We start from the raw sequence: 72,089 nt of genomic DNA on the forward strand, positions 1-72,089 counted from the left end.
CACCATGTGACCTAACAATCTTACTCATGATTGATAAAAAGATACGCCCATACACAACATGAACAAGAATGGTCATAGCAGATTTGTTCGTAACTGCCAAAAAGTAGACACAATGAAATGTCCATCAGTTGATGAAAGGGTAAACATACAATGTTACATCCATATAAAGGAATATTATTTCACATTACAAAGGAATGAAGTAATGATGTGTGCTACAACATGGATAAAAAAGTTTATTTTAGCAAGGTTTTTTTGTACAGAATTATTTTGGTCTCAACATCCTGTCTCAGCTTCTTTTCTTCAGCACAGGGAGGGCAGTTCTCATATGGGAATTTTATCTTCTGTTTTCAGGAAGAAAAGGGTACTTCAGAGAGAACTTTTTTTTATCTGGTGGGGATATTTTTTTTTTTTGAGAGGGCATCTCTCATATTTATTGATCAAATGGTTAACAACAATAAAATTCTGTATAGGGGACTCAATGCACAATCATTAATCAACCCCAAGCCTAAATCTCAACAGTCTCCAATCTTCTGAAGTTCTTACATGGTGAACAAATTCTTACATAGTGAATAAGTTCTTACATAGTGAACAGTGCAAGGGCAGTCATGACAGAAACTTTCGGTTTTGATCACGCATTATGAACTATAAACAATCAGGTCAAATATGAATATTCATTTGATTTTTATACTTGATTTATATGTGAATCCCACATTTCTCCCTTTATTATTATTATTATTATTATTATTTTTTTTAAATAAAATGCTGAAGTGGTAGGTAGATGCAAGATAAAGGTAGTAAACATAGTTTAGTGCTGTAAGAGGGCAAATGTAGATGATCAGGTGTGTGCCTATGGACTAAGTATTAATCCAAGCTAGACAAGGGCAACAAAACATCCATAGATGCAGATTTTTCTCAAAACAGGAGGCTGAGGTTCTAAGCCTCACCTCTGTTGATCCCCAATTTCTCACCTGATGGCCTGCGACTGTGCCTGTCTTAGGTTGTTCCTCCCTTGAGGAATCTTACCCGTCTCTGGCTAACCAGTCATCTTCCGGGGCCATACAGGGAAATGTAAAGTTCGTAAGTGAGAGAGAAGCAATATTGTTTGAAAAGGTTAGCTTTTTACTTCTTTGCAAATTTATGCCCTGTGGCTTCTGTGCCCAGCATTTGTCTTGAGGTATCTTTACCACTTAGAAGAAATATGATACTTGGTAATTTCGATATGAGGCAGGAATTCTACTTAAGGGTTGTAATTAGGAAGGAAGAAGAAAAGTTAGAGAAGTAGCAGACAGAAGAAAACATGGGATGATTGATTATTACTTTGACATATCTTCTTGTAGAGTAACATAATCATGTATAGGTTTTAAACTACTAATTAAATTGTGCACACACATTAGCATAATAGGAATACAGCTACATAACCAAAGCAGACCTACAATTACCAGCCATCTCCAGTGAAACAAAGAAAACCAGTTAGGCAACCTAGGCATTTGTGAAAACTTATCAATGATAGGATGGATATTGTCTAACTGAATTTGAATAGCTTGAGAAAAATCAGACAAATTAAAACAACACATTCCTGGGAACTGTTCACATCCCATATGTTCTTTTAACAGTAGATAGTCTATAGTTGCAAGATTTTGGAGCACTGCAACTTGCACTTCTCCTAAATCTTGGTTGAGTTCAGACCATATAGGTCCAGTCAAATTTGTTGTTTTATTGTATTCACAGGCCAGCTTAGATATCTCCTTCTTCATTCCAATGGCAAGTCCAGGAACTGGTGGGATGAATGCAGCTACAACTGCAACAGTGCCAGGATCTTTGTTGAAGTTTTTTGATGATCATCTTCTGGAATGACTCTTCCAGAGAATGTTGATGTTGGAAGTTCTTCATATCGTATCTTAATTCATTTTCTGGGTAGCCAAATTAGGCTTTGATCCTCTGTATAAACACAAACAAACCCTTTGTCCACACTTTGATATGCCATTTATACCATTGTGAAGAACTTATTGGAGATCACCACACAGGAACTGCTTTTTTTTTTTAGAGAAAGGAATATTATCAGAAAAATGTATTTCCATGGCTGATCATCTGACACTCTTTAAATGATCAAAATTAAGGATATTTTAACCATGCATTAATTGTTGATCCACAGTTAGTTTTATCCTATCAGGGAGTAATCCCCCTTTCCTTTATTTTGTTTTTATTATCATTAATCTACAATTACATGAAGAATATTATGTTTACTAGGCTCTCCCCTATACCAGGTCCCCCCCACAAAACCCTTTACAGTCGCTGTCCATCAGCATAGCAAAATGTTGTAGAATCACTACTTGTCTTCTCTGTGTTGTACTGCCCTCCCCTTTCTCCCCCCTCCATTATGAATGTTAATAATAATACCCCCTTTCTTCTTCCCCCCCCTTACCCTCCCTACCCACCCATCCTCCCCATTCCCTTTCCCTTTGGTACCTGTTAGTCCATTCTTGGGTTCTGTGATTCTGCTGCTATTTTGTTCCTTCAGTTTTTCCTCTGTTCTTATACTCCACAGATAAGGGAAATCATTTGGTATTTCTCTTTCTCTGCTTGGCTTATTTCACTGAGCATAATACCCTCTAGCTCCATCCATGTTGTTGCAAATGGTAGGATTTGTTTTCTTCTTATGGCTGAGTAATATTCCATTGTATATATGTACCAGATCTTCTTTATACATTCATCTACTGATGGACACTTAGGTCGCTTGCAATTCTTGGCTATTGTAAATAGTGCTGCGATAAACATAGGGGTGCATCTGTCTTTTTCAAACTTGAGTGCTGCATTCTTAGGGTAAATTCCTAGGAGTGGAATTCCTGGGTCAAATGCTAAGTCTTTTTTGAGCATTTTGATGAACCTCCATATTGCTTTCCACAATGGTTGAACAAATTTACATTCCCACGAGCAGTGTAGGAGGGTTCCCCTTTCTCCACAACCTCGCCAACATTTGTTGTTGTTTGTCTTTTGGATGATAGCCATCCTTACTGGTGTGAGGTGATACCTCATTGTGGTTTTAATTTGCATTTCTCTGATAATAAGCGATGTGGAGCATCTTTTCATGCATCTGTTGGCCATCTGTATTTCTTTTTTGGAGAACTGTCTGTTCAGTTCCTCTGCCCATTTTTTAATTGGATTATTTGTTTTTTGTTTGTTGAGGTGGGTGAGCTCTTTATATATTTTGGACATCAAGCCTTTATCAGATCTGTCATTTACAAATATATTTTCCCATACTGTAGGGTACCTTTTTGTTCTATTGATGATGTCTTTTGCTCTACAGAAGCTTTTCAGCTTAATATAGTCCCACTTGTTCATTTTTGCTGTTGTTTTCCTTGCCCGGGGAGATATGTTCAAGAAGAGGTCACTCATGTTTATGTCTAAGAGGTTTTTGCCTATGTTTTTTTCCAAGAGTTTAATGGTTTCATGACTTACATTCAAGTCTTTGATCCATTTTGAATTTACTTTTGTGTATGGGGTTAGACAGTGGTCCAGTTTCATTCTCCTACATGTAGCCATCTAGTTTTGCCAGCACCATCTGTGGAAGAGACTGTCATTTTGCCATTGTATGTCCATGGCTCCTTTATCAAATATTAATTGACCATATATGTTTGGGTTAATGTCTGGAGTCTCTAATCTGTTCCACTGGTCTGTGGCTCTATTCTCGTGCCAGTACCAAATTGTCTTGATTACTATGGCTTTGTAGTAGAGCTTGAAGTTGGGGAGTGAGATTCCCCCTACTTTATTCTTCCTTCTCAGGATTGCTTTGGCTATTTGGGGTCTTTGGTGTTTCCGTATGAATTTTTGAATTATTTGTTCCAGTTCATTGAAGAATGTTGTTGGTAATTTGATAGGAATTGCATCAAATCTGTGTATTGCTTTGGGCAGGATGGCCATTTTGATGATATTAATTCTTCCTAGCCATGAGCATTGCATGAGTTTCCATTTGTTAGTGTCCCCGTTAATTTCTCTTAAGAATGACTTGTAGTTTTCAGGGTATAGGTCTTTCACTTCTTTGGTTAGGATTATTCCTAGGTATTTTATTCTTTTTGATGCAGTTGTGAATGGAATTGTTTTCCTGATTTCTCTTTCTATTGGTTCATTGTTAGTGTATAGGAAAGCTACAGATTTCTGTGTGTTAATTTTGTATCCTGCAACTTCGCTGTATTCTGATATCAGTTCTAGTAGTTTTGGAGTGGAGTCTTTAGGGTTTTTTATGTACAGTATCATATCATCTGCAAATAGTGACAGTTTAACTTCTTCTTTACCAATCTGGATTCCTTCTATTTCTTTGTTTTGTCTGATTGCCGTGGCTAGGATCTCCAGTACTATATTAAATAACAGTGGGGAGAGTGGGCATCCTTGTCTGGTTCCCGATCTCAGAGGAAATGCTTTCAGCTTCTCGCTGTTCAGTATGATGTTGGCTGTGGGTTTATCATATACGGCCTTTATTATGTTGAGGTACTTGCCCTCTCTACCCCTTTTGCTGAGAGTTTTTATCATGAATGAATGTTGAATTTTATGAAATTCTTTTTCAGCATGTATGGAGATGATCATGTGGAATTTGTCTTTCTTTTTGTTGATGTGGTGGATGATGTTGATGGATTTTCGAATGTTGTGCCATGCTTGCATCCCTGGGATGAATCCCACTTGGTCATGGTGTATGATCCTTTTGATATATTTTTGAATTCGGTTTGCTAATATTTTATTGAGTATTTTTACATCTACACTTATCAGGGATATTGGTCTGTAATTTTCTGTTTTGGTGAGGTCTTTGCCTGGTTTTGGTATTAGGGTGATGTTGGCTTCATAGAATGAGCTTGGGAGTATTCCCTCTTCTTCTATTTTTTGCAACACTTTAAGGAGAATGGGTATTATGTCTTCTCTGTGTGTCTGATAAAATTCTGAGGTAAATCCATCTGGCCCGGGGTTTTGTTCTTGGGTAGTTTTTTGATTACCATTTCAATTTCTTTGCTCTTAATTGGTTTGCTTAACTTTTGTGTTTCTTCCTTGGTCAGTCTTGGAACGTTGTATTTTTCTTGGAAGTTGTCCATTTCTTCTAGGTTTTCCAGCTTGTTGGCATATAGGTTTTCATAGTAGTCTTTAATAATTCTTTGTATTTCTGTGGAGTCTGTCGTGATTTTTCCGTTCTCATTTCTGATTCTGTTGATTTTTGTTGATTCTCTTTTTCTCTTAATAAGTCTGGCTAGAGGCTTATCTATTTTGTTTATTTTCTCAAAGAACCAGCTCTTAGTTTCATTGATTTTTGCTCATCTTTTATTCTTCTCAATTTTGTTTATTTCTTATCTTTATTATGTCCCTCCTTCTGCTGACTTTAGGCCTCATTTTTTTCTTTTCCAAGTTTCAATAATTGTGATGTTAGACTATTCATTTGGGATTGTTCTTCCTTCTTTAAGTGTGCCTGGATTGCTATATACTTTCTTCTTAAGACTGCTTTTGCTGTGTCCCACAGAAGGTGGGGCTTTGTGTTGTTGTTGTCATTTGTTTCTATATATTCCTTGATCTCTCTTTTGATTTGTTTATTGATCCATTGATTATTTAGAAGCATGTTGTTAAGCCTCCATGTGTTTGTGAGCCTTTTTGTTTTCTTTGTAGAATTTATTTCTAGTTTTATACCTTTGTGCTCTGAAAAGTTGGTTGGTAGAATTTCAATATTTTGGAATATACTGAGACTCCTTTTGTGGGCTAGTATGTGGTTTATTCTGGAGAATGTTCCATGTGCACTTGAGAAGAATGTATATCCTGTTGCTTTTGGATGTAGAGTTCTATAGATGTATATTACGTCCATCTGTTCTACTGTGTTGTTCAGTGCCTCTTTGACCTTACTTATTTTCTGCCTGGTGGATCTATCCTTTGGGGTGAGTGGCATGTTGAAGTCTCCTAAAATGAATGCATTGCAGTCTATTTCCCCCTTTAGTTCTGTTAGTATTTGTTTCACATATGCTGGTGCTCCTGTGTTGGGTGCATATATATTTAGAATGGTTATATTCTCTTGTTGGATTGAGCCATTTATCATTATGTAGTGTCCTTCTTTACCTCTTGTTACTTTCTTTGTTTTGAAGTCTATTTTGTCTGATATTAGTACTGCAACCCCTGCTTTCTTCTCGCTGTTGTTTGCCTGAAATATGTTTTTCCATCCCTTGACTTTTAGTCTGTGTATGTTTTTGGGTTTGAGGTGAGTTTCTTGTAAGCAACATATAGATGGGTCTTGCTTTTTTATCCATTCTATTACTCTATGTCTTTTGATTGGTGCATTAAATCCTTTTACATTTAGGGTGACTATTGAAAGATATGTAGTTACTGCCATTGCAGGCTTTAAATTCGTGGTTACCAAAGGTTCAAGGTTAGTCTTGTTAGTACCTTCCTGCCTAACATGGCTCACTTATTGAGCTGTTATATACATTGTCTGGAGATTCTTTTCTTCTCTCCCTTCTTATTCCTCCTCCTCCATTCTTCATATGTTGGTGTTTTGTTCTGTGCTCTTTTTGGGAGTGCTCCCATCTAGAGCAGTCCCTCTAAGATGCCCTGTAGAGGTGGTTTGTGGGAGGCAAATTCCCTCAACTTTTGCTTGTCTCAGAATTGTTTAATACCTCCATCATATTGAAATGATAATCTAGCTGGATACAGTTCCTTGGTTCAAGGCCCTTCTTTTTCATTGCATTAAATATATCATGCCATTCTATTCTGGCCTGTAACGTTTCTGTTGATAAGTCTGATGAGAGCCTGATGGGTTTTCCTTTATAGGTGACCTTTTTCTCTCTAGCTGCCTTTAAAACTCTTTCCTTGTCCTTGAACTTTGCCATTTTAATTATTATGTGTCTTGGTGTTGTCCTCCTTGGGTCCTTTCTGTTGGGAGTTCTGTGTATTTCCATGGTCTGTGTGATTATTTCCACCCCCAGTTTGGGGAAGTTTTCAACAATTATTTCTTCAAAGACACTTTCTATCCCTTTTTCTCTCTCTTCTTCTTCTGGTACCCCTATAATACGGATATTGTTCCTTTTGGATTGGTCACACAGTTCTCTTAATATTGGTTCATTCCTGGAGATCCTTTTATCTCTCTCTATGTCAGCTCCTATGCCTTCCTGTTCTCTGGTTTCTATTCCATCAATGGCCTCTTGCATCTTTTCCATTCTCTTTATAAATCCTTCCAGAGTTTGTTTCACTTCTATAATCTCCTTCCTGGCATCTGTGATCTCCCTCTGGACTTCATCCCTTAGCCCTTGCATATTTCTCTGCATCTGTGTCAGCATGTTTATGATTTTTATTTTGAATTCTTTTTCAGGAAGACTGGTTACATCTGTCTCTTTCTCTGTTGTTGTCTCTGTGATCTTAGTTTGCCTCTAATTTTGCCTTTTCATGGTGATAGAAATAGTTTGTGGAGCTGGGACGAATGATGTCTGGAAGAACTTTTCTTCTTCTTGGTTTGTGGCCTTCCTCTCCTGGGAGAACAGTGACCTCTAGTGGCTTGTACTGGGCAGCTGCATGCAGACAGGGCTTCTGATTCCTGCCCGGTTGCTATGGAGTTTAAATCTGCTGGTGCTGTGGGCGTGGCCTGCTTCGGACTGCTACTCCAAAATGGTGGAGCCCTGTTGGAGGGGGAGTGGCCAGGAGTCTCTTTATCTCTGTGAGGGGCCTCCGTGCTCCCTGCTGCCCAGAGGGTTAGAGTGCCCAGAGATCCCCAGATTCTCTGCCTCTCGACTAAGTGTCCTGGGATGCTTCCTTCTGGGTTTGGGGGTTCCTGTCCCTTTAAGACTTCCAAAAAAGCACTCGTCAAAAAAAAAAAAATTAAATAAATAATTTAAAAAAACAAAGCCAGTCACTTTTCTTTGTCCTAGTGCGCTGGCCTCAGGGACCTACTCACCGGTCCTGCTGCCCTGTTTCCCTAGTATCCAGCACCTCACTCATGCCCTGTGTCTGCGCTCTGGTGCGGATGGCTGGGGCTGGGTGTTTAGCAGTCCTGGGCTCCCTCTCCCTCCCCGCTCTGACTCCTTTCCTCCCACTGGGAGCTGGGGGGAGGAGCGCTTGGTCCCACTGGGCTGGGGCTTGTATCTTACCCCCTTCGCAAGACACTGGGTTCTCGCAGGTGTGGATGTGGTCTGGATGTTGTCCTGTGTCCTCTGGTCTCTATTCTAGGAAGAGTTGTCTTTGTTATATTTTCATAAATATATGTGGTTTTGGGAGGAGATTTCCGCTGCTCTACTCACGCCACCATCTTGGCTCCACCTCCCCCTAGTGGGGATATTTTTAATGCCAGAGGTCAAAATAATCCTAAGCAAAAAAAGGCATATTTCGGGGTGGTGTATCATGCCACTATTCAAATGTCACAATCTTCTACTCACAGGGAATTTCCCATTTCTCATGGGCTTTGAACAACTTGTCCAATTGTAGCTGGGAAATGGGGAAGAGAGTTTCTCCTCTTACTGTCTACTTTTAATTAACACCACTTCTGTTTTGTTTCACCCTGTAACTCAGGTGGAAAAATATGTACCCAGTCAGGGGCAAATAACCCTTCGAAGCCAAAGTTAGTTAAAAGGAGAAATAAAGTGGGAGATACCCATTTATTGCCTACAAGCAGTCATCTACTTCTGCTTGCCTGTGTATCTTGCGACCCAACTACAAAATGTCCCACCAAACCTCTCTGGTCCAGGTGCACACTGGCTCCCCACCTCGCTTGTAATCACCTATTGAAATGGAGATGGACTACTCTTCTCCACCTCTTGGAAAAAATTATTGATATGGTGATGCACTAAGGCCAGGTGAGAGATTCTAGAAATATTTGCAATTTTATCCACAATGACCAATGTTTCCAATTGTATCCTGTTATAAAAAGAATTGATTTTTATTCAATTTATGCAAATTTAATGATTGTTATAATGTTATAAAAATTAATGACTGAGAGTTTATAAAAGTTCTGGAGGAATCAGGTAGAGAGAAAAATAAATGTTTCATGTTTGTTTTACTGTTGCAAAAAATTTTTTTATTGCAATATGTATTTTCACTCACATTGTGGAAGACATTGCAAAATGCAGCAGTTTTGAACTGATTGAAAAGATTATAATATTTCACATTAATAAATAGTTATTACACAAATTTAAGGGATGAAGATCTTTTTTTTTGTACTTAAATAAATGAAGTTTATCTTCTCACAGTTTACTAAGGTATATTTTACCAAATTGTTTTAAGTCTTAGAATGCTAAAGAAAACTCTTCCTTAAATCTGGAAATGCAAACATTAGAGAACCAGGGGTCATAAAAATTATAATCATTTCTCTCAGTTCATCCAGTCCCATGTTAATAATTATTGTGCTGCCTGAATTCAGACTTCCACTAATTCCAGAAATTCTTACTCAGGTCAGTCTTATGATCATAAGGTTATCAGAAACCTGTATTTGTCAAAAGTCCTTTCCATGAATCTCCATGAAGACGTGTGGGATTAATATAGAAATCAAATGTATAGTCATATATGACTTGGTTATTTTTCCTGTAATTCCTGATAAGTGATCAGGAACAGAACAAACAAGACCAAAACAGTTTCTGTGACCTAATTGCCCTTGCTATTGTTTCAATACCTTGTGAGACTTCGCACCCCAGGAGACTGGAGACTCTGAGGATTAAGTTTAGAGTTAGTTAATGGTTGGCTATTAAGGCCCCCCCACAGAATTCTATTGTTGTTATCTTGCATTTGCTCAATAAATATGAAGGGTGCCCTCTCAGCCCCACTCTTGCGCTGTTACACCTTGAGTCCCCTGGCTGGTCCTTTCAGGTCTTCGATATTTCATCGCATCTCCTCCCTTATCTGTGAGTCAGAGGCAGGGAGGGACTGACAAGGATGAAGCTCTTTTACAGTGATATTATTGTAAAAGTATCTGAGTAAATCTCTAAATGTGTATAAATGACAAAAAAGACTTAAAAATGGCAATGGTTTAAGGTCAGATGAGAGTTCATTATAACGCAAAAGAAGTGGTTATTTCTATGACACAGAATATTTTAAGTTAATAATATACCAGGGTATATCAGATTTCTAGAAATTTTATGCAATTTTTAGACCATTTTTAATAACCTATACCTTCACAAATATAATCAGAAGCTTCACATTACTTATTTGACAATGCTTCCCTTGTGGTTTACCATATCAAACATGTCTATTTAAACTAATTATGTGTTCCAGGAGCCTTCTGCAAAATCTGAGTTTAGAAGTTGATTTTGGGAGTTGTAAAAAATACTAAAAGGTTCGAACATTTAATTAAATAGGACCACAGATCATTATGAATCAATACTTAAATTATCCATTTAACCAAAGTGACCCTTAAAGATTTCAAAGACAAATACAGAAGGTTGCATGGTTGTTAGTAAACCTTAGATCTTTTAATATTGAGATTTACTATTCTTTAGTAATGAAAGAGCTGAATGAGACAACATGAAACATAAGAAATTATTCTGATAAAAGAATTAAAGAACAAATACAAACCCTTCACAGTCAGTTAACATCAAGAGCAGACAGTAATGGTTCAGTGTACTTGGTATTCAGCCTCATTCACCTCAATATTGGACAGCATGACCACCCATTAAATTCCTTGTTCAGAGACTTCCTTTCCTCAAAACTTTCACAATTTTCTTTGAACATCCTGATCTCATCATATGGTTCTTCCTTCTTGAAATAATTGTCCTCTCACCTTTCTCACCTTTACGATAAAATTATTTTCTTTTCCTTCCAACAGAAATGTCTTTCCATTCCTCATATCTTCTTCATATCTTTCAAGCCTTGGGCCTTCTCAGAAGCCAAACTAATGCTTAGAGAGACATGCCTCTGGGTTGGGGACTGAGTGGAGTTTTACAGGGTATCTCAATGCATGGAAAGTTTTTTGAGGTTGGTGGGTCACCTAGTGTCCATCCAACCCATTCTGTGACCATAACTTATTCCATCACAGCAGTGTTCTTGAGGTGCTGTGCTCTCATGCCTTTACCTGGTCCACCCGGGCCCACCAAATCTGTGGCTCTGTCTTCGAAGTTGCCCCTGAGCAGCAGCCTTAACCTTGTGTGCACATTTACAAACAACATAGAAGATACATACACAGAAAACAAAGGCCATGTCTAGGAGGAAATGCATCAGCAAAAACCAAAAGAACTCAACCAAATTTACCAAGAATCACCAAGCCCAAGGAACTAGTTCCACCAGTGTTTCCTCATGTTGATCCAAATTAAGAAAGAGAGAAAAAACACTCACCATTCTTGCTCCACCAGACCTGCAGGAACAGACTCCAGGAGGCTGACAGGGAAAGATATTCTGCCTTCTGCCAGCTGTCTTCCATTGTCTGAGAATGTCTCAGCTGCAGCAGCCTTATAGGGAAAAGTCCAGTGAGTTTGAGGCTCTGCTAGATACCCCAACTGTGGAGGAGGAAGAATTTTTCCTTACCCCTCGAGGTTCCTCTGGCTACTCTAAATATCAAATGATATGAGACGTATTAGCAGGAGAAACAAACTTTAATTATGTGTGTACCTAGGGCCAGTGATGAAAATGAGACCCAAAGAAATGACCAGGACCTGCAGCTTTTAGGCATTTTAGACAGAAAAACATGTATCTGTGAGGAGTTGACTGGACAAAGAAACTTAGGTTTGGAAACTTCAATTAGTAAGAATTCTAAGCAGCATTCGGCCTGGGGTAGTAAATTAGTGAAAAGAAACAACTGCTGTTTCTTCTTTACTAATTTACCTTTTCACAAATATTTTACTAGCAGCACCTCTTGAAATATAATAACCTGACCAAAATTGTCCCTGCATATACTTAAAAGGAGAGAAACTTGATTTATTTGAAGAATTTCATGAGAGCATCCTTCACATCCTTATTCCTCAGGCTGTAGATCATGGGGTTCAGCATGGGGAACACCACCGTGTAAAATGTGGAAATGATTTTGTCCCTCTCCAAAGCATTGCTGGATCGGGGATGGGTGTAAATGTAGAGGATGGAGCCGTAGTACAAGGTGACAGAGGTCAGGTGGGAGGAGCATGTGGAGAAGGCTTTGAGGCGGCCCTGGGTGGAGCGGATCCTCAAGATGGTAGTGATGATGAAGAGGTAGGAGGCGAGGATGAGCACACAGGGGGCAATGACATTGGAGGCCAGTGTGAAAAAAAGCACAGCCTGGAAGTCATTTTTCCTGCCACAGGCCAAGTTCACTACTGGAAACAAATCACAGAAAAAGTCATCAATGACATTGTCTCTACAGAAGTTCAAGGAAAATATTCTTTCAGCACCAATAGAACAGTTAATAAAGGCACCAAGGTATGATGCCACTACCAAAAATGCACACAGCTTTATGGGCATAGCCTGTGAGTAAAGCAGTGGCTTAGAGATGGCCACATAGCGGTCATACGCCATGGCAGCCAGCAGGTAACACTCAGTATATGCCAGCCCACCAGAGAAGAGGAACTGAGCCACACAGCCAGCAAAAGAGATGCTTCTGTCCTCAGAGATGCAGATCACTAGGATCTTAGGCGTGTAGACAGAGGAATACCAGAGATCCAGAAAAGACAGATTCCCAATGAAAAAGTACATGGGCGTGTGCAGCCGGGAGTCACTGCAGATCAGCACCATGAGGGTGATATTTCCTACCACGGTCACAGAGTACACGCCCAGGAATACCACAGAGAGGACACGCTGCGTCACGGGGTCTGTGCTGAAGCCCAGCAGGATGAACTCTGTCACCGTGTGGTTGCTCCTCTCCATGGCTCTAGGGAATGTCACCTGGGTGGGGAGAAAATGAAAGTCCAGTTTGAATTACTGTGCTAAAGAGAGAAATGTGGCTCAATAATTAACATTGTAGCAGTAGTAAACTTTCAAGTCCAGGATCCAACAATGTAAGTGCTCATTTCTCATTTTAGAAACATTTTATTTTGCAGAAATTCATTTAGACCTTGCAATTAGATATTGTTAAAAGATATTAATGTGGTAGGAAGCCAAGCCAAGAAAAGGGACAATGTTTCTTTAAAGCTTTAGGAACTTGGAGGAGTACCAGGGTGCTTGCGTCTGAAGCTGCGTAACAATGTACCCCTCACCGGGACCCAGTGATACGGAACAGCTTGTTGATCATAGTCATGTAGGCACATTAGTTTACAATAGGGCATCCGGGTAGTCTTTACTGAGATAGGTTAAAACATAGAAAGCATTATGGCTGAACCTATAGTACAGTAACAGCTCCCACTGCAACATTCCTGGGGGCTGACTCTCCTTTACCCTTGTAGTGAATGTATAAAAGGCATGGCCCTGCTGTGCTCAGGGCTCAGCCTTTGGGTATGAGTCTGCTGAGCCACTGCTGGCACTAATAACTGCTTCTCGCCAAACGTCTAGGTGTCCTCACTCCTTGTGCGTAGTTTCCCCGGTTCCTGCAACACTTAGGCACATGAAAGTTTCCAAGAGTTTCTTTGAGCAAGCATCAGTTCAAATCAGGAGCACCAAACTGAAGGTGGCTAAGAGCTGTCTACGAACAGGAGCACAGGGAGAAGTTTGTGAACAGAAGTAGGAGCAAAGCAAACAAATCATTTGATTTTCAGTAGTTTAAATGGTTGCCTTATTTGGGAACGACTAGTTAGCTATTTTGATTGGTAGTTCTTAGGTTGCCTTTTCTGGGATTCAATGGTTCTGCCTTAGGTTTTGGCTAACTTACATAGGTACCAAAGTATGATATCCAGCTCAGTCTAATGGTCTCCTCTCAATGACTATTGGTATTTGAATTACTAATTTCAGGTTGGTTATTTATTTTCTATTGTAGGAATGATTGTTCATCTCCAGAAAGTATAGATTTACAATTTCTGTTTTCTTGTTCTTTTGTCTACTTCACAATGTCCATTTCTTCTTTGCTAAATGTGTCTCTTCTCAGCTTAAACTGTTACTTGCTGGTATCTGGAATACCAAAATTTACCTATTTGAATATAGTTTTTAATGATCAAGTGTTTTTCCTTCAGTTCTTCCACATATTGGGACACCCTACAGCCAGTATAAATTCATATGTCATAACAGAATCTCTACACATAAGAAAATACTCAGGAGAGGAAACAAAAAGACTTGATATACTTGATCTAGAAAAATTTTAGGAAAAACATATACCAAAGGATGGAATACAATGATGAGAAGTAAAGTTCACAAGATTATGTTTTAAAAAAGAACTAGACTAAAATGGAGTCATAGTGCCTCCCCCACTCAAGACTGTAAACAGAGTCTCAATTACAGTTTCAACCTGTCCCAGGAAGGTGACCTTTGGTAGTCAGTTGGAAATTCCCGGATAGGCACTAGTGAGGGAATCTGCATGATAGACATCCTGCTGTTCCCTCCCCCTAAAGGAAGATGCCCTGGCTTCTGCCAATCCTTTATTTTCTTTTGTTTATAACTTCCTTGTCCTTCTCTCTTGTCTACACACACCTTCCATTCCGTACAGCATCTCTGAGTAGCTGTCTAATTGGTCGTTAGAAAAGCTTACCAAAGCCAAGTAGAACTCAGCTGTACTGGTTGAGCTTTGTTTTTTATCACTGTGCTCTTTCCCATCTGCTTTTGCTGGCAAGAATGGATCACTTCAATGTTTATCTCATCTCAGTGTTTTGGTTACTATGAGATATTGTGGGCTGTTTATTTTCAGTGAATCACTTCCCACTGTCAGGGCCAAGAGCAGGCTGTCCCTCTATGTCATGTGTGACATGCAGTATGTTGAGGTGAAAACCATCAAGGGCCAAAAGACCTGGGAAGATGCTTTGACCTCCCCAGACAATTAGGTATAGAAAGAATTTAGGAGAAGCCAGGCCAGTAGGAGGGCTATGACTGCAGATTGCCCTGTTATAATGTAACCCAGGGGCAATAGACTGGCAGGGATGCCACAAAGCCTGTTTTTTAAAATTTTTGTCCATGCCCCATTGTTTTTGTGTGACCCATTATTTTTAATTTGTTTTTTTTTTTAAACCAAAGGTTTATTCTTTTCATATTCCTGAGAATGACACCCATTTTTCTTTCAAGTCTAGGGCCTTTCCTCCTTCTTCTTAGTTTAGAATGACTTATAAATCCCATTCTCCCTGTCTTTGGAATTTGTCTATGGGTTCCCCATATATACATAATTAACTTCGTTTTCTCTTCTGTAATCAGTCTCATGTCAATTTGATGCTTAAACTAGCAGAAGAATCTTGAAGGATAGTGGATATTTTGCCTCCCCAACGACACAAACTGAGAACAATTTTGTGCTGGGAAAAATTGTTGGTAACAGAGAGCCATGAGAACTACTGAGAGCGGGGACATGGGACAAAGGTCATGACATTATACAATCTACTTAACCCGAGAAAAAGGCCCAGCTTCTTCTTAAACTTAGTCTATATGCTGTTCTTTCCCTTCTTCCAACCCCTAAATCAATTAAGTTACTGTACACAGGGCAAGAGACAGACGTCCAGCATGCAAAAGAATGTACATGGGTAAAGAAGGCAGAGAGTCACCTAAATAACCTTATTCTTAGGACAAAACTTCAAAGGGAATGTTAATCACCTCTACCCCAAAGGTCCTATAAAACACCCAACCAAAACTGTTAAGGTGCCATGTCTCTGAGGTTGCCCACTCTCCCACCTGAGTTTGTACAATTTACCAAATAATTATTTTGCTGTACAAGCCTATTACACTCTGAATTCTTTTTCATAATGAAGAGGAAAACTCACCAACCTCCTCCTCAGGTGGGACATGTCACTTTGCTATTTCATTCAGCTTTATAATCGTAACAAAATCCTCTTTTCTCTCTCCATTTTATGTCAGACCAGTAGGGATGTGGACAGAATCTCACTCATCCAGTGCCCCATGGCTCCCCCAAATTCCCATACCCTGCATTTCAAGCAGACACTGGATGTCAGGTGTCCTTGGCTACATGAGTTGGCAAAGGATTTGCCCAATGCTGCCAGGAGCTCAACAGTCTTCCTTTTTCTCTGCCTCTGTTCCTCATTCTTCCTCATACATGCTTGGCTGCTGACATTACTTTCTACTCTTGATTTAATGAATTCCTTTCTGGTTGGCACATTGTGACCTGATCACATTTTTTTTCCCAATCTGAGTCAAGAGCCTTCCCCCATCCTGCTTGAGGTTTCTTCTAGTGTGCAGGGAGATACCCCCTCAGATGTGGCTGCCTGGCAAATACTACAAGGGGTTTCCTGTGGGAAAAAGTTGCAAAATCCTGACCGCAATCTTGAACTCAGTATCTTCTGGTCTGAATATTCTCTGATTTTCATAATTATTCCAGAATTTGATTATTTATGAAAATGAGACCTGAACATTTTAAATACTTTATTCTGAGTCAAGCACTGTGCTTAGTACTTTACAGGCATCCTGTTATGCATTCCCACAACATTCATTGCAGATATTTTTAAAGACTAAAAGCAATAATTCTGCTGAAAAACAAATTGAGTTATTTTTTTTTATAGAAAAATCCTTTAATCAAAACAAGTTTACATGTTGACACTTATGGCTTAACTAGAATAAATCTGCCCAAATTTAAATTGTACTCAGTACCAGATATAATGTAATAGAAAACAGTGAGTCTTAGTTCCCATTCAAAGACTTCTCAAAACAAAACTATTATTGAAGTTATTCACCCTTTTCATCTGTAGATGAAAACAATTATCTGAGAGGTCAAAACATACAATGCATGTCACATGCAAACACTGGTATTAAGCTAAACAAATTGAGTTTTAACAAGTATTCACTGATTATAAAGTTTGTATGTGGTATTATCATACTCCAGTGAACCTCTACTTATGCATTATATCACCTCCTTTTATATTTTGAATTAAGTTAACAGTTGTCTGTTGGCTCCATGGGACCTCTCTTTTTGGTTAAACCAATTGGTTTTTGGTTAAAGCCAATTTAATAATACTGAGAAATTCACATGGTTTACAGGTAAGTACTTTGTACATATGGGGCCACATAAATATTTCTAAGTAGCACCTAAATCACTTTCTGGCAAGTCTTGGGTTTCTTAGTCTTACAACCAATGGAGATGATGATCACAGAAACATCGCTCACCTCTCCCAGGATCAGGCACTCACCTGAAACTCACAATCCCTCCCAGCAAAGGGCCACCCCCTTGGGTCCAGACGACTTATACCTGCTCAGGCTCCCCAGCGCATTCCGTGCCTTGGGCACCACAGGGGTTCATAGCTTTGAAAGTGTCTAAAAGGCAATTAACCAAATACTGGTTTAACTTTATTCAGGAGAATCTTGCTCAATGTAAAAGAGGAAGATCACTTCAAAATTAATAAAAACAATTACTATACTTTGAAAAAGTACTTCTTGCAAAACAACCTTCCTGGGAAATTTATTTAATTGTCAAAAACTCTATGGAGTATATACTGCAGTTCTTATTACAGAGAAAAAAATAAACCCAGAGCACATAATTAATTTGCCCAAGGTAAAGTCAGAAGTAAGTGCAGACAGGAATTAAACTCAAAGCTATGGGATTATAAAATTCATAGTCTTTACCTTATGCCAATTGTACTTCAGGGAGACACAATCGTTCTGTATCTAACTTTGTTAATACTTTTTAAAACTGTCGATTCCAATTGTCTTTAACATCTATAAAGGTAGATTTTATCACACACATATTCCATCGTCCTTTAATCATTTTCAGCACATTTCCCAAGTTTTAAATGACAAGAAAGACATCATATTGGGAATGTTCCTAAAAGCAATTCTTCAAGCTTCTACTTTGTTATCATAATAATATTATTGAGCACTTAGTATGTGTCAGCTTCTCTGCTGAGTGCTTTAAAGGCTCATCCCATTTTATTATTATGCCCATTTTACAGATGAGCTGAAGCATATAAATGATTTACTGATAAGCTGAGACTTACATTGTTCAAGGTCATAAGTTGTAAGGTTTAAAAGGCCAAGATCAAAAGCAAATCTCTCCGAGCTCAACATCTGTCCCCCAGCCTGCACACTGATCTAACATTTACTGCGTCATAGAGATTCGGCCAGGCACCTTGGACAAGAGAGAAAAGTAAAGTGTGGGGACAGACCTCCAGAAGGGTGTGGTTTACTGGGAGAAACCAAACCTTTGTAAACACTGTGAGAGGTTATGACAGGATTCCCTATGTACTTACTGGTGGGAGGCAGGCCAGCGGCGAGAGCTTGTTAGGGGCCATGAGGGAAGCGCTGTGTCTGCTCTGAGAGGGTTTACACAGGAGGGAGACAAATGTACATGTGCCTGAAGATGCCTGGGTAGTTACCACGTGGGAGGAGGGCCTTTCTGTCGAAGGAAAAGAAACTACCAGTGTCGGGGCACAGATGCTGGAAATGGAATGAAGGGCGGACTGTCCCCAGCTTGTCCATCTGTCTGTAGTATAGAGAGTGTTTGTTGAAATGATGGTAGGTGAGACTGCAGAGGGATTTTATGCCTTACTCAGAATATTCTCAGAAACAATGGTTTAACCTGGACCAATGTTAACATGCTTGAAAGGTCAGGGACTGTGGCAAAAAGCATGGTGCTGAGGGAAGCAACTGGCTGTGCCCGAATCAATTGTCCACTGCAGGCTTGACTAATGAGCCCTGAACACGTTACTCCCCGTTCCTCTGGGATCAAAAAAAATGAGGAAAGAAGGACCCTCCTTATAGTGCAGTAGGACTACTGGCGATTGTAAAGCGAATCATCAGGCATGGCTGAGTCTAACCTCAGTGTCTCTGACTCCAGATTCTGTGCTCTTTCTACTCCAGCAAATTCATTCTGCATCTTCTCCTACCATGACATAAATCCCCCTTCGTTTAGGTGTTTTTGCTGGTAGTCGCATCTTGAAGTCACCATTGACATTCTGAGCCTCATGCTCTATTCCACCTCCCCTCGTCTAAGGGTGGTTGAAATCTGGTGAGGGGGCAACATCAATAGAAGTCAAACAGTTTTGCAATTCAATGGGACATTTCTCTCTCAAGGAACCTCTTAGCCAGAAATGCCTGCATTTCTGCACACTAATTCTACACACTCACGTGTACGCATACATTTTAGTTGTGCTCAAAGGAGGTTCACATTTGAACATTTGTATTTGGTTTTCATTCTGCTTAGAACATCCTTTTACTACTTTAAGTTGCTCAAAAATGTCTCACCAGCTCAAAGAGGTCATCCCCTATCACCGTGTTCAAATTTGTGCCCTGCACACCGGCCCTCATTATTCTCTATTCTCTTCCCAGCTTTATTCTTTTTTGGGTTACCATATAATTGATTTAATTATTTTATTGGCTGTGTGTCTTCATCACTAAGACATGCTTATGATAAGGACATGTCTTTTGTTTGATTTTACCCTGCTGGATGTCTGTGCTTAAAACAGACTCTGGCTCACAGTAGATACACATGAAATTTGCTGAGTGGGTGAATTGACAGACTACCCTATTTCTCAAGGAGCATATCAATCAAATGCACAGTCTGGTTTCCTTTGACGATGGCACTAAAGCCTTAAAGGAATTGGCGTTATCCCACATTGCTTACCGCACCTTGAAATCACTGACTGTTCTGTGCTACTCGCAGACACATACAAAAAAATCAAAGGGCAAACATAGTCACAGACAACAGTCTGACCACTGAAATATACAGACAAGTTGTATTTCAAAATAGAGTATATTAATGAGGGAGGTAGTTTCCATTTCAGCAGCAAAATCCTTCATATGGAAGAGCTATCAGGCACCATATCTTGGGAATCAAAGGAAGCCCTGATTAGATGCTAGACATACTAGAGGCAGCACTGGGCCTTCAGGCTGAGGACATGGACTCAAGTTCCCTCTCACTGCTTCTCAGCTGTCAGAAGACGTTATACAGATGACTTAGTTATGTTAAGCCTCAACTCTTTTACCTGTAAAACAAGCATAAGAATTGTAACTACTAGACAGGGCTATTGTAAAGATCAGGAATATAATGTTTTGAAACTAATGAGGGGAGGGCTTGACACATGGAAAAGTTCAGTACATCAGAGAACCTCTAACCCCGAGAACATAAGCACCACCTGACATATGGCTAAAGCTGCAGCTTCCTAGGCCTCATCCTGTAGAGACCAAATTGAGCACGTCAGAGTTCCAAGGAGCCCTCTTAGAATGTCACACTTACCAGGATGGCAGCAGTCCTACTTTATAGCACATGAAAATTAAATGAGCTAGTGTGTGTATATCCAAAGGCGCTTTGCATGTATCTATACAATACTTGTGCAAAGCAATATGGGCTATTCACCATGAGATGTGGGGTCAGAGACACCTGTACTGATCGGGTTCCAACCCTCTCCGACTTTGTCACCTTAGAAAACTTATTTAATCTTTCTGAGGATCAATTTCCTCATCTGTCATATATTTCTCGTTTAAAATAATGTGTTGTGATAGTCTTATAGGATTGTGGGTATCTGTTTTTAAGGAGATTAGAAGTATATTTGATATCCAATACAAATTACTTGTTGGACATTTAATATTATGTTGGTTATTAATGTGCTTTAATTATAGAGTGGTGGGGTTGTTATTATTATACAAAAGAGTGAGAATGGTAAAATTGGTTGCCGTAGGGCCCTTTTTACTGGGGCTGCTTCCTTTTGCTAGTCAATGGTGCCTGCCTTTGGCACAAGCTCTCTTGATGAGTCCGTTTCATCCATTACGGTGCCCCAGCCCATCTTCTGCCGGCTCCTTTATATCTCTGTCTGATGCACCATTAATTTAAACACAATTATGAACTTTTTTGGGTTACTGATATCTATGGAAACTGAATAATGTGTATTTTGAAAATGCGCAAATACCAAACACAAACAAAATAGTGTACAAATTATCACCGTGTTTCCCTTGAGGCTTAAACATGGACTACAAGTCACCGGTGAAAGTTTTACTTTCAGAAAGGAATTCTCTTCTGGCCAGTCTTACCAGGGACTGTGGCAGTTCAACGGGAAAGTTAATCTGTCATTTAACATTTTATAAATGTAACTTTCATCTTGATCCTTGTTGGGACAAAAAGAAGTTAAAAAAAAATTAAACTTTTCATGATTTATTTTCACGCTGAGTGTAGCCTTTGCTTCTTAGTCTGTTTCCTTCTAGGGCCCTTGAGGTAGTCACACAAGCTTATTCCTTTGGTAAATGGTTCTCAATGACTACTTTTCTTTTGTTCTTGTGACAACTGTATAATCTCATTTTCCATTCCATCTTTAAATGTAAATAGACCATTCTCACCACAAATTGGGATAACTGTCCCCTTGTTTACTCTCAGCAGTTTCAGAAACTTCCCTGGATCATGGTGGGAAATGAAAATGAGGCTTTGTAGTGCCTGTCATATAACAGAATGTGAACTGCAGTTGAGTCACAGTGGGAGTAAAACTGAATTTCTATGCCAATAGTAACACCTAGATTATCCAATTTACCGAAATCTGTAGCAAGACCTCCTTTCAGCATTCTACTATTCAAATCTGTGAGTTTCAGAATCTTTAATACAACTTAATAGAGTCTATTGAAAAGAAAACTGCAGGCCCCAGATGGAGTCACTTAGGTTAAGGCCCCACATCAGCAAACCAAGACTTCATACATCACCTGACTGATGTTTCAGCCCCCCAGGAAGGTAAGTTTTAACCAGTCAGAATGATATTACGTGTCAGCATTAATAAGATGAACAGCCTGATAGACTCCTGACATCCCTGTTAGGAAGGCTGATGTATTCTTTGCTAATAATTTCCTTTTCCAACCCTTTCCACCTTTAAAATCCTTTTCTTTCCTACAGCCCAGTGGAGCTCCTTTCCATCTGTTAGATGGGATGCTGCCCAATTCATGAATGATTTTGTACAGCCAATTTGATCTGTTCAATTACTCAGCTGAATTTTTGTTGTTTAACACTCCCAAGAGCTTTATACCTATGGAATAACTCCTGGTTTTGTAGTTTGGGGGCATGGCAAAGAAAGTAATTAAACAGAACTAAGCACTGACAGAGTCAGGTCAATTTCATATAATAAGACTCAGACTGGCTTTGTTTACAGACTGTGACTCCCCTGTGATAGATGTATGCAATCAATTTTCTTCACATTCTATTCTGAAATTTTCTTAATTCACAAACACACACACACACACACACACACACACAAACATATATATCCAATATGTATCCACATTTGATAGACACATAGGTACTGATATTTCTGTAGAGTGCTTGGAATTCTTCCATTTATCCCTCAAGATTCACTGCCATCCTTGGCCTCCCTGTGCTCGGCCCCAGGAGACCAACCTGTACGAACGGTGTCAGTGAATTTGGCCAATTGGTAGAGGAGCCAAATGGAGAGACAGGACTGGGTTCACAAGATTTATTCCACACTCTAAGTCTGCACAGTCATAGGAAAATACTAAATTTTAATTCAGAATATTTGTTCTTTTTCCCAAGAAATAACTTTATAAATACTATTCTTATATATATCGGGAAGCTAAAATTATTCTTATGGTAATGAATGGCTCTGTTGGCTTATGAAGGAAGGGGCAAGATTTAAGTTTTATTTTAAATCTAGAGTAACATGAAATTCAGAAGAAATGCTGTTTTACATTTATATTTCACTTCCTAAATTTCCCTAATTTTATATTCTTGGGTCCATGGAGATTGTATTGTATCAAGATGCAAATTCTTTAACTGGCATCGTGAGAACTCTTGATCATGAAGGAGCACAATGGCAGCTCTTCTTGAAATATAATAACCTGATCAAAATTGTCCTTGCATATCCTTAGAAGGAGAGAAACTTGATTTATTTGAAGAGTTTCATGAGAGCATCCTTCACATCCTTATTCCTCAGGCTGTAGATCATGGGGTTCAGCATGGGGAACACCACAGTGTAAAATGTGGAAACGATTTTGTCCCTCTCCAAAGCATTGCTGGATCGGGGATGGGTGTAAATGTAGAGAATGGAGCCGTAGTACAAGGTGACCGAGGTCAGGTGGGAGGAGCATGTGGAGAAGGCTTTGAGGCGGCCCTGGGTGGAGCGGATCCTCAGGATGGTGGTGATGATGAAGAGGTAGGAGGCGAGGATGAGCACACAGGGGGCAATGACATTGGAGGCCAGGCAGAAGAAAAGCACAGCCTGGAAGCCATCTTTCCTGCCACAGGCCAGCTTCACTAATGGAAACAAATCACAGAAAAAGTCATCAATGACATTGTCTCTGCAGAAGTTCAAGGAAAAAGTTCTTTCAGTGGCAATGGAACAGTTGATAAAGGCACCAAGATATGAGGCCACTACCAAAAATGCACACAGCTTTATGGACACAGCCTGTGAGTAAAGCAGCGGCTGAGAGATGGCCACATAGCGGTCATACGCCATGGCAGCCAGCAGGTAACACTCAGTATATGCCAGCCCAGCAGAGAAGAAGAACTGAGCTACACAGCCAGCAAAGGAGATGCTTCTGTCCTCAGAGATGCAGATCACTAGGATCTTAGGCGTGTAGACAGAGGAATACCAGAGATCCAGAAAAGACAGATTCCCAATGAAAAAGTACATGGGCGTGTGCAGCCGGGAGTCACTGCAGATCAGCACCATGAGGGTGATATTTCCTACCACGGTCACAGAGTACACGCCCAGGAATACCACAGAGAGGACGCGCTGCGTCACGGGGTCTGTGCTGAAGCCCAGCAGGATGAACTCTGTCACCGTGTGGTTGCTCCTCTCCATGGCTCTAGGGAATGTCACCTGGGAGGGGAGAAGAGGAGAGTTCAGCCTGAATCACTGTGCTGAAGTAATAAATGTTTCCTCAGTGTATAACATAGTACTCTCGCCAGACAGCTGAGACTGGGTAGGTCTTTCCCTGCTCACTAGGTGAAACTTTAGCCTGAATAGGGGAGGGTTCATGACTCTGAAGGAGAGAGAATTCTCTAGCAGACAGATGAATGAAGGTAAGGTAGAAATTTCTTGAAGCAAGAGTAGCAAGGGATGACAGTTGCCTTGCAGGTGGCTGAGAACAGGTGAGTATAGAGGTGATGTTTGCTGAACTCCTCCTCAGCCTAGGGTAGATTCCCCTGCCAACACCTAAAGCCAGGGCCACCCAGAGTCCCATGTCTGCTTGGATCTGCATGGCATGGGGAATAGCCCCTACTGCTCAGGATTTGGGAGAGCCGTGGAGCATGGGATGGAGTGAGATTATGTTATGAGAAATTTTCAAAGAAAGTATATTTTCAGGCAGGCTACTAGGACAGATCATGCAGCTGCAGTTCTGTCTGGGTTACCCAGGTTTACAGGAACTTTCAAGTGCAAATCAGAGCTCTCAGGAGCCTCTCCCTACTTATCAGAAGTAAAGCAAAGATGGAGTGAAGACTTGGAACTAGAATTAAATAGCAGAGCCAATAAAGACACTACTGGAACAGCCCATTCACAAGACTTAACAAGTTGAGCAGTGTGAAGGCCTCATTGAAAAGTATGCACTTAAAAGGGGGGTTGTGGGCAACCTCAGGAAGAGGCTCACTGAATGGCAGGGGTTTCTGTTTTTTCAGGTTTGCACAAATGGGGCAAAGGGCAGCAGAGAGGGTGAGTTTGTTGTGCAAGCTTGACATGTGGTCTCCTGATATTTATCTCCAGTGAAGGACACTGTTCTCATCCACAGTCAGTCCTTCAGATAATTCTGTAAGGTAAACTAAACACAAAAAATTTATTGAACTGGTTATTCTCTAAGATAGTGGCTCTGCTCAAGCTGTGGGGACATGTAATTTAGGAATAATTCCTCTACCCTAAGATAGGTTGTTAGCTGCTTAGTAAAGAATGTGTGAGGGAATAATGAAGTATGAGGAATCTTACTTCCTAACTCCTTCGTTTTTAAAATGAAATCTTAGCCTTAAGATTGGGATTCTTCCATTCTTACAATACTGTTTCCATCTTGTCATTTTTTCTTATAGGTAGGAAAAGTTAATCATGATGCTTGTCTCCTGACTTTTCCTACTTCAGTACCACTAGTAAACCTTCAAGTCTACAATCCAACAATAAAAATGCTTATTTTCGAAATAGATCTCATTTGCAGCAATCTATTTAGACCTTACCATTATATGTTTTTAAAAGATACTTAGGCACATGAAAGTTTTCAAGAGTTTCTTTGACCAAACATAAATTCAATCATGCAGCACCAAACTGAAGGTGGCTAGGAGCTGTCTACAGACGGCAGCTAGAGGAGAAGTGCGTACACAGGAGCAGTAGCAAAGCAAAGAAATAATTTGATTATCAACACCTTAAATGGTTGCCTGGTTTTTGGGAATCCTGGCTGGCTGTTTTGATTGGTAATTCTTAGGTTTCATTAACTGGGATTCATTGACGCTAGCGTAGGTTTTGTAAGCTTATGCAGGCTACCAAAGTATGAAAACCAGCTCAGTCTAACGGTCTCCTTGTTAATGACTTTAACAATATTGAATTACAAATTAAGGGTTGGTTATTTATTTTTTCTTTTAGGAATGATTGTTCATCTAAAGGAAGTATAGATTTACAATTTCTATCTTCTTATTCTTTTGTCTACTTCATAATGTCCATTTGTTTTTTACTTTTTTTGCTAAATGTATTTCTTCTCAGCTTAAATTTTTACTTGTCCATAACTGGAATACTGAAATTTACTGTTTTTAAGATATTTCTTAATGATTAAGTGTTAAGCCTTCAGTTATTTCGTGTACTGGGATACCCTGAAGCTACATTATATTCATATCTCATAACAGTATCTATACACATAAGAAAATACTCAGGAGAGTAAAAGAAAAAACTTGACATAGTTGATATAGACAAGTTTTAAGAAAAGAATATACCAAAGAATGGAATGCAAAGTTGCCAAGACTATTATTAAAAAAAGAAACAACTAGAATAAATGGAGACTTTGTTCTTCCCCCACACACCACACACCCAAGACTACAGACAGAACCTGAATTACAGCTTCAAACTATACCAGAAATGTGACATTTTGGTGGCCAATTTGAAATTACATGATAGCACCAGTGAGGGAATCTGCATGATGGACTTCCTGCTGGTCCCTCCCCCTAAAGGAAGATGCCCTGCCTTCCAAAAGTCCCTTCTTTTCTTTGGTTCATAACTTCCTTGTCCTTGTCTCTTGTCTACACACACCGTCCATTCTGAACAGCATCTCTGGGTAGCTGTCCACTTGCTCTTCAGGTGCTGCCCATTCAGGAAGAGCTTAACAAAGCCAAGTAGAACTCACCTTTACTGGTTGAATTTTGTTTGTTTATCACTGTGCATCTTCCCATCTGCTTTTGCTGTAAAACATGAATCAGTTCAATGTGTGTTTTATAGTAGTTTACTGGTTATTATGAGACATTTTGGCTGTTTGTTTCCAATGGAACACTTCATGCATTAGGGGCCAAGAGCAGGCTGTTATGTGTGACCTGCAGGTATTTGGTGGTGAAAACTATAAATTGGCAAAACACCCAGGGAGATGCTTTAACTTCCCCAGACCACAACCTGTAAGAAGAATTTACGTGGAGCAACTACCCCAACAGGAGGGCTATCACCACAGATGGCTCCATTATAATGTAACCCAGGGGTGATCGGCAGGCAGGGATGCCACAAAGCAAAACTTGTTTGTTAACATTTCTCTCTGTGCCCCCTTGCTTCTCTCTGACCCATCAAGTACTTTGTTACCACACATTTACTCTTTTCATACTCCTGAGAATCACATCCATTTCCCGTTGAACCTCAGACCCTTCGCCCTTCTCCTTAGTTCAGGATGACATATATACCTCATTCTCCCTGTCTTTGGAATCTACCTATGGATTCCCCATATACACATAATTTAGTTTGATTTTTTTCTCCTTTAATCTGTCTCATGTCAATTTGATTCCTAAACCAGCAGAAGAATCTTAGTGGTAGTGGATATTGCTTCCTCCCCAACAACACAAACTTGACAACAATTTTGTGCTGGACAAAACTGTTGATAAAAGGGATCCATGAACACTACTAAGATAGAGAAAGGAAATGCGACAAGGGTCATATCACTGTAAAGTCTATTTACTCTGCAAAAGTGCCCAGCTTGTTCTTTAACTTAGTCTACATGCTGTTCTTTCTCTTCTTCCAGACCCTAAATTAATTAAGTAACTTTGTACCCAGGAAGAGGCCGACCTCCAGAGTGTAACTGTGTCCACTTGGGTAAAGAAGGCAGAGATCCCTACTAAAACAGTCACCTAAATAACCCTATTCTTAGGATAAAACATCAAAGGAATTGTTGACCACCTGCTTGCCTCATTCCTCATGCCTACGCCTACCCCAAAGACCCTGTAAACCCAAACATGAACCCTAAGTGCACCTCGTTTCAGAGTCGCCCCCACTCCCATCTGAGTTTGTACACTTTACCAAATAACAGTCTTGCTGTAGAAGCCTACTTCACTTTGTCTCTAAACTCTTTTTCATGATAAAGACAAAAACTTGCCAAACTCCACCTCTGGTGCTAAGTGTCTCACTTTGCTATTTCTTTTCATTCAGCTTTCTAGTCTTAGCACAGTCCTTTTCTCTGTCTCCATTTTATTTCAGACCAGTAGGGATGTGGACATGATCTCACTCATCCAGTGCACTGCAGCCTTCCCAAATCCTGGGTAGGTAGGGATGTACTTCACACACACTGAAGACTGAGTGGACCCTGGATGTCTGGTGTCCCTCGTTTTAGGAGATGAGAAAGGGTTTGCCCTGTGCTGTCAGCATTTCAATGAACGTCCACTTTCTCCCTCTCCCCTTCCTTGTTCTCTGTTGCATGCACCGCTGCTGACATTAGCTTCTACTCTTGCTTTAATGAGTTCCTTTCTTACTGGCTCTTGTCAACCTGATCACAAATTCTTTCCCAGACTGAGTCGAGACCCCTCCCCATCCTGGTGGAATTTCACCTACTGTGCGGGGAGAGACCTCCCCAGACGTGGTGGCCTCACAGCACCGTGAGGGGCTTCGTGTGGAAAGAAGCTGAAAACTCCTGACCTCAATCTTACACTCAGTGTCTTCTTATCTGATTAGTTCCTGGTTCTCATAATGATGTCAGAATATGATTATTTATTAAATAAAGGCTGAAAATGTTAAATATTTTATGCTGAGTTAAGCACTGTATTTAGTATTTCACAGACATCATGTTATGCTTTCCCACAGTATATATGAAGGATATATATCATCCTTCATAGATATTTTTAAAGATTAAAAGCAATAATTTTGCTGATGACCAAACTGAGATTTAATAAGTAGCTACTAATTAAATAATTTGTTCATGGTAGTGTCTCGCTCCAGAGTCCTGGTACTTAAGCATTATATCACCTCCTTTCATATCTGGTGCTCAGTAAACCAATGCTTGTGAGCTCCATGGGGCTTCTCTTTTTTACTATAACACCTTTTCTCAAACCAATAGCATAATACTGAGAAATTCACACGGTATTACAGGTGAGTACCTTGTAAATGTGAGGCCAGGTAAATGGTTCTAAGTAGCACCTAAATCACCTTCTGGCAGAGTCTTGGGTTTCTTAGTCTAACAACCAACCCTGATGATGAGAAGAAACATTGCTCACCTGTCCCAGCACAAGGACACTGACCTGAAACTCACAGTGTCTCCCAGCAAAGGGCCACACCTTGGGTCCAGACAACTTATACCTGCTCAGGCTCCCCAGAGCATTTCCTCCCTTGAGCACCAAAGGGATTCATAGCTTTGAAAGTGTCTAAAAGGCAATTAACCAATAATTGTGTTACCTTTATGCAGGAGAATGTTGCTCAATGCAAAAAGAAGAGAATGTTTTTAAAAGTAATAATAACAATAATTTTATTTTGAAAAATTGCAAAACAATCTTCCCAGGAACTTTAATTATCCAACAACTCTATGGAATATATAGTGTGGTTCTTATTATCAAAAAAGAAAAAAGAGCCCACAGCAAGTAATTAATTTGCCTAAGATAAAATCAGAACTAAGTGCAGTCAGAAATTAAGCTCAAAACATTCTGATTGTAAAATTCATATTCTTTCCCCTATACCAAGTGTACTTCAAAGAGGCATAACCTTTGTGTATCTATTCAACATTGATTACAATTCTTTAAACAGTAGAATCCCTTGTTCCGAGTGTCTATTCAGGTTGATTTTGTAACGAACATATTCACTCTCCTTTTAACCATTTTTAGATCATTTCCCAATTTTTAAATAACAAGAAGGTCATCATATTGCCGAATGGCCCTAAAAGCAATTCTTCAAGCTTCTTTTTTGTGATGATAATAATATTTCTTGAGCGCTTTGTATGTGCCACGCTCTCTGCTGAATGTTTTAAAGACTCATCCCATTTTAACCTTCACATTTATCTTATCCTGTGAATGGGATTAGTACACCCATTTTACAGATGAGCTGAATCATAAAAATGACTTGCAAATGAGCTGAGACTTACATTGCTCAAGGTCATAAACTATGAGGTTTGTAGGACCAAGATTCAAAAGCAGATCCTTCAGAGCTCATCCTCTGTCCCCAAACCTGCATATCGATGTAACATTTACTGTGTCCTAGATACTCTGCCAGGCACCTTGGACAAGAGAGAGAACTAAGGCACGGGGACAGACCTCAAGCAGGGTGTGGTTTACTGGGAGAAACCAAACCTTTGTAAACACTGTGATAGGTTATGACAGGATTCCCTATGTACTTGCTGGTGGGAGGCAGGCCAGTGGGGAGAGCTTGATAGGGGCCATCAGGGAAGTGCTGAGTCTGCTCTGAGAGGGTTTACACAGGAGGGAGACACACGTACGTGTGCCTGAAGATGCCTGGGTAGTTACCACATGGGACGAGGGTCTTTCTCTCAAAGGAAAAGAAACTACAGGTGCAGAGGCACAGAAGTGGGAAATGGAATGAAGGGTCAAGGGGCTGTCCCCAGATTGTCCATCTGTCTGTCATATAGACATTGTTGGTTGAAATGATAGTTGGTGAGATTGCAGAGGGATTTTATGCCACACTCAGGATATTCTCAGAGACAATGGCTTAACCTGGACCAATGTTAACATGCTTGGAAGGTAGGTGGCTGTGGCAAAACGCGTGGTGCTGAGGGAAGCAACTGGCTCTGCCCGAATCAGTTGTTCGCTGCAGGTCTGAGTAATGAGCCCTAAACACGCTACTCCCAGTTCCTCTGGGATCAGAAAATGAGGAAATCGGGACCCTCATAATAGTGCTGTGGGACTACTGGGGATTGTAAGGAGAATCAGCAGGCTTGGCTGAATCTAACCTCAATGCCTCCGAGTCCACATTCTGTGATCTTTCTACTTAAACAAATTCCTCATGTGTCTTCTCCTGTCATGATATAAATCCCCCTTCATGTAGGTATTCTTGCTGGTAGTCACCTCTTCAAATAACCCTTAACTTCCTGAGCATCATACTCTAATCCACCTGTCCTCATGTAAGAGAGGTCAATAATCTGGTGAGAGGGGAACATAAATAGAAATGAGCAGCTTTGCAGTGTAATGGGACATTTCTTTCTCAACGAACCTCTTCGCTACAAAGGTCTGCATTTGTCCACTTGAACTCTGTGCACTTTTATGAACTCACATGTTTTATTTGTAGCTGAAAATTCATTTAATTTAAAATATTTGCAATTGCTTTTCATTCTGCTTAAAATGCCTTTTTACTTTCTTTAGTTGTTCAGAAATGTAGCACCATCTCAAAGAAGTTTTCTCCCATCACCCTCCTAAAATTTGTGCCTCCCGCCACCAACCCCATGACTGGCCATTCTCTTCCTCTGCTTATTCTTTCTGGGGAATCACGTAATTGATGTAATTATTTTACTGGCTGCCAGTCCACACTCTCTAGGACATTCTTAAAATAGGGACGTGTTTTGTTGTTTTGTTGTTTGTTTTTTGCACTGCTGGATGCCTGTGCTTAGAACAGACTCTAGCTCAGAGGAGGCACACGTGATATTTGCTGAGCAGGTAAATAGATGGACTGCCCTAATTCTCGAGGAATATATCAATCAAATGCACAGTCTGGTCTACTCTGATGACGGCACTTAAGCCTCAAAAGAATTGGTCTTTATCCCACATTACTTACTGTAACTAGAAATCTCTGACCATTCTTTGCTACTTGCAGGCATGTACAAGAAAATCCAAAGGCAAACATATTCAGAATACCCAGTGTGACGACTGAAATAAACAGACAAATTGCATTTTAAAATACAAAATATTTGTAAGAGAGTTGGTTTCCATTTGACCAGAAAATTCCTTCATCTGGAAGAGCTATTAGATACCATATCTTGACATTCAGGCTAATGACAATGGACTCAGTTCTCTCTCACTGCCTGTCGGCTCTCAGAAGACCTTAAACCTTGACTTTCTCACCTGTAAAACAAGCATAAGACTTGTAACTACTAGATAGCACTGTTGTAAAGATCAGGAATATAACGTTTGTAAACTAACAAGGGGAGGGCTTGACACATGGAAAAGTTCAATGTATCAGGGGCCCTCTAACCCTGAAGACATAAGCACCACCTGACATATGGCTAAAGCTGCAGCTTCCTGTAGAGACCAAATTTTGGAAGTCAGAGTTCCAAGGAACCCTCTTAGAATGTCACACTTTCCAGGATGACAGCAGTCCTACTTCGCAGCACGTGAAGATTAAATGAACTAGTGTGTGAGACCCAAAGGCATTCCGCAGGAAGGCGTACATACTTGTGAAAGCAAAATAGACTGTTCACCATGAGATGCTGGTTCGGAGGGACCTGAACTGAATTCGCACTCTAACCCTTCCTGAAGTGGTCTTCTTGAAAATTTTATTTAAGTCTCCTGAGAATCAATTTCCTCATTTCTAAGTATTTCTCATCTGAAATAATGACATTAGATAATCTTATAGAACTGTGGGTATATTTAATGGAGACAATGTATTTTTCAGGAGATTAAAGTATATTTGTCATCAAATAGATATTGTATGTTGAACATTTAATGTTGTGCTGGTTATTAATGTCATTTAATTGTAGAGTGGTGGAGTTATTACTATGCAAAAGGGTGAGGATGGTTAAATTGGTGGTCACAGGGCCCTCTTTTTCCAGCACTGCTTCCCTCTGCTGGTCACGCATGCTCTCCTTTGGCGCAGAGCTCTCCTGATGAGTTCAAATTGTCCATTATGGTACCTTAGCCCATCTTCTATTGACTTCTTTTTTTTCTCTGTCTTATGCACCATTTATTTAAAAATAATTATGAACTTCTTTTAGTTACTGATTCCTAGGGAACATGAACTCTGTAGATCTTGAAAATGTTCAAATCCGCAACACAAACAAAATAGTGTATCTATTTTCTTTGTGTTTCCCTTGAGGCTTAAACATGAACTACAAGTCACAGGTGAAAGTATTTCCATAAGAAAGGAATTCTCTTTGGGCCAGTCTTACCAGGGGCTGTGGCAGTCCAACAGGAATGATAATCTGTCATCTAACACTTTATAAATGTATCTTTTGTCTTGCTCCTTGTTAGGATAAAAATAAATTTTTTTAATTAAACTTTTTAAATTTATTTTCCCATGAGTATAGACTTTGCTCTTTCGTCTGCCTCCTTCTAAGGCTCGTGAGATAGTCACAAAAGCTTACTCCTCTGGTAAATGGTTCTCAATGGCTATTTTTCTTTTATTTTTGTGTCAATTGTATCATTTCACTTTCCATTCCTTTGTTAAATGTAAATTGTCCATTCTCACCAAAAATTGGGAAAACCGTCCCCCTGTTTACTCTCTGCATTTTCAGAAACTGCCATAGATCATGGCAGGCATGAAAATGAGGCTTTGTAGTGCCTGTCATATAACGGAATGTGAACTGCAGTTGAGTCACTGTGGGAATAAATTTACATTCTGTGCCACCAGTAATACTTGAATTATCCAATTTACCAAATTTGTAGCAAGAACTCATTCCACCATTCTAGTATTCAAATCTGTGAATAGAATCCATTGAAAAGAAAACTACAGACCCCAGATGGAGTCACTTAAGTTAAGCCCCACATCAGCAAACCAAGACATCGTTCCTAAGTTAACTGCAGTTTCAAACCCCAGGAATGTAAACTTTAACCAGTCAACATGGAATTACCTGGTCAGCACAAGTGACATCATCTGCCTGAGGTTCCTGCCATTCCTCCTCAGGTAGGCTAATGTATTCTTTGCTAATAATTTCCTTTTTCCACCCCATTTCCACCTTTAAACTCCTTTCCATTTGTTAAATGGGGTGCTACCCAATTCATAAATCATTTCATAAAGTCAGTTTGATCTGTTAAATTACTCTGTTGAATTTTTGTTGTTGAACACTCCCAAGACCTCTATACCCATGGAATTCCTACTGTTTTGGTAATTTGGGGTCATAGAAAACAAGGTAATTAAACAGAACTATACACTGACAAAGTCAGGTCAATCTCATATAATAAGACTCAGACAGGTTTTGTTAACAGACTGTGACTCCCCTGCAATAGATGTATGCAATCGTAATTTTCTTCACATTTTGTTCTGAAATTTCCTGAATTCAAATATATACATAACAAATATGCATCCACATTTGATAGACACATAGGTACTGAAATTACTGTAGAGTGCTTGGTATTCTTCCATTTATCCCTCAAGACGGACTGCCATCCTTGGCTTCCCTGTGCTCTGCTGCAGGGGACCAACCTATACGAACCTTATCAGTGAATTGGCCATTGTGAGGAGGAGGTAAAAGGAGAGACAGGACTGGATTCACAAGACTTATTCCAGACTCAGTCTGCACAGCCCGCAAAGGCTGCATTAATCCCTGCATCAATCCCACAGCTTCTCTCTGCTTTCCCCCACCACCAAACGGCTCTGACAGTGTTCATTCCGCCTTCTCTCTTTAGGCCTGGATGTAGCGAGATGCTGTGCCAAAGGACCGGTCTATCCTTTGGGGCTTTCCCATACTCAGTTCACAACTTTGTAAAAATTCCTGTACTAAGTTCTCCTCATGTTGCCCAGTTTGAGTGGGCATCTGTTTCCTGACAGCACTCTGATTGACATAGTGAATTGAATATTTGGAGAATTCAGCCTAAAAACCAGGGGTCTTCCTAGCAACAAGCCCTTGCCAATCCTATAAACTTCCTTCTTTTTGGCTAATAAGCCCTAGACCTGCCGCTCTAACGGCCTTCACTCTTGGAGCCCCTCCCTTTTAGAGGAAGTCTTTTATTCTTTCCTTTTCACTTCTCATTAAAAACTATGCTGGATGCTCCATAGTCTTGTCTGCTGGCTTCATTCTTCATTGCCTCCAACACACAATCCTGGGAAAAACAGCATCTCAGCCGGTAACAGTATATTTCTAGCAAATTGAATAAGCCTGATGTTTATATAATAGCGTGCTATAATTTATTAAGTTCTTACTATGTGTCAGATACTATGCAAAAACTGCTAGATTGTGGTCTCTAATGTGTTCATCAAGATAATCCTGTGACTTAATAAGCATTAATATAGTTCCCACTTAACATAGGAGAAAAATAAAACTTAGAGACCTTGCCCAAGTGACACAGCAGAGTCAGAATGTGAATTCAGGTTGTCCTTTTCATGAGTTGATGCTTATCCCTGTACTGTGAAGCCCTGCAAAATTAATACTGGGAAAAGAGGTATTACCAAAGACCAACCAGATCACTGTTATTTATCAGACCTATCTACCAAACTTAATAAACAATTTAATTAGACATTAGAGAAAACAATGTATTCAGTTATATAAATAATCTAAATTACAAAGATTAAAGAGATAGCTTTTGAAAATCTTGAATTTATGAAGGAACATGAGACTTCTCTAGTTTAGTGTAAAACCTACTTTAAATTTCTTCCTGTGACTTGCAGAACAGAAAGATGAGCCATTTATCCATGTAATACATAAAATGCCTAATATGCTGTTTGTATATGGTGCCAAAATAACCTGAACTTGAGTAAAATATGTTAGCACACATTGTACCTCCTTGACATTAAGCCACATGAACTGTTTTTTCTCTTTATTTTTTGCAAATTGAATTAAATAACTTCTTTGAGCATTATATACTGTTGTTCAGAAAAAGAAACTTTTAGGGAGTAAATGACTTTGCTTGACAATTTTCTCTGGTTAAAATCATGTCCACCTTGAGGGTGAATTTATTCTTAATCTGAGCTCAATATTTAAGTAAAATAGAAAATGAAAGGGCTTATTTGAGTTTTATTAACATTTTATAGTACTTGTTATGTGCTAGGGAATGGAAAAACAAATAAACATGACAGAATCTCTAGAACCACAGCATCAATTGAAGAGATAGACTAATAAGTTTTTATTCACACACACACACACACACACACACACACACACACACACACACACACACACACACACACAGTAGATTATGTTCAAAGGATGGAAACGATTCAGCAGAAGGAACTCTGGTTAATTCTGTCTGAATGAATTAGATTAGGGGAGATTTCCAAGAGAATGTAATGCATGCCTAGAATTTAAATATCCAATAAGAGTTATCGAAGCAGATGACTTGGAAGAAGACATTCAGCATCTGTAGCTTTTGCTTTGTGAGGCGAGATGGAGGGTGTACAGTTGACTAGGTTGCTTGCTTGATTGGGATACTGATGTGGGATCTATAGGTAATTACAAAACATTCAGGGCTTTTGCAATTCCATATTTCATTTGGTGAGTTTGCTTCACTTTATAGGTGTTGTATTTATTTACAAAAGTGTCTTTATTCCTTTTATCCTAATTATGGAGATGTAACTCTCTGTGCTATGGTAAGAATAGAAACATAATTATGTCTTAAAAAACTCACAATTGAAAGCATCCTAGCTAGTTTTCAGTAATTGCAGCCCTAAAGTGACAGAAAATGTTCTTTGGAACAACTGTGCATGTAAAGGAATCAAAGAAATAGCTTTTTTAAATTGAGTCTTCAAAATATAGACAATGTTTAAATTTTGAACCAGTGTATTTGTGTTCCTTTATGTGAATACAATTCTAGACACACATACATGCCCATGGAACCAATACTATTCTTTTGGTGCGGTCCCATTGATAGCAAAATTATGTCTAGTTAAGATAAAAATGAAAAAAGTAGAAGAAACTAATGTTTATTAAATATCCTGTATGTCAGATTCTTTAAAGGGATCACAGCATGTGCTTTGAAAAATGCTGTAAGTTAAGCATTATTATTCCCATTTAGTAGATGAAGAAATCTGGGCCCACAGAGATTAAGTAATTTGTGCAAGGTCACACAGCAAGAAAATAGTGGAACTTAAATGAGGGCTTCTTTCTAACAAGTCTAAACCTGAAATATTGGCCATTAGAGTGAAACACGGAGCCCTTGGATCAGTTTTTTATTCTATCACTTAATTTTGATGAGTCTGTTGACCCTTCTGAGTTTCAGTTTCATCTTTAAAATGAGGTTCATGCCTATCTCCAATGAGATTGAAAATGCTTTGTTTATTGACTGGATACAACAATCAATAATGAAAAAACAACAAAGTCACTGATTAGAGGTGTAGAAAGGAGATTCAAAGATCTTGATGCTGAAGCAACTGCTCTCTCAATTGTAACATATATTGGTTTGTCGTTAGTGGGATAAGAAAGCCATATTTTTATTTTTCACATAGCAGATAGGTTTACACATTGTATTTTTTTTTTAAGAAAAGAAAGAAACCAAGTCTAAATCTCTGAACTGCTTCTGGACTGCCAACTCTCTGTATGTCCATTTGCCACTGTACTTTCCCTGTACATGACACCAGGGACATGGGTTAGAAGTTCATGATATGACTGGATAATTTCAAGCCAGGTCGATTTCAGCTCATATTTAATGACACCCATTAATTAGAAAGCCTGGTAAATCCTGGGTCTTTTCATCCAGGTGCCTTTCCTGATGAGCCAGATGCTCTGTACTTGAGGACAAGTGCTTCCCTGACATTTAACTGTATTGCCCTAGAGGAAGGGATGACACAGAGACATTATTGATTGTACGTCTTTGAAACTGATGGCATGATGGAATTTCAGCATATCTGAGAAAAGCTTAGCTTTCCCCAGATGGGTCTTCTGCCTTTATTGCTGCTGATAAATGACACTCATGATTTTTTATTCAAGATTTGTAGCCCTGGGAACATACAAAGAGTTATATTCTCCTCTGTTTTCAGTCATAGATACATCAGGGTTAGTGAAACTATTCTTTGATAAGGGCCTGAGGATGATGATGGAAAGCATGGAGACTTAAGGAAAAGGTTAGGGTTTAATTAAGATTGGAAGAGAGGAAAAGAAGGCATAGGGGAGAGCTGGGGTGGGAGCAGGAGACGCATCCTGTAGACATTACAATCTTGCTAAAATTAACCTTAGATTAATCCAAACTGTATCTTTCTTAGGGTCCCAAAGTCTTGAGCAGTCCTGCGGGCTTAGAAGGATGTCAAAATGTGAGACTGACCAAACCCACCTGTCCACCCCTTTTGAATATTAGGTAAAGAAGACTGGGAAAAGGGATCCAGTGATCATTAGGTAAAACCAACCACTTGACAAAAGGGAAAACTGAGGACAGAAAAGAAAAGGGCCTTGTCAGGATCCTCATATGTAGTTAGCAACAGAGCCTAAGCTCCCAGCTCTTATGCTTGGGCTTTGCCCAGCTCCTAATCTTGTTATTATTGGTAGCAGCAGTTCCAGAGAAATAACACAGTAACTGGAAGCATATCAAAGTCTTTGTTGGCAAATGCATGTCTTAGGTTTGTGTCCTCCAGAACCCAGCACACATCTAGCACTTGTAACTTTTTTCTGAAATATTATCAATGGATGTATTCTGGGCTGAGTTAAACCATTCGTCACACCAATCGTTTTCCCCATGTAGTTAACTAAACTTTTGACTTCCTTTCAGAGACCTCCTTTCAAAATCTGTATCTGTCATTCCTCATGACCCTGAAAAAAATATCCTTCAGAGTGACCGGCCATTTATTTTCCCCTGTTAAGTCCTGTTTCCATTTCTAATCAACATGAGAGCCAACTTTAACTAAAAAAAAATAATGCATTTTGCTTAGCATGCCCTTCAGAATATTAATTTCTATTACCTCCAGATCATAGAGTTAAGGCTTACAGAAAACCCTTCAGAATTTAAGATCAACTCAGTAAGTAGATGGTTACTTGAACAGGTTTTTTGGAAAGTTATTTGCATTTTCTATCTCCTTGCACCATCCTTGTACCACCACTATTTACCTGTGGTAATAAAAAGTTTTCATGTTTTGCTCCTATTGAGGTTTTATGCCAGTTAGTTTTTTAAAAGCAGCTTTCACATCCTTGTTCCTTAAACTGTAGATCAAGGGATTCAACATGGGAATGATAATCGTGTAGAATACAGAGGCCCACTTATCTTGGTCGAGCGAGTAGCTGGATGTTGGCCTCAGGTACATAAACATGACTGTGCCATAAAAAAGCGTGACACCAGTGAGGTGAGATCCACAGGTGGAGAAAGCCTTAAGGCGGCCTTCAGCCGAGTGCATTTTGATGATTGCAATGAGGATGAAGGCATAGGAGATGGAGATGATGAGGATGGTGCTGAATTCAATGAAGCCACACAGACTGAAGAGCAGGATCTCGCTGATGTAAGTGTCTGAGCAAGAAAGGGCCAAGAGCGGTGGGATTTCACAGAAGAAGTGGTTGATGATATTGGAACCACAGTAACTCAAACTGAAAGTAAGGGAAGTGTGGGCCACTAGACTCACCAGACCAGCCAGGTAAGAGCCCAGCATGAGAGCCCAGCAGACTTGCTTGGACATGAGAGTGCTATAGTGGAGGGGTCGACAGATGGCCACAAAACGGTCATAGGCCATGGCTGCCAGGACGTAGCACTCAGCATCCACGAAACCTACAAAGAAAGCAAACTGGGTGGCACAGCTGGAGAAGGAGATAACCTTGTGCTTTGTTAGGAAGTCAGCGAGCATCCTGGGGGCAATGGCTGAGGAATAGCCCAGGTCGACAAAGGAGAGGTTGCAGAGGAAAAAATACATGGGAGTATGCAGCTGAGGGTCTGTTATGATCAGGATAATCATACCAACGTTCCCCACCACATTGACCAGGTAGACCAAGAGGAAGACCACGAAGAAGATGATCTGCAGCTGAGGGTCTTGAGTGATGCCCACGAAGATGAACTCAGTCACCACTGAGTGGTTTTCTTTATCCATCTTTTCAATTTTATGTGTGTTTGAATTTGGTTTATTGTCTCAGGTGACTTGTAAAAATTCTCCCAGTAATTAGATGCTATGACCCGTAGGGGACCTCAACAACTTTGGTGAATGTGATGGGTGTGTGTCCTCTCCAGGTAGCCAGGAGATGTTAGTATCTTGGGCTGGCCAGTTCTGCTCCTTCAAATCCCTTGGTGCTGTGAAGTCATTTATCACATGGTACCAAATGTTTGACCTGATCTGTGTAATTATACACCTTAATAACCAATAAATAAGAGTAACTTTGAGTGTCCCTTCCTTCTTTCTAAAACAAAGCAAATATGAATGCAGATAATTAATAAACATTAACTCTGATTGTAGAGAGGTACAAAAAGAAAAATGAAAGACCCAGAGATCTCAAAGTCTAACATATCACACACACGAACACACACACACACAGGAAGCGAAATACCTGGAGGAGAGCATCAGCAATATTAGAAAAGGCAGTGGGTGATAATTTTAAAAGCCAGGAGATACTGAGTGTTAACTATATGACAGAACTTTGAGTGCTCCCACACATTACATGATTTCATCCTTACAACAACTCTAGAAAGTAGGTTCCACCATTACCTTTATCTTATATCTGAAAAGGATGAGGTTAAATATTAAGTAGCCTCAACAAAGTAAACAACCACTAAGTAGCAGACCTGGGTCTGTCTAGCTCTAGGGTCCATTTCTCTTTGCTGTCTTCTGGTTATACGTGATTTGATGGAGACTGAAACTCCTTATTTTTGTGCTTGCCATTGTTTTTCCTGTCTTGCCTACCATGCATGTACACTGAATTAGTCCTTTGCTTTCCTTGATCTTTAGAATAAATGGGTTTGGCAAGGGTCTTAGTCAGGTGGAGGTACACTGTGTCTTTGCACAATTCTATTGCCAAGCCAACAGGTTATTCCACAACAGTTCATGGTTAAGATTCTCAGAAGAAGTAGAGAAAGCATTATCCAACTCTGGGGTCACACAGGAGCACGCAATCAGTTAACATTTTTCTCTTTGTTGGGATGAATATCTGGTTCATCAAGGAATTCTAAGAAGGAAGTGGGCAAAACCAAAGTAAACCAAACTAAAACATGAAGTAGTTTAGAAATAAGTAGCATCCTCTGCCTAAACCTGAACAGATAAGTCGAACTTATCTAGTCTAGTTGGTTTACTGTGTAAGAAAGACACGAGAGCAAGAGTAATATGTGTCTTTCATGGGGATGTGGATATTCATAATAGCTTATCTAAAATCCTAGGATGGTTGAAAGTAGTGCCCTCATCTTTAAATTTCTGCATAGAATGCAATCATCTGCAAGAAAGAAGGGGCTCTAATAAAGAATAGTCAGTAGCATATATTTGCCCAAGAGTTTAGAGTTTATAAAGTATTTATTTTTACTCCTATTTAACTAATTCATCATGTTGTGAACACATGCATCATTTTACACAATAGGCCAATTAGGAAACAGGGAAAGCAAACATAAACCTTGGAGAAATTATTTGAAAAATATATTTCACATGTATAATTTCTACCCATAAGAAAGAAAGAACTTCACAACTCAATAATAAGAAAACAGTCTAAGAAGAATGGGCCAAAGATTTGAACAGATACTTCACCAAAGATACATGTATGAAAGACAAATAAACCCATGAGAACTACTGAAATCATTTGTATTAGGGACATACACATAAAAATCACAATGGGATATTGCTGTATATCTATTAGAAGAGCTGAAATTTAAAAAGCTGGGCCATACTCACTATTGACAGAGAAGTGTAAAAACTGGGAATTTCATCACTTGGTAAGAATATGAAATTGTACAATCACTTTGGAAACAGTATAAAATTAAACACATGTGTATCCATTACTTGATCTAGCCATTCCAAAGAATACCTGGGGACCACCCAAATTTTAGAATGTTCATAAAATGGAGTCCTAGTCAACGATTAAATGGAATCAACTATTGATGTATTCATGATGGATGCAACTTAGTCTGAGAGAAAACAGCCAGACAAAAAAGAATATACCTTAGATGATTCCATTTGTAAAAATCTAGAAACTTCAGGGTGATCAATAGTGACAGACAAGAGATGAATGATTACCTGTGTAGAACTGTGTGTGAGGAGGAGAAGGAAGGAGGGATTACCAAGGGGCATAAGAAAACTTGCAGGGGAATGGCTTAGTTTACTATTTTAATTGTAATGATGGTTTCACAGCTGTAGACATATATTAAAACATACTCAGTTTTATAGTTTAAAGATAATCAAAGTATTGTACCTCAGTTACACTTCACTAAAGCTCTTAAAAAGGAACAAAGGCCTTGCCCCTATTTGAATTCAACTCATTCTCACTACATGTGAATGCATATATCATTTCATAGGTTACTTTAATGAGGGAACAAAAATAGGCTGAGGGGCCCAGCAAAGTCACATGTGAGTCAGTTGCAGACTCAGCAACAGAGTCAGGGATTGCCATTCATATATAGAGCTGTTTCACACCACGATATGAAAATAACCCACTATGAAAGAAAATATAAAAGATCTACCATTGTCGTGCCATTTCTCATCTTGTTCCGCTTTAGCAAGAGAGAAAAGAATCCTATTGTTGACACTGGAAGAACTCATTCAGTGCCACCTCATCATTTAATGGATGAGGAATCAGACCCAGACATCAAGTTTGGAGCAGCAAAGGTGTTACTAGTGTGTAGTGGTCAGAGGAGTGTGAGATGCCGTGTAAGAAAATGGCACAGGGAGGCAGGACTGATCCACTGGGTAGCTGGGTAGGTGCTTACCAACTCATTTTACTTAGTTGGAAAACTGATTAGAAAACTCGTCTTTCCTCCCTTATAGGTTCAAGTTTCCAGTTAAATAAGGAAGCGTATGGTGAGCTGTTTACCAGTCCTAAAGCTCCCTGCCTGTTCTTTCTCCCAGTGGACAGACAAACCCAGGCTTTACCGCGTACTACTATTTATTTCTAGCACACTGCTTAGCTTCTTGGAGTGTCATTTTTTCATTTGTTAAATGAGATTAATGCCTACCTTAATAATCCACGGCAATATATATATATTTTTATGTATATGTATACATGTATATATACACAAACACACAGATACACAAAATATTTATAGGATATAGTAGAATACATATATAAACATAGACTATGCATATATATAAATGGTGAATTAGTGTTGAATTCAGTGACTGTCATGTGCTAAACGATTAATGCATTTAGTAATTGCGTGTAAGTGGAGATGACTTAATTCATTAGGTGGGTGTGTACACATAACTCCCAGAAGAAAAGGTCCAGTGCTTTTCACATAAAGGTGATACACTGTGGGCAGCCTTAACCTCTAGGGGAGGTATGATTTTAATTCTATAGCACTTCTATTAAATGATTAAACAAGTAGAAAAGAGATTGTAAAATTCGAAGAGGCTGATTAAGACAAAAGAAAAGAAAACCTTCATACTGTTCTCTTTTAATCTCATGTAGCTAAAGTTTAACCAATCTGACTCTTGAATAAATGGTATTATCATGAGAAAACATTTCATAGTTAACAGTAAACCCTAATATTTAAAAAAGAAACAAACACAGGCTGAATATATTTTAGGTTTCTGTGCATTGCCTGATTTTGCATGTTCATATGAAAATAATTCTGAAGTAAGAGTCTGGAACCCTGGTTGTAGTCCTGTTTTTTCCACTAGTTATTGTTCAAACCTGATGAATTGCTATTGTAGGTAGGTACTTTCTGTGAAATGAACAAGACAGAGAATGCAAACTCTGTGGAACCTTCCAATTCTAGCAGTTTCTGCATTCAAACTTATGAAATATCTAGAAGCCAAACCTATAGTCTTATCTCCTTTTGAAATTTAAAAATGCCGTGGACCTGGTGGTACCCATGCTCAAAAGAGTACTGGGCAATGTAATGCTCCACAGTGAATAGATCGTGTTTCTCTCTCTTTCTGTCTCAAATACTGACCTGTGACCTGACCTGTTTTCTACCTGTTCATGAGGGGCTGAATGTCTCCGCTCTTCTCGATGGATCACACTGACCAGATATTCTGGGAAGAATCCAGAGATGGTGAATCACTCTGTAAGTGGTCTCTGAGCTGCTTGCTTATCATGTCTTTGCTCCTACGTGCAGGAGGTATTACAGGTTCAGAGTTACAAATTATCCCCAAAAGAAATGTGACGAAATGATTTCTGCACCCACAGGAGACTCAAAGACTTGATGAGCTGTCAGCCCCCAGGGAATTTCCTTTTCTTTCCATCAACCTTAGGATAAAAGAAGGAAACAAGGGAATTCTTGTGAGCCACTCCAGTCAGGATGATTGAGTCAGTAGTAAGGGCTGCCTGCCCTGTTTTTATCAGCCTAAAGCTACCTATACACTGTGATTTTTATGGTAATTCAGAAAGTACTGTTTGCTGATGCCTTATATTCCTTTCGATGAAGATGATACTTTTTGTGTTGTGTGCAGTGGCCATATTTAAACTACATTTTTCATTAAATTAAACTGTATTTGAGAGAATCTGGCATGTGGGTCACATGTTTCTAATATGTAGCAAAATACATTAGTGAGATTTGATCTTTTCTGAGAGCGTAGTGTGGTGAACTGAAAAAGGAAACTAACATATTTTTAGAACACTAGTAGACTAGAGACTCTGCAAGGCTCTTTCACATATATGACCAATTGAATCTTCTAACAATAATATTATTGACTTCTGTTTCAGACGAAGTGAATGACTCATTGATTCACAGATAAAGGGAGAGTGAGAGTTTCACTTTTTCGGGACCATACAACTTAGAACCGGTGGACTGAGCATGAAGATGCTCATCCGTCTGAGTACGATACTCACACTTTTCCCCTTGTTATCAAGCATGATAAGGCTGACATCCATAGGACAGCAACATACCGAAAATTTTTGTTTTTGATCCCATAACATGTATTTGTAAGGAAAGAAGGTGAAAGAAAGGTAAGATTCAAATATTAAAAATGGGACTAATCAAAAAAATGCAGGCTTATTTCTTTTTAATTTCAAGAGATGGCACCCAAATTGGTTTCAGCTTCCCATTTCATAAAGGAAAAAGGAGGACAGTTGTGAGATTCTAACTGCCCGTACAGTATTTTTTAAAAGCTACTTAATTTGGAAATACTATTTGGCTGGAGGTAAATCTTCATCCTAAAAGAAAGGAGATTCAAGAATAAAATGAAAGTAACTTGAAAAAAAAAAACGAATATACTCAAATCAGTTTTTCTCTCAGTACCGTCGGTATAAAGAACAGATATAGGGAGCAGCCTCTGGTAGAACAGAGGAACTCGAAATAGCCACTCCACCTCCAAGGCTCCTTCGGGCAGAGTTGTACCCAGTGCGTCTGTAGCTTGCTCCATGGAGAGGCATTCCTTGGCTTTCCATTCCTTGATTCCCCTTAACTTTTTCCATTTCTTGACTTTCAGCCTTTGTGTGTCCTTAAGCCCAAGTGAAATCTTCTAGACAATATAGGGTTGGATCTTGACTTTTTAAAAATCCAGCTTCTCTGATTGTATTCTTAAACTTCACTTCATGGCAAAAAAAAAAAAAATGAACTTCTAAGAACACTGACATATTCTCTTATTTGTAATACTGGTCTTCAAGTCAAACTTTGGTTTGAAATAAATATTATTCTTTCACTTCTCCAGCCACACAATAATTCCCTTTGTGGATGTACCATTGTCTATCAAGTATCTTGTTGGTAGAGATTTGAGTCCTCCTTTCTGATCTTTTACTATTAGAAGAAAAAAATGCAATAATAAATAGCTTAATGCTTAGGCTTTTTTCCTACTTTGGCCAGTACATCACCTGGGTGGGCTCCTAGAAGAGGTACTGTGGGGCTGCAGGGAAATATCACGCTCAAGTTTCCAATTTCCCCCTAGCAATATGTGAGTGCCTGTTTCCCCACAGTCTTTTCCCACAAGGTTTGTGGTCAAATGTTTGTATTTCTCATCTAAATGTATCTATTTTCTCTCTTTCTCTCATCCTTGCTCTCATTGTCTTAATTTGCCAATCTAAAAGTTGGGAAATGTTCACTGAAGGTGCTCATAATCTGTATTTTCATTAGAAATAACATCACTCCAGTTGTAAATTTTGGTCTCTCAGCCCCAAATTCATCCATCTTTGTCTTGCTTTGGTGATACTAGACCTGGACATGGGGAACATTTCCTCTTTTCCAGAGAATGCTGGAAGGATGCGACAGGAGGAAACGACTCTCTTTCTGACATCTGCGTGCTCTTCCCTTGTGGTTTGATGGTAGGTGGCAGCCAGCAGAATGTGGATACCCAGTGGTGCTCAGCTTTCATAAATGTTGGCCAGAAGTCCCATAAGCAGTTCCACCAGCACCCCAGGGGGATAGCTGCCTAGTGAGTTGCAGTGGAACCCTACTGAGTGTGTTTTTGCTCAGCAGACCTGGCCAAGGAATGTCTCTCCATAGAGAGAGCGACAGCCACATGGGGTATAACTATGTCCAAAGGAGCCTTGGAGGTGGGGTGCCTATTTCAAGTTCCTCTGTTCTACCAGAGGTAGTGGCTGCTCCCTATTATCTGTTATTCCTTATACTTATGGTGCTGAAAGAAAAATTAATTAGAGTATCTTCTTAAAGTGGCATAGTTAATGTAAATAATCATCAGTTACTGATCAATCTGTTTCAGACTCTCTGTCTTTTATATGGAAGATATATTTGAGAAAATGGAAAACTTGGTAAGTCTCAATGCAGGTTACCTAGGCTGATGACTATTTCTCACTCTGGATGGTAAGGAAGAGTGTCATAGTAAGGGAAGCTCTTATTTATTAATAATCTATATGCATGCATTTGATGCAGCAACTCAGATTCATTAATTTATCCACAGAGTCACCCTATGCAGTAAGCTTTCATATTCACATTCAGAAATGAAAAAAAGTAAGTCATAAAAAGATACAGTGTGACACCCAAAGTCATACAACCAGAAAGACACAGAGCCAAGACTGAAAGCCACGACAGCCCTTATTCTTGATGCCTCCCTGTGCCTCCTCCAACCAGCCCCTCACGATGATCCAGGTAGTGTAACCGCACACAAAGCCCCTAAGGAAGGCCGGATCACAGGGAGATGTAACCTGTTATTTCGTGGATTCTTTCAAAGCTCCCAGGAAAACCAGACACCAACTATCAAGGGGGACAGGCAAAAAATGTTTAGTGGAAGTTAGGAAAATGGCACTGAAAATTCATCCTCCACTGAGCCCACGTGTCCCAAGAGCAAAGGAAGGGAATGTGAAAGCGACATATGATTTTCTTAGTTTCAGAGGGCAAAACTAAGAAGATTAAAATGAGGTGACATGAGGGATGCGGTCCCTAGAGGCTAAAGGACAAGAAATACATCCTATTTAAGAGAAGTCAGAATGCTTACTCAAGTCTGCTCTAGAGACTCTACAATTGGAAATAACTGCCAGCAATTTTACACTGCAGCAATATATCCCACATCTTCAAATTTATTTTATCCTGATAAAACAATTAGGAGGCTTATCTTTAAAGAAAAGTAAAAGAAAGAAGGAGGCAATTTCTTCAGAATGCAGAGGAACTCTCTCATGACAGGGAAGGTGTAAAGCATTTCGGTTTTCCTGTCTCTATAATGGATGGTGTCTAAAGTCCATTCCAGCTGTGCCTGCTGCTTAAACTGAGAGAATTAGAGTGGATGCCTCTTCCAAGAAGAAGGTTCTATGGTTTTTATTTGTTTGTCTTTGTGTGTGTGTGTTTGGTAAATGTAAGCATTGGACAGGAACAAGCAAACGGATTAAATAGAAGACAACAGTGGTAAAGGTAAGGAAAAGATATAAAGGGTTCTTTTCTGCCCACGTAACTTACTGAGTGGAAGAAAAATTCACAATCCTGTTACTTTTTCTAGTCACCCATAAATCCAAAGTTCCAAGAGCACTGAGTGGCTAAGAAATATGTCAAATAAATGCTCTGTCCATTTTTGTTGTTACAAGATTTGTAAGTCATTAGAAGAAATGTAAGCAGCAATAAATAATAGGATTTTAAGACCTCATGAAACACCAGCAGTTCTCAGGAAATCTCACTATTTTCACAAACTCTTAGCAGATCAAGAATCTCTGAAGTAGAGGGTTTACTACAAAATATCAGCAGGGGGAGGGAGAATATTACAGAGAGGTAGAAAATACATTTGTCAGAGTAGAGAAGAGACGGAGGCATGTAATTCGCAGCACCACATGTAAAACAAATAGTATTATGCTAGTAACTCAAATTAATGAACCCAAGTTCTAAAAAATTTTTTGGCAACTGTAATGATATTTTCTCTTCAGGAAATATATGGATTTTTTTTAATGTAACTAAATGCATTCTAGCCTATTAATGAAGTTTTGAGAATTACGATATCAGTTGCTCTGTGTACTAGTGCTCACATCTTTTAAGAAAGTCATTCTCAATAACCTCAGATGTTAAAAAAATACGGTTATATTGGCTGGGTATAAATTAGGCTAGCTCTGTGACTGTGGAGAAGAGCCACAAATCTTTTGTACCTCCCATTTCCTGTGAGCAAAAAGAGGATTATAATACTGACTAACTCACAGGATTCAAATAAAATATTGCAGGAAAAATACTTACCACAGTGCCTGTAGAGCATAGATAATGCGCAATATATTTTAGCACACTTCAGTACTTGTTTTTGCTCATCATTATCTTTCTTTGTGTGTCAGGCACATACACAAAAATGTCTGTGGCATTTTATTTTTTTCACCATTTTTGATAGAATAATATTCTCAGGGAAACTTCTTGGTTGAAGATGGGAGAAAAATATCCCTTCCTTATTTTTAATTTCCTCTGGAGATATTCTTTGAAGTTCAAATAGCAATATTATTCCAAGGAAGAAAACCTGGGCTGTACATATGTTCAGCGTAATAGGGAGAGAAGTGGTGTAATGTTGTGGGGAACCAAATAATTTGGCATCAAGTACAGGATTTTTCTAGCCCATGATTCACCATACCACCTATTAGCTGAGAAAGCTTGCACTTCACTAACCTCATCTAACGAAAGATAATCTTATATTACTCTTGAAATGATACTGCAATCTCTCCTTCATTTATTTATGGTGAGGCTCAGATGAGATAATGGGTGCAACACTATGAAAGCATTAAAATACCACATAAAACTGCCAGGTTTTATTATTGGTTAGGGTACTGAGCCCCTATCCCAATGGAAACTAGGTGGCGAAAAGCATAGATAGGCACATCTGTGTGCGGCAGTGTCTGTGAGAACAGAGACATTCTTGCACTCTTCTCCCCAACTGGGCTCAGAAGACCCATTATCTCCAAGTTAGCACAGGTATTGGTTTACTTTGGCCCCAGATCTTAATTTTAGACAGTCAGATAAGTTCCTGCTGTGACTGATAAAAGATTTAACACTTTGGCTGAGCTATGATTTGACAGCTAGCCCAGTACAGTTTTATGTATTGCTAAATAATCTGAGGTCATGGAAGGGGTAAAGAATTGGAGTGAAAGTGGAGAAGAATTCCACTGGAACTGTTGCCTAAACATTTCCTTGGAAGATTCTAGCTGGACATCTGTTTTGAGTTTCCTTCCTTCCTTCCTTCCTTCCTTCCTTCCTTCCTTCCTTCCTTCCTTCCTTCCTTCCTTCCTTCCTTCCTTCCTTCCTTCCTTCCTTCCTTCCTTCCTTCCTTCCTTCCTTCCTTCCTTCCTTCCTTCCTTCCTTCCTTCCTTCCTTCCTTCCTTCCTTCCTTCCTTCCTTCCTTCCTTCCTTCCTTCCTTCCTTCCTTCCTTCCTTCCTTCCTTCCTTCCTTCCTTCCTTCCTTCCTTCCTTCCTTCCTTCCTTCCTTCCTTCCTTCCTTCCTTCCTTCCTTCCTTCCTTCCTTCCTTCCTTCCTTCCTTCCTTCCTTCCTTCCTTCCTTCCTTCCTTCCTTCCTTCCTTCCTTCCTTCCTTCCTTCCTTCCTTCCTTCCTTCCTTCCTTCCTTCCTTCCTTCCTTCCTTCCTTGACTTTACATCAAGTCCAACACACTTTTTACTATGTTTTTCACTTTATCTTCTTCTGTTAGATTTTATGTGTGCATATGTCAGGTAAAAGATGTTTATAGTTTTGTCATGTATTTATCCAACCAAATGCCATGTTTCATCTTCTCTCAAATTGCAGCTCAAATGATCAGCTATATGAAAGAGGTCCAAGTCAGGAATCGAACAGAAGTGACAGAATTTATCCTCTTAGGACTCTCGGACAATTCAGATTTACAAGTTGTCCTCTTTGGATTGTTTCTGTTAATCTATATGGCAACCATGGCGGGTAACTTGGGGATGATGATATTGATTAAGATGGATCCCTGTCTCCACACTCCCATGTACTTCTTTCTCAGCAGCCTCTCCTTTGTTGATGCCTCTTACTCTTCTTCTGTCACTCCTAAGATGCTGGTGAACCTTGTGGCTGAGAATAAAGCCATTTCTTTTCATGGATGTGCTGCCCAGTTTTACTTCTTTGGCTCCTTCTTGGGGACTGAATGCTTCCTGTTGGCCATGATGGCATACGACCGCTATGCAGCCATTTGGAACCCTCTGTTATACCCAGTTCTCATGTCGGGGAGAATTTGCTTCTTTCTAGTAGCTACCTCGTTTTTAGCAGGCTTTGGGAATGCAGCAATACACACAGGAATGACTTTCAGATTGTCCTTTTGTGACTCTAATAGGATCAACCATTTCTACTGTGACACCCCACCCCTGCTCAAACTCTCGTGCTCTGACACCTACATCAATGGCATTGTGATCATGGCTTTCTCCAGTTTTAATGTCATCAGCTGTGTTATGATTGTCTTCATTTCTTATCTGTGTATACTCATTGCCATCTTGAGAATCCCTTCATTAGAGGGAAGACACAAAGCATTCTCCACCTGTGCTTCCCACCTCATGGCTGTCACCATATTCTTTGGGACAATTCTCTTCATGTACTTGCGTCCTACATCTAGCTACTCAATGGAGCAGGACAAGATTGTCTCTATCTTTTATACAGTTGTAATCCCTATGCTAAATCCCCTCATCTACAGTTTGAAAAATAAGGATGTGAAAGAGGCCCTAAAGAAGATCTTACAAAAATACATACTGTAAAGCCATGTTACCTATCATCTTGTTATGTAGGAGAAAATGTTTTCACATTAATTTTATTGTCTGATTGTGTATGTTCTTTTTCTGTATTAAACTTGATGTTTACAATGAGGTATACTTCTTAATCCCCCAGGGGCTTATTTGTTTATCCATGGACTTCTATGATAAATCAGCATAATGTGGAATGGCGGTATCTGGTCAAGTATCAAACTATTTGGAATTGGCTGAGCTGGACTTAAATTCCAATTTTAATATGTAGTTTTTCTTAATCTCAATTTTATTATGTACACATTGGTGTATTTGACTGGGATCTAGGCAACAGACTCTGAGATAAATATCTGTATGCAGGAATTTTACTGGAAATAATACCTATAAGGGAGTGAGGGAAGCAGGATTGTGTAGACGTTGAATTGTGATGAAGTTGCAACAGATACTCAGCCTTTTCCACATGGAGCCCTGGGATTGAGACGATCTTGCAGAAATATTCCAAATTCTGAAAATGGCCCAGGTGTTTGTATCTCCATAATGACCAGTTTTAATATGGGTCACCCACTGGGAAGGGTATAATCTTGGGCATGGAAATTCCTTTCAGCAAGGGAATTCCAACAGTGCAGCTCAGCTGTGAAGTATCAGTTGCCCATACACTTGGAAACTGGGGAAATAAATACTTCAACCCTAAATAGGGTGAATCTGGATGGAATACTCCCATCCATTAAAAATAACACTATTCTACTCACATGGTTGTCAAAAGTACCAAGCTACGTACAAGAGAACATCTTACCAGGTATTATAATAATATGGGTACCACAGCAAATAATGCAGGACTATTTTATTGACTGTGCATTATTTTGACAGTAGTAACCAATTTGCCTTAACTTTTTAATCTCAACTTCTCCCAAAGTTTCACATCGTTTTCAATGAACATTTGTCACAGTAAATTACGGAGTTTTCAGTCACTTATATGTTCACTGTTTCGGAATCTTGGCATGATCCTATTAATCAAGATTGTCTCGTGTCTCCACACTCCAATGTACTTTTCCTCAGTAACTTGTCCCTAGTTGACTTTTGTTATTCTTCTGTCATTGTCCCTAATATGCTGGTAAATTTCTGGGTGAATAACCCAGTCATTTCACTTAATGAATGAGTCACTCAATTCTGTTTTGGTTCCTTTGCTGGCATTGAGAGCTTCCTGTTGTCTGTGACGGCCTGTGATGGTTTTGTGATCATCTGCAGGCCTCTCCCTTCCACAGTCACTATGTTCCCACCACCTTTATGTCCTACTGGTGTTGGCCACACACCTTGTAGGTTTTCTGAATGCTGCCGTTCACACTGGCTCTACTTTCCAACTGCCTTTCTGCCTCTGAAATGTCCTCAACTACTTTTTCTGTGACACTCCACCCCTCCGGAAACTCTTATTCTGACACATATGTCAATGAGGTTGCTATTCTTGCTTTTGCCTGTTTTCATGAACTGCATTGCCTCTTGGCAGTTCTCATTTCTTACCCCTCCAGCCTTGCTGCCTTCTTGAGGATCCATTCTCCTGAGGGGAGGCACAAAGCCTTCTCTACCTGGTCTTCCCACTTAATGTTGGTCACAATCTTCTCTGGCACCATCCTGTTCATGTGTCTGCACCCCAGCTCCAGCTTCTCAGTGGACCAAGAAAAGTGGTATCTGTATTGTATATAGCGGTCATCCCTGTGTTAAATCCTCATCTACAGTCTGAGAAACAAGGAAGTCAAACCTCCCTTGGTAAATTTTTCAAAACAACCTCTATTTACTTCTGTACTTAGAGTCACAAAAGCATTGTATCTTAGGAATCTAAGGGAACTTAGAAATGACCAAATCCATCTCCATTCACTCTGACTCAATTTGACTCTGTCATGAGGGTTTGTTTTTTTTTTTATAGGGGACTTTGTACAAATGTCTAAGACATCCTGGGGAATACGGTCACTGTGTATGAATCCCACTTATTATACAGAACCTACATGCCTGAGAATAACCAAATATCACATCTCATCTCCCTGTTCAGAGTTATAAAACCCAGCATAAAAGTAGCTGACACAGAGAAAGGCTGACTGTCACAAGGAATGATTTCATCTTCCATCTTCTTCTCTGTATGATGACTCTGTGATTGGATGGCGGTGAAAGTAACTTGAAGAGGACAGGTGATAAGGAACAACTAAGCCATAAACACCCAGAGGACAGAAAAAAATGCTTAGAGACTGCCTTCTGCTCCAGCAAACCAGAGAGAGAAATACCAGTACTAAATCCTGGTAGAGGTGTTGAGTCAAGTGCTTCTAACAAGCAAATAATCTAGACCCCTGTGGGAATAATGGGAATAAACCACAGGGTATATATAAGGTGGAATCACAGGACAAGAACACCAAGGGTCATGGAATGGATATTTCTGGAGCTTAGAAAAGACACATCCCTCATAATTCCTGAAGATAAAACTTCTTATTGTTTATTCTTTGAATGGGTAAGCAGTTTAAGCTTAAAGAGACAGGGTAAGATAGGCATCTTTTTCCTAATGCCTTAGCAAAAAACTATACTTACCTATTTTGCTGCTAGTTGCAATATAATTTGGACAACCTTTTTGTGCCTGTGAGTAGGACAGAATGGTCAGAGATTTCTAGTTATAGTAAGTAATGTGGAATGTGGGATAACGACCAATTCCTTTAAGGCTTAAGTACTATCATCAGAGGAGACCAGACTGTGTATCTGATTGATGTGCTCCCTGAGAATGAGGGCAGCCCGTCAGTTCACCCACTCAGCAAATGCCACGTGGGCCTCCTCTGAGCCAGAGTCTGTTCTAAGCACAGGCATCCAGCATGCAGAAAACAAACAACAAAACACGTCCTTATTATAAGCATGTCCTAGTGAGGGCGACAGGCATCAAATTAAATAATTAAGTCAATAGTATGGTAACCCAGAAGAAGAATAAAGCAGAGGAAGAGAATAGAGAGTGATGGGGGCGGGGATAGGGAGCCCGGATTTGAGCGGGGAGATGGTCCAAGACCTCTCTGAGATGACGATACATTTTTGAGCAACTAAAGAATGTTCTAAGTAAAAAGAAAAGTAAGTGCAAATGTTCAAATAAGATTGTCCTTTGAGCCACAAATAAAACATGTGTGTCAACATGAGTGTGTAGAATTCAGGTGGAGAACTGCAAGCATTTCTGGCCAAGAGGTTCCATGAGAATGAAATGTCCCGTTGTGTTGCACAGATGTCTAACCAGATTATCAAACACCCTTTCATGATGGCAGTTGAATAAAAGCATGAGGCTCTGGAAGTCAAGAGTTATTTCAAGACTACCAGCAAAAACACCCGAATGAAGGGGGATTTATGTCTTGGCATAAGAAGATAGAGGAGGGATTTGCTGAAGCAGAAAGAGCACAGAATATGGAGTCAGAGGTACTGAGTTTTAGACTCAGCCATGCCTACTGATTATTGGTACATCCCCAGTAATCCCATTGCACTATAAGGAGCATCCCTCTTCCCTCATTTTTAGATCCCAGAGGATTGGGGAGTAGTGTGTTAAGAGCTCACTACTCAGGCCTGCAGTGCACAATTAATTTGGGCCGAGCCAGTTGCTTCCCTCAGCACCATGCTTTTTGCCACAGCCCCTGACCTTTCAAGCATGTTAACATTGGTCCAGGTCAAGCCACTGTTTCTGAGAATATTTTGAGTGTGGGTAAAATCTCTCTGCAATCACATCTACCATCATTTGAAGAACTCTCTATACTACAGAAAGATCAATAAGCTTTGGACAGTTCTTCAACCCTTCATTCTGTCTCCTGCTTCTATGCCTAAATGCTCATAGTTTCTTTTCCTTTGCCAGAAATTCCTTCTTCCCACATGGAAGATCTCCATTCACCTTCAAGCACAGGTACATCTTTCTCCCTCTTGTATAAAACCTCTCAGAAAAGACACAAAGCTTCCATCATTGCCTCTAGTGAGCTCTCCCCACTGTCCTGCTTCCCACAAGTAAGGATATAGGTAATCCTATTGTTAAGTAGAAATAGAGACATGAGCAGGTGGAGAGAGAATAAAGTCAGAAAAGCCCACTAAAATGGACTCAAAGAGTTAATCAGATAAATTCAGAGAGCTAGAAAGGAGTCAGGAGTTAATTAGTTAATTAGTTGAAGTTTCAAATGGCAGTGAAATAGGACAAGGGTCATGCCATTTTACACTATACTTAGCCTAAGAAAATGGCTCATCTTAACCTTCAACTTAAGCTATATGTTGTACTTCTTCTTTCAGCCCCTTAAGTAAGTAACTAAATAACCAGGACAGGAGATGGACCACCAAAATATAAATAAACCTATGTGGATAAAGAATGCCAAGACCTGGACCAACACAATCACCTAAATAACCCTATTCTTAAGACAAAGTTTCAAAGGTATTATGAATCACTTGTATACATCATGCCTTATGCTGACCCCTACCCAAAAGGAGCTCTAAATCCCCCAAACCCTTAAGTGCACCTCCTCTCTGAGGTTACCTGCACTCCCGTTTCTTTAAGTGTGTTACAAGTTTTCACTCTTTCTTTGTTCTATTCTAGATAAGTAGGGAGGAGCTACTCACAGCTCTAATTTGGCTTTGCAAGTTCCTGTCACCTGGGTGACTGCAGCTGTGCAATCATACTCTTCAGTAGCCTGCGTGAAAATCTCCTTTCTTTATCTTTGGGAAGTTCTCAGAACATAATCTCACTCAATCCAGTGCTCTGTGGCTCCCCCAAATCCTGGGGTGGTAGGGATTTAGTTGCCTCACTGTGTAGATTCAAGTGGACACTGGATGGCAGGTGACCCTGGCTTTAGGAGTTGGCAAAGGATTTGCCCAATGCCAATCAGGAGTTCAATGAGCTTCCCTTCCTCCCTCTGTTCTTCCTTGCTTTCTGCTGCCTACAAGCCAGCTGCCATTCCCTGCTAGTCTCACTTTAGTGAATTCTTTCCATTCTGACTTCTTACATTTCCAAACCAAATTTCTCCCCAACACTATAATAACCTATGATATTTTTTTACAAATGTTTGGTTTCTTCCAATAAACTTTCCCCTTCTTGAGGTCAGTCTCCATGCCTTAGCTATGGCTCTTGTCCATAGTGCCTGCAGAGTACCTAGAATACAGTAAATGTTAGATCAATATGCAATTTGGGGGATAAAGATGAACACTGAGAGATCTGCTTTTGAATCTTGGCTCCACAGGCCTCACAATTTATGACCTTGAACAATCTAAGTCTCAGCACCTCTGTAAATCATTTTTATGATGTAGCTCATCTGTAAAATAGGTATAATAATCACATTTACAAGATTGTTGTAAAGGTTAAGATGGGATGACTCTTTTAAAGCACTCAGCAAAGAGCCTGTAACATAATAAGCACTCAATAAATGTTATTATCATCATAAAGGAGAAGCTTGAGGAATTCCTTTTAGTGACATTAGCTAATATCACACATTATTGTCTTTTAAAGATTGGGAAATGAGCTGAAAATGATTCAAGGGAGAATGAATATGTTTGTTACAAAAATCTATCTGTATAGACCCTCAAAATGAGGGGTGTGTATGTTTAAAGAATTATAGTCTAAATTAAACAGATACACAAGGGTTATAAGTCTACACTTGATATAGAGGTAAGAGTATGAATTCCTTAATTAGATTGCTCTTGGTTTAATTCTTGACTGTGTTTACTTTTGAGTCTATGTGCCCATTAATTATGTGCTCTGGGCTTATTTTCTTGTCTATAATAAGAACTGCATGATATATACTCCATCAAGTTGTTTGACAACTGAATAAAGTTCCCAGAAAGGTTGTTTTGCAAGTAGTTTCTCAAAATAATCAATCTCCTCTTTTTCTTTGAGCAAGATTCTCCTGAATAAACTTACACCAATTTTTGGTTAATTGTCTTTTTAGACACTTTCAAAGCTATGAACCACTGTGATGCCCAAGACACCAAATACCCTGGGGAGCCTGAGCAGGTATAAGTTGTCTGGATCCACGGTGTAGCCCTTTGCTGGGAGGGACTGTGAGTTTCAGGTCAGTGTTCTGGTCCTGGGTGAGGTTAGTAATGTTTCTGTTGTCATCATCAGGGTTGGTTATAAGACTAAGAAACACAAAACTCTACCAAAAGATGATTTAGGCACTACTTAGAAGCATTTATGTGGCCCCCACATGTACACGGTACTTACCTGTAAAACCACTGAATTTCTCAGCATTATTCTATTGATTTTGAGTGAAGGTGTTATAACCAAAAAGAGAGGGACCCATTGGGTCCACAGGCAATGGTTAATTTAACATGAAATATGAAAGGAGGTGGTATATTGGTTAAGTACCAGGACTCTGGAATAAGAAAACACCACCTATGAATTATATAATTACAAACTACTTGTTAAAATTCAATTTGGTCATTTGCAAAACTATTGCTTTTAATCTTTAAACATAGCTATCATGGATATTGTGGAGATACATAAAATGATGCCTCTGGAATACTTAGCACAGTGCTTGCTTGACTCAGAGTAAAGTATGTAAAATTTTGAGCCATTATTTTTATAAATAATCAAACTCCAGAAGAATTATGGGAATCAGAGAATGATCAGACCAGAAGATAATAAGATGGAGTCCAGGAGTTTTCAACATTTTCCCACTGGAAGTCCCTTTTATTTCTCAAGAATCACTTTTATCGATAATTGACACCAGGGTTCTTATTCATGGAGTTGAAGAATGAACTTAGCAAACACTCAAAGTAGGAGAGAAAGTGAGAAGTTTTTATTTAGAGATAAAGTGAGAGGACAGAGCTCCTGGCTCATGCCAGGAGGGGACTAGAGAATCCATGGTAATGCATTGTCTAGGGTTTTTACAGGTGGTTAAGAGACAACGGACTAGGGATGCAGACCCACTAAAAAGTCCCCAAATGTTTATTTTTGAAGAGACACTAAGTTTCTTATCAGTCTTCTGAGTTATTTTTGCAAAGTTAACTTAACACAAGAAATATACTGCTTTGATTCTTTCCCAGAATAGCAGTTTCTTGGTCTGGGAGCATATCAATCAAGACTGCCTTTCCTGTTCCCAAGGTGAGAGGAGTTATTGTCTGTTATGTTAAGGAACTTACTTTTTTCCTTCTTGGGTTTTAAAATGCAATATTGTCTTTAATATGAAGTCCTTCCTGTTTTTATGATGTTGTTTATTACTAGGCTTGCTTGCCATTATTACTTGGCCATGTTGCAAATTATTTGATTTAGGGCTGGAGGAAGAAAAGCAGCATTTGGCTAAAGTTAAAGTAAATAAGTTGGGCCTTTTAGTAGGCTAAAGTAAATCTTACAATAGCCTAATTTAATTGACACAATGAAGACATGGACTATGCTGAGGTGTTTTGTTATCTGGGGGATATTTAAACATTCAGGCCAAGTTACTCCTGGCTCTTTAGTTTTAACTAATCTCACTGAAGAATGTTCATATTCCTAGTTTGATATTTTACTTTAGAGAATTAACATGACTCTGACTCTGCCTAATTGTTTAATATGGAGTTTTGATAGGGGTCTTTTTCCACAGGACCTCACCCTACTCTGTCTAAACACATGGTCCCAGTCTCATAATTTTGCCCAACAGAAAATTTTTCTAAGTTTGTATTGTTGGTGAGCAAGAAATTTCCTCTTCTCCTTGAAGTTCTTCTATCTGGCTTATGACTCAAATTGACAGGAGACAATTTGAGTCGACAATTAAAGTAGAAAAAAACAAAGGTTTTTCTTTAAATATGGGGAATCCATAGACATAGATTACAAAGACATTCAGGAAGGAATAGGTATAAATGTCATCCTGAACCAAGGAGAAAGTTTCTTAAGCTTCAAAGGAAAATGAAAGTAATTCACAGAAATATGAAGAGTAAATGGAAAAGAAAATACTTAATGGATAACAGAAACAATGGGGCACAGAGAACTTTTAACAAACAGGCTCTGTGCATCCCTTCTTGTTGGTCACTCCTGGGTCACACTATAGTCCGGCCATGTGCGGGGACAGCTCTGCTCCTGGAGTCGGTCCTCCATCTGAATTCCTTTTATGCATTTGTAGCAGGGGAGGCCAAATCATCTTCCTGAGTCTTTTGAGCCTTGATGGTTTTCACCTCCAAATATCTGCATGTCACAGCACAATATGTTGGGGTAGCCTGCTCCCAACCCTAAAGTATGAAGTCTTTCATTGAAATAAACAGCCCACAATATCTCATAAGAACCAACAGACTAAGATAAGATAAACATTGAAGGGATCCATGTTTCCTAGAAAAAGCAGATGGGAAAGAGAATGGTGTTAAAAAGAAATTCAGCTGAGTAAATTTGAAGATCTCATTGGCTTTGTCAGTTCATGAATGGCAGTATCCCACTAGGAAGGACACAGATGCCTGGGATGCTTTAAAGAATAGAGAGTTTTTATACAAAAGAGGATGGAACAAGGAAGGTATTAACAAAACCAAAGAAAGGACTGTTTCAGGCCAGGACACCTTCTTTTGGGGAAGGAGCAGCAGGGATTTTGCCATGCAGATACCTCACTAGTGACTGTCAGGAAATTTCAAATTGACTCTTGAGAGGTCACTTTCCTGGGACAGGCTGAAACTGTAATTCAGTCTCTGCAGTCTTGTGTGAAAGGGATGGGAACTCAACAGTCCAAGCAGGCTTATTACTAAACCTGATAGGGACCCCTCTGTTCTGGCCGCAGAACAAAGAAGGTGTCTCTTACAGGCTAAGAGGCTTTTCATGGCCAGGTTTTTTGGCAGATTTTTTGAAGGGAGGGGTCAGGGGAAAGGTGGGCCTGTGGCTTGCTGAGGTGTCCTCTGGAGAATGCTTGTAGCCTAAGTAAGATGACACCCAGGTCTCTCTGAGAGGGTGGGTGGGCTTATTCAAACCGGCAGCACTCCCTTCCAGATCCTGTCATTGTGTGTGGAGGGGGACACAAGGACTCCATTTGGGGCTCTTCTGTTTTAGCAATAGTTCTGTGAACTTTATAATCCTATCGTTTTACTTCATCCTTTTACACATATTATTCCTAAAACTGTCTCTATCCTGTTTTTTTCTTATAATTTCCTGAGTATTTTCTTATGTGTACAGATACTGTTAGGATATAGGAATTTGTAATGGTTATACCGTGTCCAGGTATATGGAAGCACTGAAAAGAAAATACTTGATTCTCTAAAAACCATTAAAAATAAATGGAGTTCAATATTTCAGATATAGACAAGTAACAATTTAAGCTGAGGAGTGATTTATCAGAAAACAATGTGTTCTTATGAAAAAGACCAAAGTCCAGAAGATAGAAATTATAAGTCTATACCTCTTGTAGTTGAATAGTTATCCCTCAAGGAAAAATAACGAACAATCCAGAAATTTGAAATTCAATATTGTTAAAAGTCATTAGCAAGGAGTCCTTCAGACTGAGCTGGTTTTCATACTTTGGTAGACTGTGTAAGCAAACCAAAACCTAAGCCAGAGTCATAAATTGGAGAAAAAGAAACTTAATGAGATAAGGCATGGACCTGGGACAAGCATCATAGTTAACTTTTATTGCCTATGATGAAAAATGTTGAGATATAAACAATAGAGTAAAAACAGGAAAGAGTCCATCTTAAAGCTAAGATTTCATTTTTAAAAGACAGGAAGTTAAGAAGTAAGATTCCTAACATATCCTTTGGCAAACAGACAATAACTCAGCCCTCCATGGGGGCAGGGCAGGTGGTCTTGATTGATATGTCCCCAGAGGGAAGCTGCTATCCTGGGGAGGAACCAGATCAGAACCTTTCTTGTGTTAAGTTAATTTTTCAGAACTACCTGGATGACTGATAACAGAAAAAGAGAGACTTAATGTCTCTCATGGAGGGAAGCATTTTGAACCACTTTACAAGTTTATACCCTCTGGCGCTTTGAAAAATCCTTAAGAGAGAGAACCCCCAACCTTTTAGCATGCTTCCTCTCTAAGGACACCAGCACTTTTTCTCTCTTTAAGTGCATAACTTTAAATAAAGCTTTCTCACGGCTCAACTTCATTGCATTGTCTCTATGCATTTTTCCAGTGGTAAGCATCTTGTTTCTTTGTTATTTCATTCAATTTCTAAGTATTCATTTAGTCTCTGCTTTACTCCTGATAAGTAGAAGGTAGCTGCTGAGAGCTCAGATTTGGGCCTGCAAGTTCCCATCACCTGGGTGACCCGGATGGAACTGCAACTTCAAGAGCCTGCTTGAAAATCTTTCTTTGGAAAGTTCTCAGAACATAATTTCACTCCATCTTGTGCTCTTCCCAAATCTGAGGGTGGTAGGGGCTGGCCCCGTGTAGTGCAGATCCATTTGGATCTTCTCTGTTTAGATAGGCAATTTTAATCAATTGATATTTATCCAGGCAAAGCCTTCAAGATTTTGGAGCTTTTGTCTGATGTCTGGGGCAGCTTGAGCTATGAATGAGGTGTTGACCATTTGTGGGCTCCCTGGTGACTTGGGATTGAAGGGGGTGTAGATGTGATAAGCTTCACACAGTCTTTCATAATAGTCCCCAGGAGACTCTCATGGTTGTTGAGTGACTGAAGATACTTTGGGCATGTTCATAGGCTTTTGGGACCTGGCTTTGATCCCCTGGAGGAAGGCATCCTGATATTGGCAGATCTGGTGCTGTTCCTCAGGGGTGGTGAAGTCTGACTCGGGGCGCTCCTCGGGGACAGCAATTTCAGCCTATGCACCCTGGCTGCCTCCTCCCTTCTGTTCTGAACAGAATGCAGAGAAATTATTGACAGTTTTTTTTAGGTTGACCAATGGGTTTGGAAGAGGGATTTCATGAGATCAACCAGGGCTTGTGGCTTTTCCAACACAGTGTTGTGTTTTTAATTGAGGAGGTTAGTCATGGAGAAGGGTTGATAGTAAACCATGGACAGGCCAGGATGGATGGTCTCATCTTTATTACACCTTTCAGGCTCCCACGTCTCTTGCACCAGCATCTGAAGGGTGCCTGCTTCTGGCTGAGGGCACAGTCTGGTTGCTGGTCTGGGAGAGAGTGGGTCCACTGGTTCTGGAGTTGGCAGGGAGGCTGATGGCAGCAGGGTGTCCGAGCCTGGGGGCTGAGTGCTAATGGTCTTCGGGGGTGCATAGGTGGGGAAAATAATGGCTTTTCCTCTGGATTGCCAGCAAGAATTTGCAGAGGCTCAGGCTTCTGTTGATTCTTTGTGGGCTACTTTGTTCAGGCAACTAAGACCCTACTTTGTCCTGCCTGCTGCAAGTGAATCACACCCAAGGGGGAAGGGTCTGGGCAACTTCTAACCAGGAGTTAAAGTATGGGAACTGATTAGGATGACCTGGATCTTTAGTGATGACCCGCCAGACTCAGTGGATTGTTGGGACATCTAGGCTTCCTTCTGGAGGCCATCCTACACTAAAGGTGGGCTTTCAGATTCACACAGGATTTTCAATCTGCCAGGAGTTAATTTTACTCTGTAGTCTTCTGAAAATCCCTTCCTGAAATTTTTGAACATGGTGTTGAGAACTGTGGGTTTGCTGTGCCCTGACCCCATGACATGTCTGTGTAACGGTGCCATGACAAAAGACGAGAAAGGGGTGCCTCCTTTAGAGAAGAGACCAGTCAGACACCTGTCCATTCGCTCTCCTTATGGAGAATTTGGTCAGCCTTGACTAAGTTGTACCTATATAAGCCCCAGGCCAGGTCAGCCGAAGCTGAGTCACCATTATGTCCTGGTGGCTGCCCGCAAATGAGGATGAGGGCCCACACATATTCCCTAGCGCAGGCCATGGAATCACAGATTCAGTGCAGACTGAATGGCAGCTGCCCTGCACACTCACTCACACACTCAGACCAGAGTTTAAACATCCCCACCCCTCAGGAATGTCTACCTGTGAGACTTGTAAGAAGTCTCCGGAAGTGATCAGGCTCCCCTTCCGCCCCAACAGGTGGGACTGGCTGGGTCAGGTGCCCCGGGGCCTTACTGGATTCAATGTCAGAGCCTGGTCCTCACCTGTCAAGCCTCCTTGAGTCCAGCGGGAACAGCAGAGTGGGGCTGGCCCAGAACGACCGGGTGGGAGACTCCTGAGGGATCAGGTAGGGCACGCCTTCTCCGTTGAAATCTCCTGTTCGATCACCCCACCGTTGCCCCAAACCAGGAGCAACAATGGACCAGCACAGTTGGGTTTCCCAGTCAGGGAACCAAATGTTACAGAAAATACTGGAAAACCTGGACTGGATCACTGATGGAAGAACCAAGCGGCACTCAGAGGTCTTGGAGTGTTGAGGTTTTAATTACACCACCAGGCTCAGAGGGGAGTCATCTCCCAAGGTCTGACCCCTGAGCACAAGCAAGGGGAGCAATTTATATTATTATAATACGTGGCATTTTGGCATGTGCAGGGCAGAAGAGGAACCTGGAGGAGGAGAGGAGGGAGCTGGGAGTGCTTTGCCAACTGGAGGGAAAAAGCGGTTTTAAGACATTGACGGCTGTGTTGAATATTGTCCTTATCAGTGCTACAAAGTTATTTATTAAGCAAATGTTCTGTTTCTTCAGCACAGTGATTCAGGCTGAACTCTCCTCTTCTCCCCTCTCAGGTGACATTCCTTGGAGCCATGGAGAGGAGCAACCACACGGTGACAGAGTTCATCCTGCTGGGCTTCAGCACAGACCCCGTGACGCAGCGCGTCCTCTTTGTGGTATTCCTGGGCGTGTACTCTGTGACCGTGGTAGGAAATATCACCCTCACGGTGCTGATCTGCAGTGACTCCCGGCTGCACACGCCCATGTACTTTTTCACTGGGAATCTGTCTTTTCTGGATCTCTGGTATTCCTCTGTCTACACTCCCAAAATCCTAGTGATCTGCATCTCTGAGGACAGAAGCATCTCCTTTGCTGGCTGTGTGGCTCAGTTCCTCTTCTCTGGGGGGCTGGCGTACAGTGAGTGCTATCTTCTGGCTGCCATGGCGTATGACCGCTATGTGGCCATCTCTCAGCCACTGCTTTACTCACAGGCTATGTCCATAAAGCTGTGTGCATTTTTGGTAGTGGCCTCATACCTTGGTGGATTTATCAACTGTTCCATTGTTGCTAAAAGAATTTTTTCCTTGAACTTCTGCGGAGACAATGTCATTGATGACTTTTTCTGTGATTTGTTTCCATTAGTGAAGCTGGCCTGTGGCAGGAAAGATGGCTTCCGGGCTGTGCTTTTCTTCTGCCTGGCCTCCAATGTCATTGCCCCCTGTGTGCTCATCATCGCCTCCTACCTCTTCATCATCACCACCATCCTGAGGATCCGCTCCACCCAGGGCCGCCTCAAAGCCTTCTCCACATGCTCCTCCCACCTGACCTCGGTCACCTTGTACTACGGCTCCATCCTCTACATTTACACTCATTCCCGGTCTAGCTATTCTTTCAAGACGGACAAAATAGTTTCCATATTTTGCACTGTGGTGTTCCCCATGCTGAATCCCATGATCTACAGCCTGAGGAATAAGGATGTGAAAGAAGCTCTGAATAAAGTCTTCAGAAAATCATGATTCTCTCCTTCTAAGGACATGCAAGGACAATTTTGGTGAGGTTATTATATTTCATGCCATTGTGCCCAATCATAGTCAAGAATTCATACAATGCTAGTTAACGAATTAGTATTCTTTTGATACAATGCAATCCAGGAGACCTAAGAAGAGAAATTTAGGGAGATTTAAGAGATGAATTTTAAACATAAAACGTAAGGATTCCTACTGAATTTCAAGTTATTCTAGATTAAAAACAAACCATAAATCCAAAAGTCTTGACCCTTTAATCATGAAATGAAAGAGCCACTTCTTTATCATAACAATATTTTTAGTTGCACGATTTTTTCTCCCTGGAGCATTAGCACAGAGACCCAGAGGAACCCATGAAATAAGTCATTACAGTTATACTCAGTAAGCATGATCCCCACAATCTCTATGTCTTACACATGTTTTCATTCAAGGAAAAATCAGAGAAGTCCTCATAGATATGATTTTGTGAATCACTGTTGAATTATCAGGTTCCTCTTTCATTTTATAGGGGTCAACCTATAAGGAATTCTACCGCCAAGTTTTGATATTCAGGGCATCAAACCCCATTATTGTAATAAAAACTAATAACTATAGTGAGATGAAACAATCTGAGAAATAGAAGTCTGTGAGTTCATATTATTTAAAAGAGAAAAGCCTATATAGGGAATATATACAGGTAGTGAAAAAAGATAACGAGTTGCATTTAATTTTGATTTTAAAAAGTGAGGCAATGTTAATATAGTTTCTGTTGATTGAAGATGAATAGGTCTGTGTTTCTTTCAGTATAAGCATTAATCAAAAAATAAAATGGAAGAATGTGAAATTGAAGGAAGTAGTTTCTAAAACTGTAGGACGTCCAGGCAGAGCAGGAGAGCCTGACCAGCCCTGACAGTGGTTCGCATTAACCTGAAGAGTAAATCCCAAGGGCACAATCAGTACTAGGGGTGATCTGGAATCTTAGCAGACATAGGCAGAGCGGACCAGTTCCAAGATGCTTGATGTAGACAATGTTCTAGAAAGCCATCTATGCCAGTGCAGACACTCATTTTCTAAAAGATATTTCTGTATTTCCTGCTTATAATATTATTCCTATAAAATATATTTATTAAGTAACATTAACATAACTAATTGATATCCCTTAGTGGCAGAAAATCATTATGGGAAAATAGAAAGTTGTTTCTAAGTTGTGTTTAGGACAAATGAGTTCTAATAAACATTTTCAAAAGTACACATATTGTTTGGTGTTCTCCTCCATGCAACAAATCTCCTGAACTTACATGCTTAACTTTTAAATAATGAACTCTTCATGGTCCTTCACTGCAGAGATGATGAGCAGTGGGCATTTCTGGGTAGCAGGACTTGTGACATGCCACAAATTATACTGTAATGGCGCTTAAAATCACTGTCAGCTTGTGTCTAGTTAAAAATAAAAGGTGGGTGTTGTGAAGGAATAAGCATCTGCATAGTAGCAACTTACAAAGCTGACTACTATATAACTTCCCACTGGATAAACACAAACTCAAACCACTCTCTACCCACTTCCTTGCACGACTCTGCACCGTTCACTCGTTCACAGCACCACGGTTGAGTGATTTACCTGGTAAGCTGCCCAAATATCCTTATTGTAAGATCTTTTCTTATTTTCATTATGCCACTTCAGCCAAGTATTTACTGAGAGATTCCTAATATATGAATGTCTGGATAGAATTGTGTACATCTCTGTGAACATAAAGATTTTAAGACATCTTCTAATCAATGTATGTGACTTTCAGTGTTCAATAAAATGTAAGCCTTTCAGTCTCCTCCACACACCCAGTGACTTCAAAAGCATGATTTATGCCTCAAAGGCCACAGTGGCTTCATTCTACTGTGAGCCTGCTCAACTGTACAGTTTTTGAAGATGTAAATTCATTTTATCTCCTACCTGCCTCTATTTCATTTCTCAGATGGAAGTTACTATTCCTGGGTGCTCTCTCCAACTTGTGTGTCTGAAATGCTTGCTCACTCATGAGCGCCATCTTGAAAAGCCCCAATTCCTTTCCCCTCAGAGAAAGAGATGAATACAAGGTAAGGAATCGGGGTCCCCACCCTTGCATCTTTCATATCTTTAATGAAAACACCCATCTCTGCACTTTCCTCCAGGGCTGTGATATTGCATTTCCTGTACCGTCTCAGTAAACAAGGTCTACAGGTAGCAAATTAGCTTCTTCTTGACCTTCTAAAAAAATAAAAATCTTCTTTCCAAGTGTCTAAACAGAAAATTAAAATGAAGATTCTGTTTTATTCTCTATATCTATGCACATCTGATTTCTGTCTGGGTAAATAATGATCAACTACCTAGCCAGTCCCCCTGGACCTACTGAAAGACACACTCTGGCCAGACTGTCTTTCACCCTGTTTCCACTGGCAAGTACGCACCTCTGGGGTTTTCCATCTCTGCAGTTAATTTCAGCTCAGAGCCAGTATCCAACAACCCACAGGACTTTTGAGCACCTCCCTTTTCCTAGTGTAGGATCACCCTCACAAATGGTTGCAAGCCAACCACCAGAAGGCTTAAAGGGAGCTGCTCAGTGTACCCCTCGGCTCAGTTTCTGGATTGTTCCTCCAAGGGACTTCACCATCAGTCTATGGGCTCAGTGACTAAAACCTAACTTAGGTCAAAGGTATATGTAAAAGTTGTATTTAGAACATCTTAAGCTAGTATTTGTTCAAGTACCAAAAAAAACCACAAATTGTTTTCATTTCAAGAAAGAAGTTACATTGGTTGTTTTCCCAAATATTTCATTCTTAGGAACCAGGGAATGTATAAGAATTTGCCACAAATGTCTGAACCTAAAAATCTATGGTGATCATCTACAGTTTGTGGTATTTTAGATAATTTCTACCATCTTGTGTAATATGAAGGTATGAAGTCATAGTTTGTTGATGGGGGGCGTTAATAAATGATTCCGTTTGGGGCCTGTGGCTTTCTTTTCAATGGGCTCTATTAACTGTTATAAAAGATTCTCAAACTCACACATTTGAATACTCAAATGTTGGAATGAGGTCTTGCTATGAATTTTGGCAAATTGGGGAATTCAGGTATTACTGGTGGCGTAGAAATTTAGTTTTTTTCAAACAGTGACTCTACAGCAGTCCATTACATGACAGGCAAAATTAAGCCTCATTTTCATACCCCACCAAGATTCCATGACAGCTTCTGAGGCTGCTGAGAGTAAACAGGGGACAGTTTTCTCAATTTGTGGTGAGAAAGTACAATTTATGTTTAACAAATGACTTTAACATGAAATTATAGAACTGACAGAAAAATGGAAGAAAATAGCCGTTGAGAACCATTTACCCAAAGAATGATCTTTTTTGACTATGGGCCCTAGAGCAGAAGGAGGTAGAAAAAAGAGAGATCTTCATAATTAGGATGAAATTAAATCATGAAAGGTATAATTTTTTAAAATTTACTTTTGTCCCAACAAGGAGCAAGAAGAGAGATACACATATAAAGTGTTAGATGTCAGATTATCATTATTCTATTATTACTCTTGGGCTGCCATAGTCCCTAAGACTGGCGAGAAGAGAAATCCTTTCTTTCACCTGTGACCTGTAGTCCATGTTTAAGCCTACAATGAACACATGTAAACTACTTTGTTTGTGTCTGTGGATTTGAACATTTTCAAGATCCACAGAGTTCAGGCTGTTTAGTTATCAGTAACCCCCCAAAATTTCATAATTATTTATAAATGAATGGTGCATCAGACAGAAATAAAGAAGTCAGTGGAAGATGGGGTGTGGTTCCATAATGGATAATATGGGCTCATCAAGAAAGCTCTAAGCCAAAGGAGAACATGCTTTTCTAGCAGAGGGTAGCGGTCCTGATATAAAGGGGCCCTGTAACCATCAATTTACATCCTCACTTTTTGTATAATAATAACTCCACGACCAACCCTACAATCAAATGACATTATTAACCAATATAATATTAAATGTTCAACATGCCATATCTATTGGATGTCAAATACACTTCTAATCTTCTTAGAAATAAACTGTCACCATTAAATATACCCATAATCTTCTAAGATTATCTAAACTCATTATTTCAGATGAGAAACACATACAAATGAGGAAATTGATTTTCAGGAGGTTTAAATAAATTTTTCAAGATGATCACTTCAGGAAGGGTTAGAATCAGAATTCAGTTCAGGTCTCTCTGAACCCGCATCTCATGGTGAATAGTGTATTTTGCTTTCACAAGTATGTACGCCTTCCTGCGGAATGCCTTTGGGTATCCACACACTAGTGTTCATCCAGCCTTCAGGTACTGAAAGTAGGACTGCTGTCATCCTTATAAGTGTGACATTCTAAGAGGGTTCCTTGGAAGTCTGATGTGCTAAATTTGGTCTCTACAGGATGAGGTCCAGGAAGCTGCAGCTTTAGCCATATGTCAGGTGGTGTTTATGTCCTCGGGGTTAGAGGGCCCCTGATGTACTGAACTTTTCCATGTGTCAAGCCCTCCCCTCATTAATTTACAAACATTACATTCCTGAACTTACCACAGCAGTGTCTAGTAGTTACAATTCTTATGCTTGTTTTACAGGTAAGAAAGTTAAGGCTTAATAGTACAACGTCGTTTCTATAAGGTCTTCTGAGAGCCGACAAGCAGTGAGAGAGAACTTGAGTCCATTGTCATTAGCCTGAATGTCAAGATATGGTATCTAATAGCTCTTACCCAAGAAGGAATTTGCTGGTCAAATGGAAACTAACTGTCTCACAAATATTTTCTATTTTAAAATACAATTTGTCTGTATATTTCAGTGGTCAGACTGTGGATTCTGAATATGTTTAACTTCGGATTTTCTTTTGCATGCCTGCAAATAGCATAGAATGGTCAGAGACTTCCAGTTACAGTAAGTAATGTGGGATAATGATCAATTCTTTTGAGGCTTACGTGCCATCGTCAGAGTAGACCAGACTGTGCTTTTGATTGATATATTCCTCGAGAATTAGGGCAGTCCATCTATTTACCTGCTCAGCAAATATCACGTGTGCCTCCTCTGAGCTAGAGTCTGTTCTAAGCACAGGCATCCAGCAGTGCAAAAAACAAACAACAAAACAACAAAACACGTCCCTATTATAAGAATGTCCTAGAGAGTGTGGACTGGCAGCCAATAAAATAATTACATCAATTATGTGATTCCCCAGAAAGAATAAGCAGAGGAAGAGAATAGCCAGCCATGGGGTTGGTGGCCGGAGGCACAAATTTTAGGAGGGTGATGGGAGAAAACTTCTTTGAGATGGTGATACATTTCTGAACAACTAAAGAAAGTAAAAAGACGTTTTAAGCAGAATGAAAAGCAATTGCAAATATTTTAAATTAAATGAATTTTGAGCTACAAATAAAACATGTGAGTTCATAAAAGTGCACAGAGTTCAAGTGGACAAATGCAGACCTTTGTAGCGAAGAGGTTCGTTGAGAAAGAAATGTCCCATTGCACTGCAAAGCTGCTCATTTCTATTTATGTTCCCCCTCACCAGATTATTGACCTCCCTTACATGAGCACAGATGGTTTGGAGCATGATGCTGAGGAAGTCAAGGGTTATTTGAAGAGGGGACTACCAGCAAGAACACCTACATGAAGGGGGATTCATGTCATGGCAGGAGAAGACACATGAGGAATTTGCTTACGTAGAAAGATCACAGAATGCGGACTCAGAGGCATTGAGGGTAGACTCAGCCAAGCCTGCTGATTCTCCTTACAATCTCCAGCAGTCCCACTGCACTGTTAGGAGGATTGGGGAGAAGCGTGTTCAGGGCTCATTACTCAGACTGGCAGCAAGCAATTGGATCAGGCAGAGCCAGTTGCTTCCCTCAGCACCATGCTTTTTGCCACAGGTCCTAACCTTTCAAGCCTGTTAACATGGGTCCAGGTTAAGCCATAGTCTCCAAGAATATTCTGAGTGTGGCATAAAATCCCTCTGCAGTCTCACCTACCATCATTCCAACCAACAATCTCTGTACTACAGACAGATGGACAAGCTGGGGACAGTCCCTCCGCCCTTCATTGCATTTCCTGCATCAGTGCCTCCGCACTGGTAGTTTATTTTCCGTTGCCAAAAGCGTCCTCCTCCCAGTTGGTTACTACCCAGGCACCTTCAGGCACATGTACATGTGTCTCCCTCCTGTGTAAGCCCTCTCAGAGCAGACACAGTGCTTCCCTCATGGCCCCTAACAAGCTCTCCCCGCTGGCCTGCCTCCCGCCAGCAAGTACATAGGGAATCCTGTCATAACCTATCACTGTGTTTACAAAGGTTTGGTTTCTCCCAGTAAACCACACCCTTCTTGAGGTCGGTCCCCATACCTTAGTTTTCTCTCTTGTCCAAGGTGCCTGGCAGAGTATCTAGGACACAGTAAATGTTACATCGATATGCAGATTTCGGGACAGAGGATGAGCTCTGAGGAATCTGCTTTTGAATCTTGGTCCTGCAAACTTCACAGTTTATGACCTTGAGCAATGTAAGTCTCAGCTCATCTGCAAGTCATTTTTATGATTCAGCTCATCTGTAAAATGGGTATACTAATCCCATTCACAAGCTAAATGTGACAGTTAAATGGAATGAGTCTTTAAAACACTCAACAGAGAGCCTGGCACATACAAAGCGCTCAAGAAATATTATTTTCATAATAAAGGAGAAGCTTGAGGAATTGCTTTTAGGGCCATTGGGCAATATGGTGCCCTTCTTGTTATTTCAAAATTGGGAAATGAGCTAAAAATGGTTAAAAGGAGAGTGAATATGTTTGGTACAAAATCAACCTGTATAGACACTCAGGACAAGGGGAGTCTACTGTTTAAAGAATTGTAATGAATGTTGAATAGATACACAAAGGTTATGCCTCTTTGAAGTACACTTGGTATAGGGGAAAGAATATGAATTTTGCAATCAGAATGCTTTGAGCTTAATTTGTGACTGCACTTAGTTCTGATTTTATCTTAGGCAAATTAATTACTTGCTGTTGGCTCTTTTTTTTTTTTTTGATAATAAGAACTGCACTATATATTCCATAGAGTTGTTTGATAATTAAAGTTCCTGGGAAGGTTGTTTTGCAATTTTTCAAACTAAAATAATTGTTATTATTACTTTTAAAAACATTCTCCTCTTTTTGCATTGAACAAGATTCTCCTGCATAAAGTTAACACAATTTTTGGTTAATTGCCTTTTAGACACTTTCAAAGCTACGAATCCCTTTGGGGCTCAAGGGAGGAAATGCTCTGGGGAGCCTGAGCAGGTATAAGTTGTCTGGGTCTAAGGTGTGGGCTTTTGCTGGGAGGGACTGTGAGTTTCTGTCAGTGTCCTGGTCCTGGGACAGGTGAGCAATGTTTCTTCTCTATGTCAGGGTTTGTTGTAAGACTAAGAAACCCAAGACTCTGACAGAAGGTAATTTAGGTGCTACTTGAAAGCATTTATGTGGACCACATGCACAAGGTACTTACCTGTAATACCATGTGAATTTCTTAGCATTATGCCATTGGTTTGAGGAAAGGTGTTAAAATGAAAAGAGATGCCCCATGGAGCTCACAAGCATTGGTTTACTTAACACCAAACGTGAAAGGAGGTGATATAATGCTCAAGTACCAGGACTCTGATGCAAGACAGTACCATGAACAAATTACATCAATAGTAGCTACTTATTAAGTCTCAGTTTGGTCATCAGCAAAATTATTGCTTTTAATCCTTAAAAATATCTATGAAGGATGTTGCGGGAATGTATATCATGATGGCTGTGAAATACTAAATACAGTGCTTGACTCAGCATAAAATATTTAACATTTTTAGCCATTATTTAATAAATAATCATATTCTGACATCATTATGAGAACCAGGAACTAATCAGGTCAGAAGATATTGAGTGTAAGATTGAGGTCAGGCGTTTTGCAACTTCTTCCCACACGAAGCCCCTCACGGTGCTGCGAGGCTACCACGTCTGGGGAGGTCTCTCCCTGCACAGTAGATGAAATTCCACCAGGACATGGAGGGCTCTCTATTAGACTGGGAAAGAATTTGTGATCAGGTTGAGCAAGAGCCAGTAAGAAAGGAACTCATTAAAGCAAGAGTAGAAGCTAACCTCAGCAGCGGTGCATGCAACAGAGAGCAAGGAAGGGGAGAGGGAGAAAGTGGACGTTCATTGAACTGCTGTCAGCACAGGGCAAACCCTTTATCATCTCCTAAAACGAGGGACACCAGACATCCAGGGTCCACTCAGTCTTCAGTGTGTGTGAAGTACATCCCTACCTACCCAGGATTTGGGAAGCCTG

General features: G+C 40.0%; 5 protein-coding genes across 5 annotated transcripts; 2 read left to right on the forward strand and 3 right to left on the reverse strand.

Moving 5' to 3' along the window:
• Window positions 1-11,844: 11,844 nt before the first annotated feature.
• LOC108393358 (olfactory receptor 9G1-like) lies at window positions 11,845-12,774 on the reverse strand. The gene has a single exon (XM_036996694.2). The coding sequence runs from the start codon at window positions 12,760-12,762 to the stop codon at window positions 11,845-11,847; it is 918 nt and encodes a 305-aa protein (XP_036852589.2). The 5' UTR covers window positions 12,763-12,774.
• A 10,001-nt stretch (window positions 12,775-22,775) lies between these two features.
• Window positions 22,776-23,705, reverse strand: LOC140844144 (olfactory receptor 9G1-like). The gene has a single exon (XM_073215619.1). It carries the CDS (start codon window positions 23,691-23,693, stop codon window positions 22,776-22,778), a length of 918 nt encoding a protein of 305 aa, XP_073071720.1. The 5' UTR covers window positions 23,694-23,705.
• Window positions 23,706-38,192: 14,487 nt separating this feature from the next.
• LOC108387952 (olfactory receptor 5AR1) lies at window positions 38,193-39,125 on the reverse strand. The gene has a single exon (XM_017646334.3). The coding sequence runs from the start codon at window positions 39,123-39,125 to the stop codon at window positions 38,193-38,195; it is 933 nt and encodes a 310-aa protein (XP_017501823.2).
• A 10,187-nt stretch (window positions 39,126-49,312) lies between these two features.
• Window positions 49,313-50,266, forward strand: OR5AP2 (olfactory receptor family 5 subfamily AP member 2). The gene has a single exon (XM_017646332.3). It carries the CDS (start codon window positions 49,313-49,315, stop codon window positions 50,264-50,266), a length of 954 nt encoding a protein of 317 aa, XP_017501821.3.
• Window positions 50,267-62,853: 12,587 nt separating this feature from the next.
• On the forward strand, window positions 62,854-63,777 carry LOC118968078 (olfactory receptor 9G1-like). Its single transcript, XM_036996802.2, has one exon. It carries the CDS (start codon window positions 62,854-62,856, stop codon window positions 63,775-63,777), a length of 924 nt encoding a protein of 307 aa, XP_036852697.2.
• Window positions 63,778-72,089: the final 8,312 nt, after the last annotated feature.

Source organism: Manis javanica, chromosome 11 (genome assembly GCF_040802235.1).
Source record: "Manis javanica isolate MJ-LG chromosome 11, MJ_LKY, whole genome shotgun sequence".
In the NCBI taxonomy this organism is placed as follows: Eukaryota; Metazoa; Chordata; class Mammalia; order Pholidota; family Manidae; genus Manis; species Manis javanica.

What these genes read in the sequence shown, in the direction of transcription:
- OR5AP2 (XM_017646332.3), top strand. Translation starts at nt 49,313, where the DNA reads ATGATCAGCTATATGAAAGAGGTCCAAGTCAGGAATCGAACAGAAGTG.
- LOC118968078 (XM_036996802.2), top strand. Translation starts at nt 62,854, where the DNA reads ATGGAGAGGAGCAACCACACGGTGACAGAGTTCATCCTGCTGGGCTTC.
- LOC140844144 (XM_073215619.1), bottom strand. Translation starts at nt 23,693, where the DNA reads ATGGAGAGGAGCAACCACACGGTGACAGAGTTCATCCTGCTGGGCTTC.
- LOC108393358 (XM_036996694.2), bottom strand. Translation starts at nt 12,762, where the DNA reads ATGGAGAGGAGCAACCACACGGTGACAGAGTTCATCCTGCTGGGCTTC.
- LOC108387952 (XM_017646334.3), bottom strand. Translation starts at nt 39,125, where the DNA reads ATGGATAAAGAAAACCACTCAGTGGTGACTGAGTTCATCTTCGTGGGC.